Source organism: Lycium ferocissimum, chromosome 4 (genome assembly GCF_029784015.1).
Source record: "Lycium ferocissimum isolate CSIRO_LF1 chromosome 4, AGI_CSIRO_Lferr_CH_V1, whole genome shotgun sequence".
NCBI lineage: Eukaryota > Viridiplantae > Streptophyta > Magnoliopsida > Solanales > Solanaceae > Lycium > Lycium ferocissimum.
In genome coordinates this window covers 37,331,248-37,403,336 of record NC_081345.1, presented here as the reverse complement: position 1 = coordinate 37,403,336, position 72,089 = coordinate 37,331,248, and the positions used below count along the sequence as shown (strand labels likewise).

Genomic DNA, 72,089 nt, shown 5'->3' with positions numbered 1-72,089 from the left:
TCACTGCGGCCTCAGTCACAAAATTATGAGTCACCCCAGTGTCTACCAGTGCACGAGCGGGCTAGTTATTGATGGTGAGATCCACGTACCAATTTTTATTATTGTTGATTTGACTATATTGCTTCGTGACAGCGCCACATAGTCTAATCATCCCTAACTGTGCAATTCTCGTACTCTGTGCTTGCGTCTGCTCGTGACTTTCACGCACCATAGCGGTAAGGCCCTTCAGGTCAGGGCAATTTTTGAAGCTATGCGGCCCTCTGCATAAGTAACATCCCTCCTTCTCATTCTGTGCCTTCTTTTCGGCATAGCCCTGACGACCACTTAACTTCTTGCCGTCAAACTTGTTCGCATTTTGAGTCTTGGAGTATGGTTGTTGCGACTCCTTGCTCTCGCCACGGTCTCCCCCACCTTTGGCATCGCTACCCCTTGACTCATTGCCTTGGACTTTGTCATGCTTGTCATGCCTAAAGTCTATCAAAGACTCGGCCTCCACTATTGCTTGGTCTATGTCTATGACTTGACGGCATTGCAACTCCTGCTTAGCCCAATTTTGCAACCCGTCTATAAAGTGAAACAATAAGTCATCATTGGTGAGGTTGGGAATTTGAAGCGTAAGGGTGGTGAACTCCTTGACATAGTCTCGTATGCTCCCCGTTTGCTTCAACTCCCTAAGTTTGCGCCTTGCCTTGTACAAGAATTACTTGGTAAGAACTGTCGCTTGAAGTCGTTCTTAAACTGATCCCACGTGCTAATTGTGCATAGACCTCTCTCAGCATCGGCGACCTTTCTTCTCCACAATAGCACAACAGTCTCTGTTAGGTACAACACAGCGGTGTTGATCTTGGCCTCATCGTCCCTCACTTTGCCATGCCTAAAATAGTTCTCCAAGTGCCAAAGAAAGTTCTCCACCTCTTGTGCATCACGAACCCCTTTGAACACTGGCGGCTTGGGAGCCTCGATCTTAGCCTCCCTCGTCACGATAACATTGTTGGCTACCTCGATCACACCAACGTTGACATGCTCTTCAAGTGCCACTATCTTTGCCTTCATGGCATCGATAGTACTCAACGCCTCCATGAGTCTGTACTCTAAGGCAGTGATGGTTTGCTTTACCTTAATCTCAGCCTGCATACGCCCCTCCAAGTTATTTCGGATGCTTTCAATTTCTTCAAGAGTATGCCCCTCAAGAACGCTAAGAGTGCTCTTCACCCTGCCCAAACGTTGGCCAAATATGTCGATGGCGTCCATCCCTACATTAACCTTAATAACCCATTCTTTACCGAGCGAGACGTCCTCGGACAGGACCTTCATGTCATCCTCGCTTGCCTCAGTGGTAGATGGTTCTTGGGATGTAAGCCCTTTATTTGGCACAACCTCTGGCGTCACCTCTTCGCTCTAGTTGGCGGCAATCCTCTTTTTGTTATGGCCTTTCTTGCCAGCAGCATCCTGGATGACGTTGGCTTGGGTTTTAGCAGTGTTGATTTCTCCGTCGTTTGTCATTCCCTTAGTCGTAACCTTCGCTCTGATACCACGTTGTCACGTCCTTAGTCTTCAACTAAGCGCACGTGCGGCACTTGACAACTCGCTCACGTTCTTGCACAACTTGCTCACGATCTCGCTATGCCAAGTCAGCCTAGATTACTACACTCAAGATCGCTAAGGGAATAGTAATTGAGAAAGACGAGAGAAATTTGCTAGAAGGAAGCTTTTTATTTTAGAAGACTTGATTGATTTTGCTTGATGGTTTACAAATGAATGACCCTCCTACTTATATTACTCACCTAGGGACTAGTATGTAAATAATTATTATTATATAAGTCCCTACATATTTACAAATAAGCCCCTATTCTAGAAATCTCTACACAACTAGATTATTCTAAGGACTTTCCATGCAATTCCATAAGGTTCTAAGGTCTTCCATGAGAAATCTCCATATTTCTCTAGACCCTTCTCACATAAGCTTTCCTTTTCCATGTAAGAATCCACATAAGCTTCCTACATGGCAAAAATAGTTACACGTGGCGCCTAGGTGGCATGATGACATGGCGGGTCATCACATTATGCAGAATATTATGGAGAATGCTCCAACAACATAGCAGAATCCAAAGCCATCCTTAAAGGGATCCAATGGGGCATCACAAATGGCTATTTCAATGTTGATGTTGAATCTGATTCAATGCTTATCATTAATATGATCAATGATCATGTAAAAGTTAATTGGCAGATCATGCATCTCGTAAAGCAAATTAGTAACTTGAAGACTCGAGGCAACTTCACATTTCAACATTGCTATAGAGAAGTCAACAATTTGGCAGACGACTTGGCAAATCTGGGAGAACACAAAAAACAGTGTATTTTCTTCACACAAAATTTAGCTCTACCTAATGGAGTTAAAAACTGGTTGAAGTATAACATAGATCGAACTCCCACATTCATAATAAGAGCTCAGAGGAATCTTTTTGATAATGGTTAAACTAATTTGGTGCTACTTTTTGTGTTTCTGGCAAATTTATTTTCTTCTTAGTGTCTTGATTCCATTGGGATACCCAACCGTTAGCCTTAATCCTGAGCTTAAAAGCTGTGGAAATTTTTTGTATAAGGATGAGTTGTTCATCCTTCATGTAACTCAAGGTGGGTTAGACAAATATCCAATCCACCAACTATGTATTTTTGTTATAATCAATACATAGATTAGGCACCGCCTAATCCCCACCATTATGGCGGTTTAAAAAAAAAAAAAAAATCGCATCTTACGATATTGTATCACATTAGTTTTGATATATATAATGGCTTTTAGCTATTATAACAATTTCCTTGTTGGTGTCTTTGGAACTTTGACATAAATAAATAGCTCTATCTGTGTTCTGTTATAACAATAATGGAATAAAGTTCACGCTCATCATTTTATTTTATTTATTTTTATTCAAAGATAAATAAAAATTATATCTTCCCAATTAAGAGCCATTAAATAATACTCTTCTTTAAGTTGCCAATTGGGACTCGATCAACTATATAAACGTGGCATCAACTTGACAAAGAAGGAACATTAAGCAATATGCCTAATAAGCGTTGCAATTATATACAAGTCTAATGCAATAGTTTATTCTAGGAAGAGTATTTTATGGCCATTAGCTTTTTTATTTTTATTATTATTACATAGGGCCATAGGGGTAGAGGAAAGGGAAAACGGGGGAGGGGATTACAGTGTAAGGATTCGAACCCTCGCCAACAAGGTGAAAGTTCAAGTAGCCAACCAACTGAGCTACTTAGGCTTGTATATAATTGCAATTAAAAGTTATTAGGTAATTTTATTGCATTAGACTTGTATATAATTTTGCTAGGTAATTATCTTTCGAACAATAAAATAGAGAGATAATTAAAAGTGTATTTTAGGAAGGGTATTTTCAGAGATTACAAAAGATATTAGGAATGAAATCGTAAAATGATCTAGTCAAACTAAAAATCCTTATAAGTTGTAAAAACATAAGTTAGGGGTGGCCAACTTATGCTTTTGACTGAATTGATTTATAAGCACTTTTGATATTTGTAAAACGCATAAATAATCCAAAAATTTCTCTTAAGCTAATTTGATTTGCTTATAAGCTTAGCCAAACGCTCTCTAAGACGCTAAAGGCTTTGAATATATGTATTATGTAAAGGATTACTCTCTCCACTCAATATTGCTCCTCACTTGTTTTGGTGTGTATTCAATTGAAGAAAATCTCTATTTATAAGGCAAAAAATTTGACCTCCAAGTTCATAAAAGAAAAAATTAAACTAAAGCAAAATTTGTTAGCCACAATTTTACTTTTTTGGAGCCAAATAATTTGCATAAGCACATGTCTATATTGTCATGGATCTCACAACGTTGAATTTACAATTGTCCATTGTTATCATACCACTCGACATGAAAAGAAATACGTTTATGGTAACTATACACAACGTCAGAAGCTAAGTATGCTTAGCGACGATCCACAATTTGTACAGGAAAACCATTTTTCATCTTTGATGTCAATGACGAATTAAAAATAGGAGTAAAACCATCAACAGGAACAAGCCTGAACCTCTTGAGAACACAAGCAACCACCAACTTTATCTGCATGAAAGCAATTTCTTTACCAAGACAAGTCCTTGGCCCAGCTTGAAACACTGGATATGTAAACGGATCCTTTGGGACAAATTTCCAGTTTCCCGTACATGCATCTTTTACCAACCAACGCTCTGGGCGAAAATCCTGATAATTGGAACCCCACAATTCAGACCATCTCCCCATTGCGAGAATGTGGAGAATAATGCTTGTTCCCTTCTTCACTTTAGTCCCATCTGGCAAAACATCGTCTTCAGTCGCTTGCTTCACTTCCACATTGACTGGCGGGTACAATCTCATGCTTTCGCAAATTGAAGCATGTGTATACACCATTGCATTTAAATCACCATTTTTTTCTTCGATTTCTTTGACAATCTCCTTTTCTACCTCTCGGTGAGTTGAGATGAACCAAAACAACCATATTAAAGCTGAAAATACAGTATCATCACCAGCCAGGATTAAATTAATACAGCTATCAATAACAAACTTGTCCTCGTCATCGTGTACTAGTCCATTGTTGTAGTATTTGACAAATCTGTCAAGAAAATCGCCTGATGAATGTGAACGCTTGTCCGCAATTCTCTTCTTTACGTATTCACGGAGTACATTGACAGCATACCTGAGATTCTTTTCCGATCCAATGTTGAGAATTTTTTTAATTCTCCACAAGACGGACGGGTAAATAAACCTCGTCATGCTGATCCTGATTGCTGTTTCAAAAGAGTCTATTAACGGGGTCTCAGGGAGAGATGGTAATAAGTACTGGGGATCATGACCGAATCCTACTTGACATAAAATGTCAAAAGTAAGCCGATGAAAAACATCTTGAAGTTCAAGAGTATTTTTATTTATTGATGCACTTTCGAATAGAGGAATAAGACGACGATGGAGCTCGTTCACAGTGGCTGATTTAACTAGATAAAGAAATGTATCCGCGTGGAATATGTTACGCGTGAGGATTTGCCTTTGGGTTTTCCAATTTTCGCCGTCAACAAGTAAAAGGCCATCACCTAATAAATCTGAGAAAACAAATTGCATTGTAGAGTCTTTTCGGTAAATGTTGAAGCGAGTCTTGAGAACATGCTTGATGTTGGAAGGGGAAATTGTTAAGATGCATGTTTTACCAAAAGGTCCATTAAGGGTGATGGTTGATGAAGATGATTTTTGGAAGAGTTGTGAAGTCCATAAGATAGCTTGGTGCCTATTTTTTATTAATGAGAATAAGCAACCAAACAGTGGGTAGGATTTTGGAAGCTGATGCTTCTTGCTCAATTTTGAATAAGTGCAGTGTTTGGAAAAGAACAGAAATACTATTAATGCTGGGAGAGAAAAGAGAAGGCTATACATGAGCAGGATCATATCCATCTGATCATGTTCTACTCGCAAAATTTCAGATGGGAGTGCTCTTTATAGGTAAGTTGGAAAATGCTCTTAACCCTCAAATTCGAGTTATCTAATTGAGACCAGTTCATGATAAATCATTTTTGTTCATTAAGGGGTGTGCCAAGTCAAACATGGACAAGTAAAAATGGATGGAGGGAGTATTAGCTTGACGGAAACTTAGCAAGCATTTCTTCATTTTTAAATTCCAAATCACATGGTCTCTTTGATTATTACGATATACTATATCGTCATCACACCTCTCCAATTCAGTCCCAATTTATTTTTATGCTCAATCTTCATTCCCTCTAGTATTCGTCTCACCCATCCAATCAAAAAAGGGGATGACTAATAAACTTTTATGATCAGGATCAAATTTGAATCATATCCATATAATCCAATGCAAAAAAATGGATACTTGATGGGTAAAAAATGGATAATAACCCACCATAACACTCGAACACCCAAATCCATCTCCCAGAATATCCATTGTCGCCAGACTCCCACATTATCTATTTTGAAGGGAAAGGGAAGATCGTAAAAGTTAAAATTATGTTTTTCATTCTCAAACAAGTTGAATCGTTGACTAGTGATTTTCCCCCCACTTATTATTAATGTTTCCTTCCCGCCCATCTATTGATAATTTTCATTTGACCCAAGCTGTAACTTCATTGCTTCATTGCAACAAAACATTCATTAATTACTACATTTCAGTGAGATTGCTTTCAAGGGTTCATGTATATATTGACTGAACAGCAATTGGTATAATTTAATGTATTTTTCCTCCTTTATAACTGCAATTTAATTTGCAAGTTTACTCTTCCTAGGTGCATACTCATAATTATCCAATTTTTCCACGAAAATTAACAAAAATTACTTACAAGATCGCGTCATGCGGTCATGGGGCGGTGCATTACTTACAGGAAAAAAATTTCACCAAGGAAAATTGTACAAGATCTCTTGAAAGACGATTTAACGAGATGAATAATCATTTTCATTGATTCAACAGTGGAGAATCAATTAATTTATACAACCGAAAGCATATACCTTTTACATTATCAATATCGCTTAACATGTAATTATAGATTTATTATCTTTTTTATTAGATTACGAAGTAATGCCTAAAATGAAAGTTTACTTGTTACTAATTCATTGCTAACTAGTACTATACATTAACTGTTGACAATAAGAAATTATCCAGATCATTAATACATTAACTGTTGACAATAAAAAATGATCTAGGCCATTAAATGCTTATAATAATAGACTATTCCTTGTAATTAATTCATCTAATATAAACTCAATCATTATACTTACATTAACCGTCACGAAGCAATAACAGTACTGTTGATATCATAACACTTGGTGGTTAAAACGAAAAAAAGGTACGTACAATACATATAAAGCATTATTAAGCCGTAAATATTAACCATGCATGCATCCAATAATGTTCAGGCGTTACGATCAACAACCTTTACAAGAAAGCCATTAGTCATTTTTAGAGCGAAATGAGACAAAAAAACAGCTTCCTCCATGGCCGGCACAAAGTGAAAGCGGCGGAATACGGCGGTGGCAACGGTTTCTATCTGCATAAAAGCAATGTCTTTCCCTAAGCAGATTCTAGGACCTCCATGAAATATTGGATAGGTGAATGAGTCCCTAGGCACGAAGGTCCATTCATCATGATTTTCTTGAGTTCTGTTGAGCCACCTTTCAGGTCGGAACTCCGGCCAATCAGAACCCCACAATTCCAGGGACCTCCCCATTGCATAAGTAGGATAGAAAACAGCCATACCCTTTTTCACTTTGGTACCATCAGGCAACACATCGTCTTGTATAGCTTCTCTTCCACCAAAAGGTACTGGAGGGTGAAGTCTCATGCTTTCAAAAATTGAAGCATGGGTATATATCATATCCCTAATATCCTTTTTCTCATCTTTGACTTCTTTGACAATCTTATCTTCCACCTTTGGGTTTCTCGAAACTGACCAGAAATACCATGTTAAAGCTGTAATGACAGTGTCCTGAGCTGCAAGAAGGAAATTTATAGACGAATCAATGAGGAACTCGTCATCATCAAATTTTCCTTCCGGATCATTCATTAATCCTGATAAGAAATCTGCGCCCCCAGTACTACTCCGCCTGCGGTTATTGATTATTATTTCTTTAATAAATTCTCGGATTTCAGAGATGTCACGTTTGAGTCCCCTTTCGGAGCCCATATTGAAAAATCGTTTGGCTTTCCAGAAAAACTGAAGGATCCTCTTCATGCTGATTTCAAATGCAGACTCGAAAGCGTCAGCGAAATTGGTTGGTGGAAAATTAGGGAAATTATATAAGTAGGCTAGGTCATGGCCTAGTCCCATTTGAACTGCAATATCGAATGTGAATCTACGAAGAACGTCTTGAAGGTCGATGACTGCATTATTGGCAGCTGCAACTGAGAGCAGTGGAAGTAGTCGATTGGATACTTCATTCTCAGTGATTAACTCGACAAACTTATGAAATGATCTTGAACTGAATTCGCGGCTTGCAAATTGCCTAAGTTTTCTCCATTCTTGGCCGTCTGCTAGGAAAACATTGTCTCGGCACAAATCATGAAGAACAACTCGGAATTTCCTGTGTTTATGGTAGATATCAAAGCGAGTCTTGAGAATGTGTTGAACGTTGGCAGGATTAGCAGTGACGATATGAGGATGTCGTCGTAGCGGGAGATGGAAGAGGAAAGTGGCGGAAGGTGAATTGTTAACAACCTCAGCAATCCATTCGAAAATCTGATTGCGATTTCTGAAGATTGCTACAAGATGACCCAAAAAAGGATATGCATATGGTCTCGGAAAGGTGCCAGCGTTATGATTGTTTCTCAAGTATGATCCAAGGTACAAGAGAGCTGGTAGAATAAACAAAGCAAAAAGATATTGATCTGCCATAACTCTATTTTGTTAGCTCACACAGTAATACTGAGCATGAAGGTTGAGAAGAGAACAACTTGGTATCGCATTTGCTAGCTTGTTGGAGATTTATTAATTTATGCATGGGCTACCCCTACTTGTTTTGAATTTTTCGGATTTTACCATTTTGTGTTTTATTCTCTCTATTTTTCACTCGAATATATTTGCTTTATTTTATTTTTTTAATGTGTGAACGGTTACTACCTCTCTCTGTCCCAACTTAAGTGTCTTAGTTTGATTTGACACGGAATTTAAAAAACAAAAGGAGACTTTTGAATCTTGTGGCCTTAAATTGAGGCCCTATTTGGACATGATTTGAATTAGTGATTTGAAATCATATTGATCTGAAGTTGAAGTTCTGTTTGGATATGTAATTTGGATTTCTTAAGTTCTATTTTTTTCTCATAATCATGAAAAATTCACAAGTTGTGAAAACTATCAAAACTTCCTCAATTCTTATATAATTTTACCAAATGAGCAAACCATAGTTCGTAACAAAATTAATACGCTACTAGAAGACATTTCTAAAAGATACAACATCTATTGATCGAACTTTTTTAGATCAATAAAAAGGAAAATTGAACATGAGTTGTAGTGTATTACTCTTTAATATAATCCTCCCATGTAGTACGGACAATCTCTTGACGTCGAGCATGCATTTTGCGATCAGATAACCAAGAAGACGAACCAACATTTTTACTTTGAGTCAAGTTTTACATTTTAAAAAATATAAACCAACTTATGAATTTTTTTTTTTACAAAATATAAACTTATGGGTCAAGTTTTACATTTTAAAATTTTTTAATTAGTGATTTGGAATCCCAAATCCTACTTTTTGAAGAATTTGGGATTTGAAATATGAAATTGAAGTTGAAATTTTGTGCAAATTTCATAAACAAATAATGATTTGAAATCAAAATATGAGAAATCATGATTTCAAATCGTATGACCAAACGCCTACTAAAGATGTGTCTAATCCTTTAAATCTTGTGATCTTAAACTTATTGGAAAACTTGAAAATATAGTAAGATGCACTTTTTTTTTTGACAGATGAAAAAGAAAAGTAAGACACTAGACAAGGGAGTATTATATTATATATATCTCCAAGCTGTAATTACAATTAATTACTTAGTACTCATTACTTAATTAATACGGGCATGCAGCTGGCCTGATCAACAATCCAAAAGTAAGCTGGATAATATCCCCAATTATAAAAGAAATGGATTCTGTTATATCTTGTTGAAGTTTGACCAAGTTATCACAAAGACACAAACTACTCGCAAAAAGCACGTTCTAAGACAGAACTCTTCAACAATTATTATTGTATAAAATATGTTATCTATCCACGCTTGAATTGTAAAGCAAGACTAAATTTTAAAGAAATATGTTACTAGAATTTTACATTATTGAACGAGTTATCACAAAGACACGAACTACTCACAAAAAGCACGTCCTAAGCCGGAACTCTTCAAAAAACTAGTAGTATATTATAATTAGTATAATACGTTAAGTCTCCGCACTTGAATTGTAAAGCAAGACTAAATTTTAAAGAAATGTGTAGAATTTTATACTATTGGTGAACAAGCTTATCACAAAGACACGAACTACTCGCAAAAAGCACGTCCTAAGACAGAGCTCTTCAAAAAATTATATTATTATTAGTATAATACGTTAAGTATCCGCACTTGAATTGTAAAGCAGGACTAAATCTTAAAGAAATACGTTTGTAGAATTTTACATTAGAGTTGACAAAGAAAAAATAGGATAATATAAGAGGGAGATGTTGGCCATGATTTTCTTTGCGGGTTTCAATATTATAGAATAAAGAGCGTGCAACCGCATTCTCAATAATAATTAATGAAAAAATAAGCTTTTCATTTATGTTTAAATTGAAGCGACACCATTGAAGCTTTTCATTTATGTTTAAAAATAAGCTTTTCATTTATGAGAGGCAATAAAAGCTAATTTAGCTTATTGTGCTGTGCTTTGATTAATTAAGAAGGGTCAAATGAAAAAAGTTCATTTGGGACTGACAATGATGTATTATCTAAGCAAAGGAAACATGGCAAACATTATCCATGGGTAAAACATGAATCAGGATATATTCATTAAAATTCAAAGTATACATCACTTTGTTTACCTTAAAAAAGAGTACAGTTAAATTTGTTTGTGGTTTAAAGAATACGTGATTTGATTTGTTATAAACAAGTGAATAAAAAGGCTAATAACGACTAGAAAAATGGAATGAGTAAATCAATAAAGAATTATAAAGCAATAATGAAATGTTTAAGAATGAAATGTTTAAGTCTGGGCTTTGTTGATCCTTAGAGAGAATTCTTTGATAGGCGTTCCTCCGGTGGAACAATTCTATGCTTTGGCTTTGCAGATTAAACGCTAGCCCGGTACAAAAGAATCACAAAGTAAGTTAATTGCAAAAGATTGAATAGTATGAATGTGTGTCAATAATTGTTATTCGATGATCCTGATTAGAGGCATTTAGGCTCCTTTTATAGTATAAATACATTAGCACTTGAGCCGTGATTAAGTTCTAATAATGAGTAATAATAAACAATAAATGTTGCTTTAATTCTAAATCGTAACGTTTGCTTCGAATCTGGACCGGTCACACAACGTTAACCTTTCATTAATGACCCGAGGCAATTGCCTTGGTAGGTTTGCTCTAGGTTTATCCGGGGTCTTTCATTTCGACTAAGTGAAACAACTAAGCAGTGTTTCGCCTTCAACTGCCACGTGCTCAATTCCCATTGTGCCATGTGTCGAGCTATATTTTGTCATGTATACACACTTCATCACTCCAAAAGCAGATTATTGGACGATCATGCTCTGCAGTTCCCAGAACTATATATGTAACCAGGGGCAGAGCCAACATGCGTACTTGCGGGGTCGGCAGAACCCAGTAGTTTTAGTTGTATTTGTGTTAAAGAACCTAGTTAATATGCATAAATTTATCCACAAATTCAGTAAGCTACCTTTTTCATAATTCAAGACTCTTAAACTCAAAATTCTAGCTCCGTCTACGTAACTTAGTAACAATACGCAGATTACCTGTCGAAGTCAACTTTTTCATAACTCTGATTAGGGGTGTATATGGATCGGGTTGGTTCGGATTTTTTAAACACCAAACCAAACCAATAAAATTCGGGTTTTTCAACCTCAGGTTTTCTCGGGTTATTTGAGATTTTTTTCGGAATAGTCTTGATACAAAACATATAACTTTTACTTCAAATATTTCTTTAGTCCTAGTAAGATACAACTATGTAATTAAGGTGTTTCATAAGAAAATAACACAAAATGTGAGAAGAGTGATGAGATTGTATTAAAATATTCAACAAAAGATAATAAAATCCGTTAAAATAAATATTGTTAATTAATAAGTCATAAAGAAAATGACCATAATCTAAAAATACTAAGTCATGCTAAAATAAGTACGGCTAATAAGTATTAATTACATGACAAGAAAAAAAAGCCAAGTTATGTATTTTCCTCTCTAAACCAATTATGTAAAACTAAAGAATAGATATCCAACATTATTATCATTCCTAGTGGTAAATTGAATTTCTTTTGTTAGTATTAGTGTTGAGTTGGTTTTGGTTTGGACTTTATATGAGTTACTAACATCTATAGGATATAAAACTTATTCACATTTAAAATTCTAAGTTCAAGCTTAAATAATATCATAATTGAAAAAAAAACTACGAAAAAATTTAACAAAAATTTATAAATTACATTACAAATAAATATTTTTATGTATAAAATATTTTAAAAATTGAATACATTTAATGTCGGGTTGGTTTGGTTCGGTTTGACGTTTTTTAGCTAAGAACAAACCAAACCAAATATGGTCGGATTTTTTTTTTTTTCAACACCAAACCAAGTCAAACCAAAACACTAGTCGGATTTTTTTCTCGATTTATCGGTTTGGTGCGATTTGTTGGTTTACTTTGTACACCCTAACTCTGATTGTCAAAATCAGTTGACCCAATCCAAAACTACAGCTATAGAATCTCCATACTTGAATGTGAAGATAATGATAATTAAGTATCGAATAACTTGTTACACCTCGGTAATTTCGTGACATTGTGTCGCGAATGGACTAACGTCGGTCGAGGCGGACATGAGACCTTCACGACTACAAGAGGGTGATTGGCAACCTTAATGTATATACGGTAAGATTCCTAGGTTATCGGACTTAGCGAAACTAGGCTCGTCGTGAAAGAGAAGTATAAGTTATATTTGGGAAGGATTTCATGGGCGTCGAGCTAAGGAATGTTTAGCAAGGATTTAAGGACGAGTTATAATGTCCATTGGATTGTGAAGGAGGTGTTGTACAAGGACCAAGAAGGTTCCATAAGGATTCGAGATCAAACGAAGCGACGAGAACGAAATCGGAAAAATTGGGGATTATACGGTCCAATGTACGGACCGTATATTTTATACGGCCCGTATGTTTGGCCGTAGAACTCTTCCAGTGAAGGGGGAAATTATGGAGGTTCTGGAAGGAACATACGGTCCAATATACGGACCGTATAAATTATACGGACCGTATATTGTACCGTATATTCGGGTCGGGTCCAAATTCTATTTTTATATAGGCACGGTTTTCCCTTCTTTTTCTCATTTTCCACGATCCAAACACTCTCCAAACCTCTAGAATTCTCTCCATATCACACTAATACACATCCAAGTAGGGGAATTAAAGGATCAAACACCAAAGGTTAGTAGAATCAAGGGTGTAAATGCTTCCGAAAGGTTGATAGAAGTTGAAAATCTTTTTGGTAGTCAAGTGGAACTTTTCTTGGAGTATTTTTGTCCAAAGATCATCCTTACGTAATCAAGGTGAGTATTACAATTATTTTATGATAGTAAGGGTGTTGAGTAGTTGGAGGACTCGAATTATAAACAAGTATGAAGTTGTATTCTAGTAATGGTTGTGGAGGATTCCGGAAATGAGTTTAGAGATGGAATAATGTTTAACTTGAGGGGAAATTGCGTATTATGATATTATAGATGTTGTTGTGTTGTTTAGGAGCTGTTAGGTTATATAAGGAAAAGTTGTCGAAACAAACGAAATGCTGCCCAATTTTCGTTAGCTTTAGTCGCTTTAGTTTAAATGTAAATATGCCCTCAACAATCTAACCTTCGTACGAACCCTCTTATATGTAGAATCGTAAGTCGGAAGGAGAGCTCTTAGTCGACGTCGTTAAGGAGACACCAAGGTATGTGAGGCTATCCCCTCCTTCTTTTAAAGGCATGATCCTTATACGTTGATTCTATGTATGTCATTCCCTATATTTTTACTCCCAGAAATGCCAAAAGCTTATAGTTCCTAAAGAATCTTACAAGGGCTCCAATTTGAAAGACTATCAATATTAGCATTCTAAATGGTTTCCTGACGTGACTGAGCGGGCTATAAAGCATATGGCCACTGTTTGTGTCTAAGTGAGCTATATTACATATGGCCCCAGGCTGTAAAGCATATGGCTTCAGCTTATGTCTGAGCTATATTACATATGGCCGTAGGTTACGTCGTGGATCCCCAGACACGATCTGATGATGATGTCATAAAGCACTCGGAGGTTCACGACCTTATGTCACCCCGAGAGAGCGCACTTTTATTTGGGCTCTCATGCATGCTACGTACATTACATATGCTATAGATGCACCGCCACCTGATCAGCTAGCTTATTATGATATCATCCCGGACGCGGGCTACGTGGATAATGGATCGGGCCGTACGTTCCACGGCAATATATGGATCGGGCTGCACGTTCCGCAGCAATACATGATATGATATGTTCGCGTATGCATGCATGGCTCCGCCTTAAGAGGCAGGCAGTTACCAGCTATCTTTTCATCTTTGATTGTCTTCTTGTGCTTATGTTACTTTATGATATATGCCTTACATACTCAGTACATTGTTCGTACTGACATCCTTTTCTTTGGATGCTGTGCTCATGTCCACAGGTAGACAGGGAGACGACCCCGCTTCCTAGGAGTCAGATCAGCTAGCACCAGAGCACTTCCATAGACCGGAGGTGCCGTCTTGATATAGTCTTTTGTGTACATATTTGGATATGATGGGGTCCTGTCCCATCGTCATGACCTCAGAGTTTCAGTTAGAGGCTCGTAGATACTTGTATGTGGGTAGCAGTTGTCATGTGCCCTCGACGTATATGTTGTACATTATTCTTTTGCCTTAGTGAATGCTTGTATATGTGGATATGTGTGTATGATTATGAAGCTTATATGATTACAGGTTAAGACGATAATGGTATAACGTACGGTGCTCGGTATCTAGCTCCGGGTACCCGTCGCGGCCCCCTAGGCGGGTCGTGAAAAAAGTGGTATCAGAGCTGTTCGTCCTAGGATGTGTCTACGAGCCGTGTCCGGTAGAGTCTTGTTTATGGGTGTGAAGCGCGCCACACTTATAAACAAGAGGCTGCGGGACATTTAGGAACAATGACCGTCTTTCTTTCCCTAGATCGTGCGATAGAGCCATAATGTAAGGTTTTCCTTATTTTAACTGTGCGTTATGATTTCAGTGATGCCGATGAGAAGGAAGAAAATCCGCACCATATTAGATGCCGCCGGGGAAGGCACTAGTCGAGAGCCTCCCGGGCGAGGTCGGGACGGGCGAGCGGAGAGTGCCACTCCCTCGCATGCGCTCACTGCTCCTATTCCACTAGCGGCGGGAGAGGAGCATGAGAGGGGCCCCGACTCCTCCCCCATTGCTCCGGATCGGGGGGAAGGGATCTTTGTTCGATTCTTGACTCAACTAGTTGCCGCGCAGGCTCAGCGGCAGAATGTGGGTTCAAGTGATAGGGCGACCAGTGCCCGTGCCCGTGATTTTATAAGTTTAAACCCTCCAGAATTCTTCGGGTCGAAACCGGATGAAGGCCGCGGAGACTTTATTGATGAGATATTGAGGACGTTGAGGATTATCCATACTTCGATCCGAGTCCGTGGAGTTGGCTTCGTATAGACTCGGGACGTATTGTCTTGTGGTATAATAATTGGATTTCTTCAAGAGGGGAAAATGCACCTCCCCCAAAATGGCAAGAATTTGTGGATGCTTTTATTCGGCATTATTTGCCACCTGAGGTTCGTCGGGCTCGTGCAGATAGGTTCCTGAATCTCAAGCAAGGAAATATGAGCGCCCGAGAATATAGCCTCCGATTCAATTCATTGGCTAGATATGCTCCGGCCATGGTGGCAGACATGGGAGACCGGGTACACCGGTTTGTGAGAGGCTTGGGGCCACATTTATTCAAGGATTGTTTGACAGCCTCGTTATTAAAAGGAATGGATATTTCGCGCATTCAAGCGCATGCTCAGAACTTAGAAGAACAACAGCAGCCGCCGAGGGGAGATCGGGTTATGGACAGGGGACATGGAAAAAGGACTAGATCAGCGGGTACTAGCAGCGAGTACAGAGGAGGCCAGGGGCAGCAGTATTCCAGACATTCTAGCCAGTCTGCATCTAGTGCACCTCCTCGGTTTGCGGGCCGAAGGTTTGATCGTCCTACTTACCGGGTCGAGTCGGGGCTCGGGGGCTTCGGGGGATCCCGGTACCACGGTGATTCCGGTCGGGCGACCGCCGTACCACGGTGCGATCGGTGCGGCAAGTTACATCGGGGACGGTGTCGCGGGGTTCGGATGCTTGCTATGCACGTGGTCGGGTTGGCCACGTTATGCGCGATTGTGGTGGGGAGCGACCGAGATGAGGCCCGGCCTACGGGTTCGGTGGCAGTTCATTGTCGTCGGTCGCCCGTGGGGCCGAGGCTTCCGCGAGGTCCCGGCGGGCCGTGGCGAGGGCGAGAGGAGGGGCCTCGGGTTCGAGCGGTCCCCGAGAATCGTATTTATGCATTGACCGGACGGCAAGATTTGGAGACCTCTCCCGGCGTTGTGACAGGAATATTGACAGTATCTTCTTATGATGTTTATGCATTGATTGATCCGGGTTCTACCTTGTCATATATTACTCCTTATATTGCCGGTCGTATCGGGATAACACCCGAGCCAATTAAACCTTTCGAGGTGTCCACTCCAGTTGGTGACCCCGTACTAGCCAAGCAAATCTATAGGGGCTGTATAGTTGTGGTGTGTGGTCGACATACCGTAGCTGATTTGATTGAATTGGAGATGCTAGATTTTGACGTCATTATGGGCATGGACTGGTTAGCTTCTTGTTATGCAAATGTAGGCATGCGGGGCAAAGTGGTCCGATTCAATTTCCCGGAGAACCGGTTCTAGAGTGGAGGGGTAACACCGCATCCCAAAGGCGGTTATTTCTTATCTCAAGGCACGGAAGATGATTGCCAAGGGTTATATTTATCACCTAGTTCGGGTCCATGATACGGAAGCAAAATCGCCGACTCTTCAATCCGTTCCAGGAGTGAACGAGTTTCCAGACGTATTTCCAGACGAACTCCCAGGCCTTCCACCAGAACGGGAGATTGAATTCACTATCGATGTATTACCGGGCACTGAGCCCATATCTATCCCTCCTTACAGAATGGCTCCTGCAGAACTGAAGGAATTAAAAGCACAGCTGAAAGATTTACTCGAGAAGGGGTTTATTAGGCCCAGTTCATCACCATGGGGAGCACCTGTTTTATTCGTGAGGAAGAAGGATGGATCCTTGCGGATGTGTATCGATTATAGGCAGCTGAACAAAGTAACCATAAAGAATAAATATCCACTTTCGAGAATTGACGATTTATTCGATCAATTGCAAGGGGCTAAATGGTTTTCCAAGATAGATTTGAGGTCAGGATACCATCAAGTGAGAGTCAAAGAAGAAGATATTCCGAAGACGGCTTTTAGGACCAGATATGGTCATCATGAATTTTGGGTGATGTCATTTGGTTTGACTAACGCTCCGGCGGTGTTCATGAATCTGATGAATGAGGTGTTTAGGCCATTCCTGGATTTGTTTATAATTGTGTTCATCGATGATATTCTGGTATACTCCAAATCTGAAGGAGAACATGCAGAACATTTGCGTACTGTTCTTGGAATTCTCCGAGCTCGCCAATTGTATGCTAAATTTTCAAAATGTGAATTCTGATTGAACTCTGTGACTTTTCTGGGCCATATCATCTCAGCCGATGGTATTCGGGTTGATGCCCAAAAGATTGAAGCTGTGAAGACTTGGCCAAGGCCTACAACGCCTACTGAAGTCCGTAGCTTCCTGGGTCTAGCCGGGTATTACAGGAGATTTGTAGAAGGATTTTCCTCTATTTCAGCACCGCTGACGAAGCTAACACAGAAAGCTGCTAAATTTCAGTGGACAGATGCTTGTGAGCGGAGTTTCCATGAGCTGAAAGACAGGTTGACCTCGGCCCGTCCGACACTTCCAGAAGGATCAGAGGGTTATGTGGTGTATTGTGATGCCTCAGGTGTCGGGTTAGGCTGCGTATTGATGCAGCACGGCAAGGTCATTGCCTATGCCTCCAGACAACTGCGAAAGCATGAGAAGAATTACCCGACTCACGACCTTGAATTAGCTGCAGTTATTCACGCTCTGAAAATATGGAGGCATTATTTGTACGGTGTCCATGTGGACATCTATACAGATCACAAGAGCCTCCAATATATTTTCAAGCAAAAGGAATTGAACCTGCGACAAAGGCGATGGTTGGAGTCACATTAAAAAGGATTATGATGTAAATATTCTATACCATCCGAGTAAAGCAAATGTTGTAGCTGATGCTCTTAGCCGTAAGTCGATGGGTAGTCGAAGTGATGTTCCGCCAGAAAGGGAGGAATTAGCTCGTGAACTTCACCAGCTGGCTAGTTTGGGAGTTCGTTTAATGGAATCGGGCGATACCGGGGTTAATGTGCTTAACCCAGTTGTTTCGTCCTTGGACACAGAAATAAAATAGCGTCAATACGAGGATCCCAAATTGGAGTATTATAAGGGTGTGAAATTCCCAAAGGAAGGGTCACCATTTGAAGTATCTGCAGATGGGGTTCTTAGGTATCAGAACAGGTTATGTGTTCCGGATATTGCGGGACTTCGTCGTCGAATTATGGAAGAAGCTCATTATTCTCGCTATTCTATCCATCCGGGAGCGACGAAAATGTACCACGACCTCAAACTGATGTATTGGTGGGAAGGAATGAAGAGAGATATAGCCGAGTTTGTAGCTCAATGCCCGAACTGCCAACAGGTGAAAATTGAGCACCAGAAACCAGCAGGACTCTTGCAAGAAATAGAAATTCCAACCTGGAAATGGGAGGCGATCAACATGGATTTTGTAGTTGGATTACCTCGTTCACGGCGTAAGTACGACTCCATTTGGGTGATTGTTGACAGGCTCACAAAGTCGGCACATTTTCTCCCGGTCAGATCTACATACTCAGCAGAAGATTATGCTAGATTATATCTCAAGGAGATAGTGCGGCTTCATGGCATTCCTATATCTATCATTACTGACAGAGGAGCACAATTTACAGCTAAATTCTGGAGATCCTTTCAAGAAGGGTTAGGCACTCAAGTGAAATTCAGCACGGCGTTTCATCCGCAGACTGACGGGCAAGCTGAACGCACTATTCAGACCTTAGAAGACATGTTACGAGCTTGTGCGATGGACTTTGGCGGAAATTGGGAGGATCAATTGCCACTTATTGAGTTTGCCTACAACAACAGTTATCATGCCAGTATTCAGATGGCTTCTTATGAGGCCTTATATGGGAGGAAGTATAGGTCGCCTATTGGATGGTTCGAAGTGGGAGAGACACAACTAATAGGCCCAGAACTGATCCAACAAGCGGTTGAGAAGATTAAACTCATCCAAGACCGGTTGGCAACAGCTCAAAGCCGCCAAAAGTCCTATGCTGATAATCGCCGTAGAAATTTGGAATTTCAGGTTAATGATTGGGTATTCTTGAAGGTGTCGCCAATGAAGGGAATAATGAGGTTTGGTAAGAAAGGTAAGCTTAGTCCTCGATATATCGGGCCCTACAAGGTTGTACGCAGAGTGGGCCAAGTAGCGTATGAGTTGGGCTTACCCTCGGAGCTGAACTCGGTCCATCCAGTCTTCCATGTATCGATGCTCCGTAAATGCATTGGAGATCCGACCCAGATAGTGCCTGCAAGCGACATTCAAGTCACTGAAAAACTGACCTATGAAGAAGTTCCTATTGCTATACTAGATAGACAAGTGCGGAAGCTTAGAAATAAGGAGGTCACTTCAGTCAAAGTCTTATGGAGGAACGACAACAGAGAGGAGATGACTTGGGAAGCAGAAGAAGCTATGAAGATCAAATATCCGCATCTATTCCACCCCCCAACGGAGACCCAAGGTGAAACATCAATGCCCCCAGGTATGAAATGTTCTACTTTATTGCTTCCGGGTCGTGTGTGGCCGTATTTCTTATTGTTGATGTGGTAGCCCTGTGTGGCGACGTTATTTTTGGTTCTTTGTGACAGGATGGTAGTGCCAAAATACAGGGGAGACTCTGGCGAAATTTTCGTAGGATTCCCGAAAAGTTAACATTCGAGGACGAATGTTCTTAAGGAGGGGAGAATGTTACACCTCGGTAATTTCGTGACATTGTGTCGCGAATGGACTAACGTCGGTCGAGGCGGACATGAGACCTTCAAGACTACAAGAGGGTGATTGGCAACCTTAATGTATATACGGTAAGATTCTTAGGTTATCGGACTTAGCGAAACTAGGCTCGTCGTGAAAGGGAAGTATAAGTTATATTTGGGAAGGATTTCATGGGCGTCGAGCTAAGGAATGTTTAGCAAGGATTTAAGGACGAGTTATAATGTCCATTGGATTGTGAAGGAGGTGTTGCACAAGTACCAAGAAGGTTCCATAAGGATTCGAGATCAAACGAAGCGACGAGAACGAAATCGGAAAAACTGGGGATTATACGGTCCAATGTACGGACCGTATATTTTATACGGCCCGTATGTTTGGCCGTAGAACTCTTCCAGTGAAGGGGGAAATTATGGAGGTTCTGGAAGGAACATACGGTCCAATATACGGACCGTATAAATTATACGGACCGTATATTGTACCGTATATTCCGGGTCGGGTCCAAATTCTATTTTTATATAGGCACGGTTTTCCCTTCTTTTTCTCATTTTCCACGATCCAAACACTCTCCAAACCTCTAGAATTCTCTCCATATCACACTAATACACATCCAAGTAGGGGAATTAAAGGATCAAACACCAAAGGTTAGTAGAATCAAGGGTGTAAATGCTTCCGAAAGGTTGATAGAAGTTGAAAATCTTTTTGGTAGTCAAGTGGAACTTTTCTTAAGTGGAGTATTTTTGTCCAAAGATCATCCTTACGTAATCAAGGTGAGTATTACAATTATTTTATGATAGTAAGGGTGTTGAGTAGTTGGAGGACTCGAATTATAAACAAGTATGAAGTTGTATTCTAGTAATGGTTGTGGAGGATTCGGAAATGAGTTTAGAGATGGAATAATGTTTACCTTGAGGGGAAATTGCGTATTATGATATTATAGATGTTGTTGTGTTGTTTAGGAGCTGTTAGGTTATATAAGGAAAAGTTGTCGAAACAAACGAAATCTTTGCCCAATTTTCGTTAGCTTTAGTCGCTTTAGTTTAAATGTAAATATGCCCTCAACAATCTAACCTTCGTACGAACCCTCTTATATGTAGAATCGTAAGTCGGAAGGAGAGCTCTTAGTCGACGTCGTTAAGGAGACACCAAGGTATGTGAGGCTATCCCCTCCTTCTTTTAAAGGCATGATCCTTATCTGTTGATTCTATGTATGTCATTCCCTATATTTTTACTCCCAGAAATGCCAAAAGCTTATAGTTCCTAAAGAATCTTACAAGGGCTCCAATTTGAAAGACTATCAATATTAGCATTCTAAATGGTTTCCGCGTGTGAGCGGGCTATAAAGCATATGGCCCTTTGTTTGTGTCTAAGTGAGCTATATTACATATGGCCCCAGGCTGTAAAGCATATGGCTTCAGCTTATGTCTGAGCTATATTACATATGGCCGTAGGTTACGTCGTGGATCCCCAGACACGATCTGATGATGATGTCATAAAGCACTCGGAGGTTCACGACCTTATGTCCCATTTTATTTTATTTTAGAGAGAGCGCACTTTTATTTGGGCTCTCGTATTCTTAATGAATTTTAAACATCTTACGTACATTACATATGCTATAGATGCCGCCACGATCGGCTAGCTTATTATGATATCATCCGGACGCGGGCTACGTGGATAATGGATCGGGCCGTACGTTCCACGGCAATATATGGATCGGGCTGCACGTTCCGTGGAAAAATATAAAAATAGATACATGATATGATATGTTCGCGTATGCATGCGTAGCTCCGCCTTAAGAGAGCGAGCGTATATTACAATTAATACAAAAAAAAAAAAAAAAAAAGAGGCAGACTTATCTTTTCATCTTTGATTGTCTTCTTGTGCTTACAATTACTTTATGATATATGCCTTACATACTCGTCAAAAATTTACATTTTTCGTGAACAACAAGTCGACATTCTTTTCTTTGGATCAATATATGTGCTCGTAAACGAGGTAGAGAGAGAGACGACCCCGCTTCTAGGAGTCGGATCGGTAGCACCGAAACACTTCCATGGGCCGGAGTCTGCCGTCTTGATATAGTCTTTTGTGTACATATTTGGATATGATGGGGTCTGTCCGTCGTCATGACCTCAGAGTTTCAGTTAGAGGCTCGTAGATACTTGTATGTGGGTAGCAGTTGTCATGTGCCCTCGACGTATATGTTGTACATTATTCTTTTGCCGCCATGAATGCTTGTATATGTGGATATGTGTGTATGATTATGAAGCTTATATGATTACAGGTTAAGACGATAATGGTATAACGTACGGTGCTCGGTATCTAGCTCCGGGTACCCGTCGCGGCCCCCTAGGCGGGTCGTGACATAACTTAACTAACTTCAACTTACATTTTATTTTATTTTAGTTTTCCACTAGGCGTTGGATATTTGTATTAGGGTCCGACTAAATTCGGAATAACAATTGGGTGAAAATCACCTTCCCCCCTCCAACTTTGAATAATAGACACTCTCTCCTACCATCTTAATTGAATTTTTTAAACACCTATTTAACCCTTTATTTATCAACCTTGGGTTCTTTTAAAAAAAAAAAAAAAACTTTTTATAATCTCATCATATGGTCGGGTTTTTTTTTCAACACCAAACCACTAGTCGGATTTTTTTCTCGCTTTATCGGTTTGGTGCGGTTTGTCGATTTACTTTGTACACCCTAACTCTGATTGTCAAAATCAGTTGACCCAATCCAAAACTACAGTTGTAGAATCTCCGTACTTGAATGTGAAGATAATGATAATTAAGTATCGAATAACTTAACTAACTTCAACTAACATTTTATTTTATTTTAGTTTTCCCTTATTTATGGGCGTTGGATATTCGTATTAGGGTCCGACTAATTTCGGAATAACAATTGGGTGAAAATCATTTTCCCCCCCTCCAACTTTGAATAATAGACATTCTCTCCTTCCATCTTAATTGAATTTTTTGAACACCTATTTAACCCTCTATTTATCGACCTTGGGTTCTTTAAAAAAAAAACAAAAAAAACAAAAAAAAACAAAATCTTTTTATAATCTCATGATATATTTTCTTAATCAATATCACTTATAAAAAGAATCTTATTTCTAAAGTGGAAAAATATAAAAATAGTAATCAAGCATATAAGATAATGATATCGAATAATGAACGAAAGGAGCAAAGTAAAAATAATTTGCTCATATAAGTAATTTTACCAATGGCAATCAAATCAACAAAAACCTATTACACATTTGAGGACAAAAGAGAGCCAGAACTATTTAAGCGTATATTCAGTGCAATTAATACAAAAAAAAAAAAAAAAGAGGGAGAGACAGAGAGAGTTATTAGATTTATTAAGTAGTTGGAGCCTGGAGGGCAAGTTTGATTTTAAAAAAAAATGGAGGAAGAAATTATTTTCACTCATTTAACAACGTATTTTTAGTGACAATTAAGACTTTTTAATGTCAAAAAAAATGGAGGAAGAAATTATTTTCACTCATTTAACAACGTATTTTTAGTGACAATTATGACTTTTTAATGTCAAAAATTTAACTAATTATAATTATTTGTCTCAAATTGTGAACAACATTAGTGACGATACCAATTTGACAAAATATAATTCTAATGTTGTGGTTAATATTACTCAATATATGATGCAAGCCTATGCAAATTTTTTGGTGGAAAATGAGAGTACAAGAAGGGAGAATTTTATTTTTTTTCATTTTTCCAGTCGACTAGTTTGGATAAACAATTGACTTGAGTTAAGAAGTAAGAGGAAAGCAGTAAACAAATGAATGAAAGAGTGCAAGAATTAAAAGTGACACACAATGTTTTTATACTTATTCAAATTCAATGTGAATTCTAATCCAGACTCCTTGGATCGGATCGTAAGAGAGTTATCTATGTTAGCTCCTTGAATTCTTGTTTGGTACAGGTTTCTTGGTGGTATTTGTGACCACCACTTTCTGACAGATCCGTAGCTTCTTTTCTATGAGTTGATGCAGAGCCTCTCCAACTATTTTTATCTCTCTTTTCACCTTTCTTCACAAAGTAAATCTACAAAAATGAAATAAATATTTTTGCTAAGAGTAAAACAAAGATCTTGATTTGCTGGGTAGACTTTTATGTCTTATTCAGTTGATCTTCGTCATGTATAAAAACCCGTGAGCTAGCGTCCTTTGGGCAAATTTTGAAACTTATCTGATTTGAACTGGAATGGTAACCCAAAAGAATTTAATTAATTCTTGTAAGGACTTAATTAGATTGGTTCCTTTCCAAGAATAAGGGCGGAACTAATTTGTGGTTACTTCCCATTACATCGTCAATCTAATCATACTCGCACATTCACTCTTGCATCCATAATTGTTTTCTAAAAGTGTGAATGGATTTCTTTCCTTTATCTGTGTAAGCGTAATCTCAAGCTTCCTTATGCGCAGATTCTTGCTCTCCTTCCTTGATTCCTTGATTCAATAGATTCTCCATAGATTAAAAGTGAGTTCTAAAAACTCTTATTAGTAGAAAAAACTTTTATTACGAAATTTGTGTTTCATCATTGAAAATAAGCAACTCATGTATTTAAATACGAAATGTAATTTAAGTCATAAAAAGTAAAGAATTAGTGATGAGATTTTTAATGTAAAATTCAATGTGGATCCTAATCCAATTAAATATCACATTTATTGCAGTAACAAAGAGCAAAATAATAGAGTATTAATTATAAAAGTCTAGAAACAGAAATGTAAATTAACATAGTGTAAGCTAGCGTCAATTTTTTTTTTTTTTTGACGCAATATATGCCTCTTATTTACGATGTACAACTTTTACAAGAAAGCCATTACTGGACGGAGACGAGTAAAGAAGTTCATAATCTTTTTCCTCCATGGCCGGCACAAAATGAAACCGGCGTAAGACAGCGGCGACGACAGTTTTCATTTGCGCCAACGCAATCTCTTTTCCCAAACAAATTCTTGGACCTCCATGGAACACTGGATATGTGTAAGAGTCTCTAGCCAAGAAAGTCTCATGATTTTCTTCACTTCTCTTGAGCCACCTCTCAGGACGGAAATCCGGCCAATCGGAACCCCACAATTCCGGTGACCTCCCCATTGCGTAAGTATGAAAGATAACAGTAGTCCCCATGTTCACATTTGTACCATCAGGCAATACATCGTCTTGTGTAGCTTCCAGTCCACCTAGAGGGACTGGAGGGTAAAGTCTCATGCTTTCAAAAATTGAAGCATGGGTATAAATCATATCCCTAATATCCTTTTTCTCATCTTTGACTTCTTTAACAATCTTATCTTCCACGTTTGGGTTCTTTGAAACTGACAAGAAAAACCATTTTAAAGCTGCTAGAAGGGTCTCCACGCCTGCCAGAATGAGATTTATGGAGGCACCGATAAGGATCTCCTCCTCATCATCATCATCGTCATCCCGCTGATCGTTATTATTATTACTACTCATTAATAATAATCCAGATATGAAATCATCATTATCATAATTAATGTTTTGATCAAGCAGTACTCGTCGAGCAGCTTCATTCTTCCTGCTTATTATTTGTCTAAGAAATTCTCTCATTTCGGAGATTTCAAGTTGGAGTCTCTTTTCAGAGCCCATATTGAGAAACCGTTTGGCTTTCCATGTTACAGAAAATAACCTCATCCAGCTGAGTTCTTTTGCAGCCTCGAAAGAGTCAGCGAATTTGGTCTGTGGGAACAAATTATTACTGTTACTAGTAGATAAATAGGCCAGGTCGTGGCCAAGTACCATTCGAAATACAACGTCGTATGTGAATCTGCGTAGGATGTCATTAAGATCTACAAGGGCACCCGTATTGGAGATGAGAAAAGGAAGGAGACGATTGGATACTTCATTGTTAGTGACTAGCATGGCAAACTTAAGAAATGATCTTGAATTAACTCGGTGGCCGAACAACTGTCTAAGTTTTTTCCAACGTTGTTGGCCACCCTCTGATAGGAAAAGGTTGTCTTGGAACAAGTCCTGATGAGCGGCACGAAAGTTTTTGGTTTTCTGGTAGATATCAAAGCGAGTCTTGAGAATGTGTTGGACGTTGGCAGGGTTAGCAGTGAGAATGTGAGGGTGGCGCCTTAGAGGGAAATGAAGGAATTTGGTTTTATAATTAGTAGTTGAAACAAGCAATAGCTCAGCTGTCCATTGAATCATGCAATGTCGATTTCTTAGGATTCCCACAACATGACCTAACAATGGATATGGTCTCGGAAGGATATTAGTATTGTAATTATCAGACTTATTACTCGAGTATGAGCCAAGGTTAACCAAAAAATAGAGAAGCAAAGCTGCTGATAACAAAAACACCCAATAGAAATTCAAAAGATATTGATCTGCCATCGTTAATCAAAAGAGATTATGATGAGGATCTTTAGGTTGAGAAAAAGAGGAGCTTGTATTGCATATAGCTTGTTGGAGATATATGGCTTATATATATACTCCTTTAAGGGGGGAGAATATATTTTATATACGCTATCCTTTTTCAAAAGTCAAACTATATAAAGTTTGACCAATATTTTGAGATTTATTTTTTTCACCACCATATTGATAGGAGAAGAATTGAAATATAGCACTCATTATGTAGTTTTTGAATATCTAAATTATAATTTTTAAAATATTGAATTGATTTAATCTAATTTAACTCCGAAGATTGGTCAACTTGACTCCTGAAAAGCCAAAGAGGAAGACTAAGATGGGATAGAGGGAGTAGATACTTAGGTTGAGAAAAAAGAGGTGGTTTGCACAAAATTGGGTATCATATTATAATGTATTCCTTTTATTAATGCGACGCAAACAATTCTATATCGTATCTTCGAGATCTCATTACTTGTTAATTTGAAGTTTGAACGAGTTATCGGGAACTACTTACTAAGGGCACCTACAAGGCTACAACGGAACTAATGATAATATACAAGATCAGATTTTAGTTGCTAGTTTAATATTATAAAATGAAGAGCGTGCGACCAAATTGTGTTAGTAATATTATGTGGCAAAAAAAAAAAAAGGACCAAATGGTACTACTTAATAACGGATAATTTAAGGAAAATGTTTCATTTAGAAGAAAAAAGAAAAAAGTGTATTATCTAAGCAAAGGAAATCTGGCAAACAACATGAGCGATTCGATTGTTCAACTGGAATATTGTGATCGTGTCCCACAAGAGTATGAGGCCCAATTAGGCTGTGTTGGGTAGTTCATGGGCTCTGGCCCAATTCCAAGAAATTGGGTTTTGCTGAAGGGAAAGGCATCAATTGGGTCATTTGCACTTCTTTCCTATTTTGTGTTGGCCTTTATTTTTTGGCCTTGAAATGGGTTGATCTTTAATTTTTTATTTTTCAAAATCGACTTATCTTGTGGGCGTAAGTTAACAGCGTAATAGTCATTTGGCTAGCTATGCTCCTGGCCTACTCTACTCATTTTTGACACAAAAATCGAATCGTGTTTTATCGGGCAATTCGTCTTTGTTTAGCCAGAAGGACATAGAAGTAGCAAAGAATGCAAATAGATTGGATGTTTTTGACCCGGTAAGCTTCATCTTTTACGTACTTAACTAGTAATTTGTTTCCAAAACTTTTCTCTTGACAAATGTTTTAATTAATTTGCAGAAACTTTATCCGAAGGAAAGTGATTTTGAGTCTCTTCTCCAAGATTTTAGTTTGGCTTATGGAAAGTGGGACTTTGATCCACTAGAATTTGGTAATCCATTTACTGAAAATGAAAGGTCAGTTCATATTTGGCAAGGTTGTGAGGACAAGATAGTGCCGTGTCACTTACAAAGATATGTATCCAAAAGGCTACGTTGGGTTCATTATCATGAAGTTGGCGATGGAGGACATGCTTTATGGCATGTTGGTCCGGTTGGTGAAGCTATTTTGAGGTCCCTTCTGCTTGGAGAAGACCCACATCCATCAACAATATAATATAACAAGATCAAGATTACTCTGTTTCTTTGAAATTCATTTGGCAGTCTAATGACATGAATTATGATTATGAAAACATCTGGTCAATGAAAATTCATCTAGTTGACCTAAACTTGTTTATTATTCGGACGTGAGTCTTAGTAATGCTATCATTGTATTTTCTTTGGAGTTTGTTTTTGAATTCCACATTTATAGCATTCAGTTTCAGATGTAATGAAGTACATTTACCACCAAAGCATAGTTTTCAAGGCACAACTAATTAACACCCTCTCGATCGAGCTAGTTGCCTACTACTTTAATGACTTCTACAATCCTTAATTTCCAACCTAAGCCAGGGGCTATGACCGGCAATTGTCCCACTAAGCGGGCCTATTCAATTTTAACCTGCTTGTATGTCTCAATTTAATGAAATTTACAATCACTCATTCGTAATTAAAAGCCTGTCTTACTTGTAATCATATTAAGCAATCAGCGACGCTATTAAAGCATGAAATAGATTAAGTGTATGCCTAATAGGAAATATCTTTCAATTGAGGTGTCTAAATGAAAAGTGATGACAACTTAAGGGGCCATCTATGCATTGGTATTTGGCCTCTAAATACTATCCTTCAAATGCAATGATTCATACAGCAAAAAAAAATTGAGGTGGTCTGATTTTTTATGTCCTCTTATGTGTGAATCTTTTCCTTACATTCAGGGAGAAAAATTCAACTAGCTGATATCATGGCCAATAGAAACTTATAAGCTGTTTGGAACTTTAGTGATCCCTCAATTAGTATGTAGTGTGTAGTCTTCATGCTAAGTAGTATATACTAATATACAGGGAAAACAACACAAAATGTTCACTATAGGCAAATTATTTCACGAAAATGCCCCCTCCATAAACTAATTTCACAAATATTCCCTCGGCTGAATTTTTTTACCGGAAAATGTCTAGCTTCTCTTGTCATTAGAAAACACCAAGCAATTTAATGCAATTTAATGTTGTGTCTTAATTTTCTTTTCTTTTTTTTTTGTTTATTAGTTTCTCTTTCTTCTCTTTTTCCTTTTTATTTGTACGTTCCCACGTGGGTTATGTGTTGTGTTCTTTTCATTTTGTTTTTTTTTTCTTTCTATTTTGTCCTTTTCCTTTTTATTTTGTTTTTCTTTTGAAGGATAAAAATAAAACATAAGGAAAATATTAACTAATTATTTTTATATTAATAAACATATAGAAAAAAATAAATAATCAGACTACAACAACAAATAATTAAGAAAAATACTAGAGTCACAAGCTTATTTAATAAAACCTAAATTAATAATAAATAAAAAAAATCTCTTTTGAAAAGAAAACAAAACTTATATCTAAAATAAGACTCTATTTTTTATAACCCTTTTAACAAAAATTAACTTGCTAAACTTGATAGAAAAAATTAAAATATAAAAATGTAAGCTTAAACACTATTTGTTGTATTTTATTATAATTTTTTTTTCTTTTAAAGGAATGAACTTGTCATTTATGATACCATGTCAGTATGTGATATATTCTATGTCGATATCATAAAAGACTAAAGAGATTTCTTTGGAAGGAATGCATCAGTCCTTTATGATACCCTGTCAGTAAATGATATAATATAGGACTGAGTGTTTTTCTTGAATTAATGAACTGTTAGTCCTCTATGATACCTTTTCAGTATATGGTATATCAGGTAGGTGCCATAGAGGATTGAGTGTTTTCTTGAAGGAATGAATCAAACTTTTATGATACCCTATCAGTATATGATATACACCATGTGGGTAGCATAGAGGATTTAGCTGTGTTTTTCTTGAAGAAATGAAGTAGTCATCTATGATACCCTGTCAGTATATGATAAATATCATATGGGTATCCTAGAGGACTGAGGAGTGTTTTCTTTTGAAGGAATGAACCAGTCCTTTATGATACCCTATTAGTATGTGATATATATCATGTGAGCTTCATAGAGGACTGAGTAATGTTTGTTAAAAATTGAATCTACCATCTACGACACCCTGCCAATGTATGATCTGTACAGTTTTGGTATCATAGAGGACTGGGGTTTTTTCTTGAAGGAATGAACGGTCATCCTCTATGATACCCTGTTAGTATATGATATATACTGTGTGGGTATCATAGAGGATTGAGGAGTGCTTTTTGAAGGAATGAACTAGTCTTCTATAATACTCTGTTAGTATATAATATATATCATGTGTGTATCATAATATATTGCAACAATATACTTCAACTGCTACTGATTTGGTATTCTTTATGCTAGAATAAGTTTGTTTTTTGATAATTGATATAGAAAAAAATAAATTAAAAATTAAAAATACACTATATCAGTTATCTTTTTTTGTTGATATAGGAAAAAATAAAGGAGCCAAAAGGTGTATACAATCACCAGAAATTAAAAAAGAAGAATAAAGAAAAAGAGCAACAAAAGTGAACGAAATTAGATTATAGAGAAAAAATAAAAGAAAAGGAGCAAAAAAAAAAATGAATGAAATTAGATTATGAGAAAAAAAAAAAGAAAAAAAATTTAAAAAGGAACAAGAAATAAAGAAGAAAAAAAAGAAAAAAAATGGAGCTGGAATTAAAATAGAATCAGATTATGATGAAAAAAGAAAATAAAGAATAACAATATTTGGGAAAAAAATAAATGAACAAAAAGGAGAAAAAAGAAAAAATAAATAAAGAAAAAACAAGAATATATTTAAAAGGAGAACACAATGAAAAGAAGAAAAGAAGTAGAGAAATAAAAAAATTAAAAGAGACAATTACCTACAAAAGTTACAATGGGTAGAAGGGGTGTTTAGTTTTAGGAGTACGAATGTAAAGGGATAGAGCTGCGTAATTAATTTGTCAATTGGTATTTGTGTTCTTTTCCCATTACTACTTAAATATAAAAAATGACATTCTTTATAGATATACTAAAAATGAAAACAAGGCACACAAATTGAAATAGAGAAATGGGTACAACTTTATTTAGTCATACTACATTTTTTTATTTTTGAGTCAACTAGCATATTGATATTTAAAGGGGTGACAGCTGTTTTGTGGCAATTTCAATTGGTTTTTATTATCTTGAAATCCAAGTATGGAGATACTTGGCTTGCTCCTCAAAACAATTGTGGAGCGATTTATCTACAGCTGTGCGACAGCTCTAGTCTTTGGTCCGTATGTTACACATGCATGCCTGATGCCACCATGATATTGACTTCAACAGGTGACTTTGAACTGTTAGTTTTTTCATAGGCAAACTGCAAGCACGATCATTATCCAGGTGACTTTAAAGATTGAGTGATGTGCAATTATTCACTCTATTTGATATTATCTTGACTTATGTTTCGCCCACATGGATGTTAATATATTACTCCTTCCGTTGAAGAATCAGTTCAATTAATATATACTCTCTCTCCCAATTATGTGATATTTTTCACTTTTCGATAGTCAATTAGACTAAATTTTTAAGCTAAATTGGATCAAAAGTTTAAGATTAAAATTTGTATATTTGAATACTACATGAAAAGTATTATAAGTTGCAACTTTTCTCATATCAATTAAGTGAAATTTTTTTTTTTTAAATATTGGTCAAAGTTCTTGCCTTTTGAATCTCAAAAAGCAAAAAATATCACATAAATTGGGACAGAGGGAGTATAACACATTAGTGATGTAAGTATAGACAAATATATCAAGGGTAAAAACTTACTCGTGTTTACATCAATTATGACGTCTAATTAACTAAGACAAACTAGTTGTCTTAGTATAGTTTAGTGTCAGTTCTATTGCGAAAAAATAGAACATGTTTAGCTAGTCATACCTATCTTTATTAATCAAGAATATCCGGCTATTTCTTAATAGTAAAAGTAATTAACATGTTTAATTAGTCATACCTATCTTTTTCAAATTCAGGTCATCAATATATTCTTGCAGACTACTCCCTCCATTTCATAATAAGTGATGTTTTAGGCTTTTCATTTTATTTTAAAATAAGTGGTATTTTAAGATTTCAAGAAGAAATTGATCTTATTCTTCCACAATTATCCTTATTTACATAAACAAGAATAATTAAGTAGCTTTTCTAGGAAAGAAGTGAAATTTGATTAGGGATAAGTTAGTAAAACACTGGTAAAATTTGATTACGGATAAGTTAGTAAAACACTCCTTATGTTTTATGAGTTAGCAATCTCTAAAGGATTGTGCATAAGCTAAAAACATCACTTATTATGAAACGAATGGAGTATATTTAATAATGGGGGTGACAACTGTTTGTGCAAATTTCAATTGGATTTCGCCGTCTTCATATCCAAGTATGGAGATCATATTCTTGCCATTTAATACAGTTGTGGAGCCATTTAATTTCCACAGCTAGCTGTGCGACAGCTCTAATCATTGGATTGGATATTTGGATGTCATGTTACACTGACACGTGGCCACCAACTCGTTTACTTCAATAGGGTATATTTACATCGCCCAGCTTGGAGTGCAAATATATATAATCCTTTTTTTTTGTCATGAAATCTATATATATAATCCTCGTTCTTCGGCAGCTGCACAGCACGATCACTATCCAACTGTTTTGGGAGTTTACTTTTTTTTTTTCTTTTTTTTTTTTTTTTTTTCATTTTTCGGTTTGATCGAAGAGACTAGTTTAACTTGAAGATAAGGGTCAAAAATACACTCTAATTATCACTTTTTTTTTTTTAGTTTCATACCTAAATTATAAGAAGGTTGAGAAAACTACCTAAACTAATTTGTCCCCTTTTGCAAAACACACATGAACTAAATGTGTGTGGCTCTCTCTCCAAAATGCAATGAAGTTCGAAATTTTCTCAAAAAAATTGTCCACATGGCATAAGTAATGCTATGGTGGCACCTAAATTGAAATTAAAAAATAATATTTTTTTATACAAAAAAATTATATTTTAAAAAAAAACTGCATTATTTTTTTTAAAAAAATCAGCATTTAAAAAAAATGGATTTTTAAAAAAAATTATGAAAAAAAAATTGTAAAACAATATACAAAAATTTAGAAAATAAAAAAAAAATGATTTAAAAATTGGAAAAGTTGATTTTTTTAAAAAAAATGTGAAAACTAAATAATCAGTTTTCTTAGTTTATTATTTTTAAAAAAATGTTTCCATTTTTTAAACTATTTTTTTTATTTTCTATAATTTTTTATTTTTTTACAAAAATTATTATTTTTCAGTTTGTTTTTTAAAACAAATAGTTTTTTTTTTTTTTTAATTTCCATGTAGGTGCCATTGTGACATTATTTATCCACGTGGACAACACTTGGCAACATTTTTATATAAAATGGAGAGTGTAGATCACATGCCATTCAAGAATAATTTGAGTTGTGTTTTGCAAACTAGATAGTGATAGTTTAAGTAGTTTTCTCAACCTTTTGATAGTTTAGGTATGAAACTAAAAAAAAGTGATAGTTGGGATGTGTTTTTGACCCTTATTTCTTTAACTTATCTATATTCGTGTTAGGCAGGTTAACCAAGGAAACAAAGCACTCCCTATTAAAAGATTCACAATAAATTTCGAGAGTTGAAAATAAAACACCTCTACAGTTAAAACGGAAAAGGGCCAAATATACCCCTATACTATTGGAAAAGGGCTAAATATACCCTTCGTTATACTTTGGGTCTAAATATTGCCCTACCGTTATACTATTGGTTCAAATATACCTTTTCACCGTTAAAGTTGTCCAAAGTGGATATCCAATCCTACATGACACTAACAATAGATGAGGTGGATGCCACGTGGTATGCCACCTCACCACCCCTAACCCATTTTACCCCTCCCTTCTATTTGTTCTTTACCATTAAATTTCCCTTCCCCTCCACCACTATTGCCATCATTGCCGCCACATGGCAAAAATTACATATTTTTTAACTTTTACTGTGTTTTATAGTGCAACAAATGTATGAGAAAGGATAAAGATATGTAATTTTTTGTGTGAGCTGATTGAAGAATTTTGTTTAGTTTTGTTTTTCAATGAATGATTTTATGTGCTTTATCTTGTGAAGTAACGTTTTATGATCTAACTTGCATTATTTCTCTACCATTTTGTTGCATAAATTACTTTCATGTTCTTAACTTTTCATCAATATCTTCTTTGTTAATCTTTTATGTCAATGCATGTCATATTGCTTAATTACTGCTCCTATCATATTAGCCAAAAAGAAAAAGAAGCTTTATTATAAGCATTTAGTTTTCTTAGTTGCTTTTCAGATCTTAGAACATCTCATAATATTAAGGATTATAGAAGACATTAATCTTTTTTGTAGTGTTTGAAACTTGGGTGGAAAACTAGGAATTAGCGATAGCAATGAAGAAATATGAGATCGTAGTTTCACCTTCAAAGAAACATAATATAGATTTCTTCTGTTGCTTTTAATGGTTAACATTTTATATTTCCTCTTATATGCAGTCACGCATAAATGGTAAATTTGTTATCTCTCCCTCTCTTTGCAAATAAATGTCCTCTGTCAATATTAAAAATTATTTATTTATAAACATATCAATGATATATGATAAGATGTTAGTTTTATTATATTAAAATGTCTAAAGTAATTGCAATCGTGATATTGGGGAAAAGCGGTATACCAAACGTGTATTTATCACAAATGATAATATACTACTTTAAAAAGTTAAATCTGACAATATTTTCAAAAAATATTTGTTTGTACGAAGTCTTCCTCTTTAAAAGATCGAGCTTCAAGTCTGAATAATAATCATCATCTCATTGATTTGCCCGTATGATGATATATATAGCGAGTATTTTCCATTTTATTAGAAAAACATATAGAGATGTTGGAGACTGAAATAACTTGCCCATTGTGCCGGAGACTGAAATAACTTGCCAATTGTGAGCAATAAATATTGCAATTTTAAGCTTTGTCATCAGTTAATGGTGACATGGAAGGTTTTAATTTTTTTATTTTATTTAATATTTAAATAAGTGGTATAGTCACAATTATTATATGAATGTAATTTATTTCATGTTACATGTATTTTATAGCTATCGATCATGTTTAGTTCTTTAGCAGTACTTAATTTTCATCGTAATTTCAAGCTATTGTGTGATATTTTGGTTGATTGTATGCGTTTTATTGTTGTTTAGAGATGGTGATAATTTGTTTGTTAATCTAATTTTGAGAGAAATATGGATAGATTTCCCCTAGAAAAGAAGATTGAGGACTTGCTAATTTAGCCTCATATATAAGCAAATCTTATGAGAAATCAAAATTGCTTATTTTTTTAAAGAAAGTGTTTACTTTTAGAAAAAGAGGTGTTTGGCTAGATTTTAGGATTTTTTTTATTTATATATAATGAAAATATATTTCAGAAGCTAAATAACTGTGAACAAATATATAGCATCTTAGAACTTATGAACTACAGTGCAATTTTCATCCTTAGCTCACTATTTTAGCCTATCATTTGTTTCAAGTATATTTTGAATTAACTTAGATAATATAATTAATAAATTTAAAGAATATTATTATAAAATTAATGCAAAATTTTAAATAATTTTTTTTTTGAGTAATATAATAAAAGGTTAAAAATATTAAAAACTATTTCAAGAGTAAGAAAATCTATGTTAATACATTATATTAAAATGAGAAGGGAATAAAAGACAATTTAATACGAAGTCACATGTCAGTGAAATGATGTTAAGTAATTGATAACAATGACAAAAGGCAAAAATCGAGAAAGGAGAAATTTTCTAATATTAATTTTTATAATGTCGATATTTTTGGATAAGATTATTTGAATATGAGATGAAAAAACTATTTGAAAAATTATATTATGGATAAAATCACGTAACTGAAACCGTAACAGATAAAGTTGAAGATAACAAAAAATATTGAACAACAAAAGAATTTCAAGCCTTGCAATTTAATGATACCAAGTAATAAGTATAATACCTATAACAATAAACAAGGAATACAAATGTCAAAAACTTTAATGTGGAAATATAGAGAAATAAGACTTAAGTATATATAAAAAATTGAGTATAAACTTAAATAACTAATATTCGCACAGCATTCTGTGCAGATGTACGTATCTTTTAGTTTAGAAGAAAAAAGAAAAAAGTATATTATCTAAGCAAAGGAAATCTGGCAAACAGCATGAGCGATTCGATTGTTCAACTGGAATATTGTGATCGTGTCCCACAAGAGTATGAGGCCCAATTAGGCTGTGTTGGGTAGTTCATGGGCTCTGGCCCAGTTCCAAGAAATTGGGTTTTGCTGAAGGGAAAGGCATCAATTGGGGGGAAAAGGACACAAATGGCCGGTGGGTGAAACTAATCCCACCCTCTAACCCAGTTTTTCTCAAACCCAAATTATACCTACTAAATTAATTCCATCCATTAGCCAAAAATTAAATAAGACAATTTTCAAATAAAAACCCAAACACAAAAATGTTTGAGGTGATTTTTATATATAATATGTGTCATTTGTGTATAAAATATGTATCAGTACCTATCTGTAATGTATAGAAACTGTATAAAATATGAATCACTAAGTTATGTATCATTTTTGTATATAATATGTATCATTTGTGTATATAATGTGTATCAGCATAGTGCAACTGCCCTGTATAGAATAGAAAATTGTATCATTTTTGTATATAATATGTATCATTTTTTGTATATAAAGTGTATATATAATTCCAGCATGTGTATATAAACTGTATCAGTCTTGTATAGAAAGTGTACCATATGTATAAAAAATGTATAACAGAAACCGTATCATTGTGGTATATAATATGTATCACTATTGTATATGTAAAAAAATATATCATATCATTATTGTATAATATGTGTGTAATAAATGTATAATTAACGTATAATTTATGCAAAATAAATGTATGATTAATTCCAGCATATGTATATAAACTGTATAATTCTTGTATATAAAGTGTATATATAATTCCAACATATGTATATATATCTTTATGCTTGACCCTTTAGTGGCGACTTAGTCGCTACAAAAAGTCTTTTTTTTTTTTTTTTTTTAAGCGCACAAGGGTGTGGGGTAGGTCGGCCTTGACATTATTTTGGGCCGAACCGTACCATTTTTTGGCATTATTTTGGGCCGAATGGACACCTAGTGAAATTAAGCCCAAACAGTGATTAAATGTGGGATTAGTTTGGTTGAGTGGACACGATGTCCTTTTCCCTCAATTGGGTCATTTGCACTTCTTTCCTATTTTGTGTTGGCCTTTAATTTTTGGCCTTCAAATGGGTTGATCTTTAATTTTTGACGTTCAAAATCGAACTTATGCTTAGCGGGGCATAAGTTCTTTAAAGGCGCGGACTTAACTTGTGAATATTATGATTAAAGACCAGTCCATTTAATGGACAAACCGTGCAATTACTTCGTCAAAATTCAGGTCCAATAATTCATATGAAAGGGAAATTGGAGAACTTGGTTAAGTTACTATTTCCTCTGTCCCAATTGACGTGGCAATTTAATCTTTATTTAATTTAGAATTTTTATTTTATGTTCAAGTTTACAGCGATATGTGTGATTAATTATTTAGCTGCTGATGAAAATGTCGGTGATAGATTCTGCGGGTTTTGGATTTGATTGAAATGAAGAAACATACCGAAAATGGTCTCCTTGCTCCCGAATAAAGTTAGTGTAAATATGCGGAAATGCACACACCAGAAGAATGGGAAAGAGTTTAATGTACATTATCTGTATATATAAATTTTACGAGTTATTTTCACCTGTTATGACAGGTAATAATATTTTATTTTTAAAAAAATTAAGTCTCATATTTTAAGAAGGCTTATTATAAATTTTTATTTGAATGACAATATAATTTACATACACTAATATAAAATATAAAACTTAAACTCAAACATGAAGGATAACATGTTCACATGGAAATACCTGATTAATTCCTGTCAGAAACATGCGGTGGCAGTGAGAAAATGATTTACTTTATTAGAGCCAAGAGAATATTGTCCCCAAAATCCGTAACTTTTCAAAAAAAATGAATTGCAACGTGTCGGATTGTTTATCGTCTTACACTCCTTTATTTATTAAGTATGACTTAAATAATAATAATAATGGTTAAAATACATAGATTAATATAAATTAATTATGATTAAATTGATATATTTAATTATTTATGTAGAAGACATGTCATGCAGATGCAGTCATTATTCTTGAATTAATAGTTAGTCTACGAGGACCATCCTTAATTTTCAAAGTTAGTGGGACAAATCACTTAAGGAAGATACATTGATAACTTATTCAAATACTCCTTATGTTAATGCTTTTAAATGATTTTCCTAGAGATGCTAAAATCTTAAACGACATATAATTAGAATCGGAGAGAGTACATCCCAAAAATATAATGAAATTTCAATATTAGAGTTACCATATTTGATACAACTTCCGACTGCTAAGTAAATAAGTTAAACCATGTTGTAATTGGAGTCGAATATAATCTCACAAGTATTACTGTCTTTTTCACAAAAAGAATGAGTTTCAAGTAGAAGGGTTAAAATATATACTCCCTGTGTCCCAACTTATGTGGCATTAATTTCCTTTTTAGTCTGTTTAAAAAAGAATGTCATATTCCTATAGAAACAATTAACCGTATGAGATGATTTATAATCACATAAATATTTAAGTCTTATTTTGAACTATAAATTTTAAGAGTCTTCCTTTTTTTCTTAAAATCTGTACTCAGTCAAATGGTGTTATGGTGCCACATAAATTTAGATGAAGGGAGTAATTAATTTTAGGTCTACCTCGAAAATTTTGTTTAAGAAACTAAAATTCTGAAGAAAAAAAAAAAAAGTAAGACAACTTATAACTTTTATAGTTAAAAATATTGTTAAGAATTGTAACAAAATAAAAATGTATTTGATGCCTCATATAATAATAGTATCGCGTAAAATCAAACAAATAAGTGATTGAGAATGTCCATGTGTCTCTAACTTGTTATTTCAACGACCATATTTGTGAGAACGTAAAAATTACTTACTTTATCTGTTTCGGACCTGAGACCAGCATTTGTTTGAGGAGAACAAATTTTAACTAACTCCCACACCTAATTTGGTTTAAATTTATTTATTTTTAAAATAAAAACTTAAATATTAAGTAATTACACATAAAATATAGTAATAATACTTGATAATATTTTCTCATATCAAAATGATAGAATAATATATTTCCAATGTCAGTCATGGCCAACCAAAATTGTGAAAACATATCAGGACAGAGAGACTGCTTCATAAAAAACGCGAAATAGATCCCATAAAAATGTGACCAGCAACCTTAAAATCTAAAGTAGAGCTTGACCTCAATGTTCAAACCTGCAAAAAATAATGCACAAAAATTCTTTTAAGACATGGATTGCTTGTACCCAACCCCCATTTGCTCATTTGACAAGCTGCCATTTTAAATTAGTCAAAAGAAAGTAAAGGGTAAAGCAGGAAAAAGGTACAAATATCTATGCCCCTCATCTACCAATCATGTAAGGCTAGAACTAATTCTTGATTTTTCTATTATTCTTTTTATTTTTTGCAGAGAAATTGTGTATATCTGGTAAGCTTATATCAAACCCATAAACTCAAATTTTCAATTTTCTCACCGTTTTTTATTTTTTTATTTTTTATGATTAATTTATCTCTTTTTCAGAAAATTAATGGGTTTCAAGAAACTTGTAGTGATGATGATGGGTTGTCTGGGATGTGATGGTCAGCCCACAGAGCCTTCTACTGAGAAAACTGAATCCAAGTCACTTATAGATGATGAATCTGTTGTTGTTGTCACGTCACCTAGAGTTAAACTTGGTGATGGTAGATACCTTGCTTACAGAGAAAGAGGAGTACCCAAGAACATTTCCAAATACAGAATTATTATTGTTCATGGCTTTGGCAGCAACAAAGAAATGAGCTTTATGGCTTCTGATGTATGTAGATTCTCTCCCTCTTTCATTTTTTTTAATCTGTAGATCATAGTTTCTTGATTTTGAGACTGATACTTAAGCATCAATCTGCTTGAGAATTGTGAATTTGATATCTATATCATAGATTTGAAGAGAAAGGGTTGAAATAAATAGATCAAGAAATGATTTTTCTTTAGTTTTCAAGAACAATTAAACTTGACATTATCAGGTTAGAACTACTGTTTACAGTGATAATTGAATTGACTTCAGGGCAGAATAAGTTATTGAAATCTCTTACTTTTTGTGCTATGTTGCTTGCGTTCTCCAACAATGCACTACTTTTTGAGGATCCAACATGTACCTGGCGATATTTTTGGAGAGTCCGGGCAACTAGGTTTTGCGGTTAGCATATTTAGATTCTTTTCTTTAAGTTAAAGTTTATAGGAGGGAGCTGGAAAATGTGTTTCTATTTTTGTGATGAAGAGATGTTATTCTTGAATTAGCTTTGCCTAAATGTGTAGTTTAGATTTGATCTAATAGTGCTCTAGTTCCCAGGAACTCCTGGATGAATTGGAGATATACCTTTTGATCTATGATAGATCTGGATATGGAGAGAGCGATATAAATCCAAAAAGATCGCTTAAAAGTGAAGCGTCTGATATCGAAGAGCTAGCTGATCTGTTGGAATTAGGATCCAGATTCTATATAATAGGTGTGTCGTTGGGATGTTACCCTGCTTGGAGTTGCATCAAGCACATCCCCGGAAGGTAACAGTAGTAAAGACTTAATTGAGAGTGTTTAGCTTGTTGGCTTTACTGGTTAAGTTTTAGGCCTATTAGATTTTACTTTTGAAATATAATGCATTGCAGGCTTGCAGGTGTGGCTCTAGTCGTTCCCTTTGTCAATTATAAATGGCGTACACTACCTAAGGATCTAGTGAAGGATGATTACAGGAAACAACTCTGCCGGTGGGTGATTTGGATCACACGTTATGCTCGGGGGCTATTACATTGGTGGTTGACTCAGAAAGTTTTCCCATCAGCCTCAGTTCTTGATGGAAACCCTCAATTTTTCTGTGACAGAGACTTGGAAGTCTTGAAGAATACACCAGGATATCAATTGTTCACTCAGGTAACATTCTGCCATTCAGACAAAAAAAGAATTCTTTTTGTTTGATCTGTGGTATCAGTCACTACAAAAAGAACTGGAATTAGCTATGAACTTCGTCGTTAATCAGTCGCTATATAGCTCGTGGCTAATAGAATTTTTTTTAATCCGTCGCTAAATAGGATTACTAACAGATTTTGCTATTTAGTTACAGAATTGTCCGTCTCTAATTTGTATTTTTCAGTAGTGAGTATCTTTGGTGTCAGGATCAATATTTTGGTTGTGGGAAGTAAAAATCACTACACGTTTAGGTTCTGTAAATATGGTAAATTTAATCAGATGCTGTACTTTCATTTACAGGATGGCCTAAAGGACCGAAATGTATTTGACTCCCTTTGTACTGACTGTATTGTGGCTTTTGGGAGATGGGATTTTAATCCGTTGGAGCTAACTAACCCGTACCCACAAAACGAAAGTTCAGTTCACATCTGGCAAGGTTTCAAAGACAAAGTTGTGCCTGTTCAATTACAAAGACACGTCTCGCAAAGGCTGCCTTGGATTCGATATCATGAAGTTCCTGATGGTGGTCACTTGCTTGTTTATGACAATGCAGTGTGTGAAGCTGTCTTGACATCACTTTTGCTTGGGGAAGATCCTCCATTATACAGGCCAAAGTTAGAAGATCACTAAGTATTTATTCCCTGTAAGTAGATTGATTTCTTGAAATTAATTAATAAAAGTGTGCTTGATTCGCATTGTCTCCATAAACTTTCCCAGAGAAGAAAAGAGTGTGAGGCATTTCAACTGTAGTAGACAGATATTAAAATATAAAAAGGGAGTAAGGAGGAGGAGGGGAGGATATCTTCAAGGCGACGAGACTTGCCATTCGAGGTATGTTTAGGCCATTCTGATCAGCTTTCATTCAAAATCTCGTCCAAGAAATGATCAAAACCCTGTTTGAAGCTCCCTTTTCACGCCTATTTTTAAACTGAAAACGAAGCTACAGGGATCGGGTCTTGTGGATCTGCTGTTACAGATTCATCAAGTTGGGTGCTCACTGCTTACTGATTGTTTAAAAAATTGTGTTTTTACTTATTTTCATCTGACGCACAAGGATCTCAACACGAGAAAAATCAACTCCACATGAAGATTGCTAGAATACTATGTTTTGACAATTTTTAATCGTTTTGTATCTTTTCTTCATCATCATCAACAACAACATATCCAGTGTGATCCTATAAATGGGTTCTAGGGGGGACGGGGTATCCGCAGACCTTACTCCTACGTTGGGTAAGGCAGAGAGAATCTTTTTGTATCTATTAGCATTAAGACAGATAAAGGGACTTAGGTTGAGCTTTCTGCAAATAGGAAACTTCATTCTTTATTTTGTTTTTTCCTTTCTATTAATCAAGTAGGAAGTTTCCATTGTTTGGTAAACAGGCATGTCGCTATAAGGATTTCCATTTGTGACAAAACAGATTCCATACGGAAAGTGCCTGCCTTAAAACACGTTATGTGCATCAACTATCAAGACACGCAAACTATATAAGCCACTTTACTCACTTTCACGTTCCAAAAGCAAAAAGTTTTAGATTTTATGCATTGATTAGTGTAGAAAGAGATTCACACTATCATTCACTTGATATTCACACTATCATTCACTTGAAAAATAATCTTTAACTCTTTTATGATAGATATGGATTGATAATTCTACAAAAGATGGTATTTGATTACACCTTCCAACTTTGTTTTAATAATCAAAGTCCTCTTGTAACTTTGATCGATAAAATATCTTCCTCCTCATGTCCCACTTGATCTTTTAAAAATGCTTATTTTACACATTAGATTATCAATTCTCTTTCGTTTTACTACTTACTTAATATCATGGTATTTTTAAATTTTCTTTTTAATTCTATGTTAGGGATATGTATAAAACAAAAAAGGTGTATTATTTTCAAATTAAAAAGAGTGTAAAATAGTAATAAGCACAATAAGTCTATGGCCTTTAATAATGAATAAATGTAATGAATAAAAAGTAATTTATTAACAGCCGTCAAAATGAGCTTCGCACGGGCCGACTCAAACCAACCGGCCGACCTGTTAGTTGGATACGGTTAGGCTATGTTCTCTTAGCCCAATCCAAACTTGAAGCTACTAAACCCAACCCAGTCATTTTTTTTTTTCACGGACTGCCCTTCAAAGGCGCTGGTCTTTAACTTTTATCCCTCAAATTGCAATAAAAAAGTGGCTGAAAATACTCCGAGGTTTTGGGTTCGAATCTCCGCTCAGTAAAAAAAAAAAAAATTCTCAAGGCAGAGTTTTATAGCAAAGCAGGCCTATCGGGCAAAAGTCTACCTTAAGGTAGAGGTTTGCCTTAATGCAGAATTTGCCTTAAGGCAGATTTTTTTTTTTTTTAGGCCAAAATTAGGCCTCGAATAAGCCTACTTTGCTACCAAATTCTGCCTTGCAATTTTTTTTTTTTTCACTGAGTCGGGGTTCGAACCCAGAATCTCGGAGTATTTTAGGCGAAGAATAAAATTAAAGATCGGCAATTTGAAGGACAAAATTTAGAGACCACCCCCGAATAAGCGCAATCAAGCAAATTTCCCACTCCCAGTTAGCCCACAACCTCAAGATGTTGGGTTGGACTGACCCGTGAGATCAAACATAAAAATAAATATTAATTACTAATTTATTACGGATCATTCACACAAATACCCTTATTCAAGGGTGGTCTTTTGGTCGTTAATTTTTTCCCTTCACCAAATACCTTGAGGTTTAGGGTTCGAATCTTGGCTCAGTAAAAAAAAAAAGAAAAATTTCGCAAGGCCGAGTTTCGTAGCAAAAGTTAGACCTTAAGGCAGAGTTTTGCAAAATTCCAGCTGAGTAAAAACAATAAAAAAAATTGTCTTAATGCAAACCTCTACCATAAGGTAAAGTTTTGCCTTATGCTTGAAGGCAAAACTCTACCTGATAAGGTAGAGTTTGCAGTCAAACTCTGCCTTGCCATTTTTTTTAAATTTTTGAATGGGCGGGGTTCGAACCCGGAACCCAGGAGTTTTATGCAAAGGGAGAAATGAAAGACCACCACTGAATAAGGGCAATTTACACCCTAGTGCGGTGACCCGCTTAGAGTTGGGATGGACTAGCATTTAATTTTTTGTGCGGATTTCCCTTCAACGGCATTGGTCTTTAGTTTTTTCCCCTCAAATTGGTGGTCTTTAATTTTTGTCCTTCGCTTAATACCCCGAGGTTCTGGGTTCGAACCCCAGCTCAGTAAAAAAAAAAAAAAAAAAAAGAAATTTCGCAAGGCAGAGGTTTGTAGCAAACTTAGGCCTATTCGGCAAAAGTTAGGCCTTAAGGCAGAGGTTTGAAACTCTGCCTTGCGAATCCAAACTTTGCCTTGCGATTTTTTTTTTTTTTAATTTTTGACTAAGCGGGGGTTCAAACTCGAAACCAAGAATTTTTTAGTGAAGGACAAAAATTAATGACCACCAATCTGAGGGCCAATTATTAAAGACCAGTGCCTTTGAAGAACAATCGTCAAATGACCTCTAGCATTTTGAAGGCCTTCCGAATTAAGAGTTGGACTGGACTAAGTTGTTACATCATCCAACTCACTAGGGCTGGATGGGCCAGCCTTTTTGACGGCCCAATAGATAATTGTGCCCCAATAAGTTTGCTCAAATAGTTTGCAGTTAGATTGCTGTATACTTTGCAGAGGCTTTGTTGGCATGTCACGGTTCGACCGTGCCATGAATTATGTCGCGGCCGATTTCTCCTCCTGGCGGCACGCACACGAGATGGCCGGTGTGCCTATAGTCCCACCTGACTATAAGCCTTGACCTTTCTTTATCCCAGGTTTTCTTGGCACGACCACGTGCCTCACTGTGATGAAAGCTTGCGCCCGTGAGGCTTTGCGCGGCCTGGTTCGATGTCAAAGGTCTATCATGCTGTGGCGCATTTCTTGTATGTCAGTCTCATCTACGCGCACACTGGGTTGGCTACGATACGCATGTCCTTCGCCGATCGATAACAGCGTCGCCTTCCCGCGTGCACAGTCCAATCCTCAAGCTTGACAATTGCCTTATGTCGTGCCCGAGTAGGGGAACTTCCAATCTTTAGCCTTTGTCATGTGCAGTCCTCTTTTATGTGTCCATGATTGTCTCATGGCATTGGCAAACATAGCCCTCGCAACATACTTCCATCTCTTGTAGTGCGGCGTTACCCCACGACTGCACGTCTAGGCCAACGGACCCTTGCTTGCAAGGCTGAAACCAAGTCAAGCTCACAAGTCAATACACGAGGCTCTTAAGAGTGGTGCCTCGAGTACTCAATCAGCATGGAGGTCTTTAACATCTATAAGGATAGCCTGCGGGGCATAATCAGTTCATACGTCAAGCCTTCGGCACTCGTTGTGTGCCCAACGCTGGCCCGCAGGCGTGGCGCTGTCCATAGAGTTGCCTAACTCGTATGGATACCAGTGGGACCCCTCTGAAATGCCTAGGCAAGCCCTTGAGGTCCTCCCTCAAGGTTGCTCACTTGGTGCGACTGGCCGACAGCATACACGAAGGAGGCTGGCTGAGCTTTAGACACCTCTGCCCCCTTTATATATGCTTTAAAGCAATAAACCCAAGTTTCTCCACTGGACATCCTTTTGCCAGAGAATCATGATTCATGATGGGCCTTTCTCACTCTTCCGAACTCCAAATGAGGCGCCGTCTGTTCCTAATTCTTTCTCTTGACTTCCTTCAATCCTCCATGAATTTTCATCCCATCCCCATACTCGTGGAACGAGATATAGCCTTCGAAAGCTTCAACACTGACACTGCTTCTTGGCTAAGTCAAGCTCATGGGTAAACGATCATCAAATGACGCCAAACTTGGTAAGCACATTCCTGAACATCCTAGGATGGGTCCTCTCACCCTAAATACCAAGATTCCATCCATAGCTCGGAAATGCACGGGACAGAAACTCAGGCTCGCACGTGGCCGGTCGTCTGCCGACAAGGCCCTTGGGCTCATCCCAGATCCTTGCTAAACTTCCTTGGCACTCTTAGGATATGCAATACAACATATCTAGATGCTTGTTGGCTCTCGCATTTCGGAGCCCATCGTCAGCGCACGTCACATGCGTGGCTGAGACTGCCTGCACAGTTGACACTCGTCTGCGCACGTCACCTGTGCGACTAACACTCGCTTGGCCCGCTTGGCACGCGCAAGGGTTATGGGCGCCAAGGCACAACGAAGGCAGCCCGTAACAATTATTATGTCAAAATTATTATTATCAGCAATGGAAAAATGAAATATAGAGTCGCTACCCTTTTTTTTCCCCTTTCTTTAGCTATTTTATTTTATTTTTGACTTTTGTAAGTAATGGGTTGTTGGTGATAAAGTAGGATTTGTTCGCTACCCTCTTTTTGTCCTTATGTATTTGTTTGATTTTGGAAAGTCTGGTGAGCTGCTGCAATCATATTTGCTCCAAATTCCAAATAACAAAAAAAAGGGGAAAAAAATTGCACTAGATCATTCTACTATTAGGTGTATAAGAACCTGTAGATTTCCTCTACAGAATCAATTAGTTGACACTTGACAATAATAAAGATCTTAACATTATTAATTTATATATCAAAATCGTTGAAATGCTTACAACTGTTCAATCATTAGCCTCGGACAAAATATAATAAGAAAATTAATTAATCATCACATTTCTAGCTTAGTTAATTAGTTGTCTTTTCTGCCCCCCTAGAATTAAAAAATGAATGAAGGCTACAGAAAATTATGATGCCAAAATTTGAGAGCATACGTAACAAACATTAATATGCAGTACTCGTAGTTGATTTGAACTCAAGATGTCAAAACCTGTTGCACAACAGCCCAATTAAGAGATGCACAATATTGTTCGTTTTGGCTCAATTATTTTCGCGGACTTGTTTCCAAACTCAATGGGGTCATTTGCACTTCTGTCCATATTTTGTACTAGTCTTTGATTTTATCCTTCAAATTGGCTGGTCTTTAAATTTTGCGCTTCAAAATAGAAATTATGCCTAAAAGGCATAAGTTACGCATAATAATATTCACAAGTTATGCCTGTGCCCTTAAAGAACTTATGCCCCTCTTGGAGTAAGTCCGATTTTAAAGGACAAAAATTAAAGACCAACTCATTCGAAGGGAAAACCCTGCAATTACACGAGTCCAAAAGAGCACTGCACATGTTGGTTTGAGTTATTGTCTTTGTGTGGGCCTTAATAGTAGAATCAGTCGGGAGACCAGATAGCCAATAATTTATCATATAACAAATATTACTTAGCGATTTGAGTACGTGCTCTGAAGTAGTAAGGCAATGGATTTTCAGGATTGAATCCTTCCGTCTAAGAACATATACATGTTTTTGCAAGTAGTTAGGTTAAAGAGAGAAATACCGTAGAAACATCAACATTGGCGCTGTTTTTACTTTTGGACCTCCAAATAAATCAGTACCAATGGAAGCATCATTAGCATATCATTAAGGCAAAACTTTAATTACTAGAACGACATGAGATTTTAATAGGACAAGACAGGTCATAATCATTTGGTGGTACAAATAAAAATTTAACTCAGTAAGCGAAAGCACGCGGATAATGACAGGTAATGCCATCTTTCCCCTTTAATTAATTATATTTTCATAGTTTAGTCTAAAAATTTCTCATAATGGCAATCAAAAGTAGTGGAGTAGTTAATTATAAAATGATTTAATAGAACAACTTAAAATATCTATCAACTTTGAGAAAAATGTTTGATAAAAATCCATCAGAAATGAAGGCGACCTTTTTAAATTCATGATTGAATCACTTTTTTTGTTGTTGAATTTAAGATCAAAGGGATGAAAAAAAATTACTATCAATCGGGTTTACTGTTTTATTCAAAAGGTGAATTGAGTATTGTTTCCTACCCCTATAAGATTAAGGATTAAATCTAATTTTCCCCCCAAAAATGATAATAGGTTCCTGCACCTAAGACTTAAAGGCGGTTAAAGTGAAATTTACTCTCATTTTACACATATAGATTGTCTATCGGAAACAACATCTCTACCATTACAATGTAAGGGTAAGGCTGCATACACGCTACCTTTTCAGACCCTACTTATGAGATTACACTGATTATGTTGTTGTTGTCGTCGTTAACTTTTCCTTAAAAGGTTCCTTTTATTTTCCAACCCTCTTTTATTCTAAAATGTATTCTACAATTTTTCTTCCATTTCACTCGTAAATTCTATTTAAGTTTTTACAATTTTTATTGTTGTCAAATTGGTTACGTTGTTGGTACAATTGGGTACTATAATTTTCTCGAAATATGAGTTTAGTGCGAGTCTAACCTAAACAAAAAAATTGACAATTTCTTGACCCTTGAAGCGTCACAGCAAGTTGAAAATCTATTTTGATAGCCACCTATCTTCCTTGTCACCAACCTAAGAGTTGATGAATTTATATTGAAACGAAAAAGAAAAGGTCAAAAATAGCAAGTATGCAACCAACTTCCTCATATTCATGGGAGTGGATGAATTAGGTATTCATAGCAACTAATATTTGTTTCTTTCCCAATGGAGAATCCACAAGTGTTGCTACGTCTGTGCCATACTTGTATATGCAATCTCCCCTACTCCACCCCTCACCATAAGTATTAGATAACTTTAATCACTAAATCTTGGACAAATGAAAAAATAAAAAGAAGCAAGTTCACTCTCCATCCATCTGTTAAAATATACAATATTGATAGTCTCTTCATGCACACAAAGAGCAAGTCACCCTCAGCTCCTACATATTAGTATCATATATCTCCAATTTGCAAGAGACAATTTTACTCAACTAATAATTTTGCTTCTTTCCTTTTTGTCCCTTCCATTTTAAAATAATCTTCTCAACCACTTTACAGAAATTAAGAGCAACCAACCATCTTTCTAAATCCTCATTAGAATACTTCGAAAAAAGACAATTGAGTCAGCTTCCTCCTCTCGTCCTTTTCCACAAAACAATAAAGGTGCTAATAAAAATTTCATATGATCTCACAGCTATTGCTCGACATTTTCCACGTGGAATAGATAATTCTGGTTATAATCTCAAAATTATAATTCTGATAATCATCCTAGAATAACTTGATTTTCAACCAAATGACCCTCAAAGGTAACTTCCTCACGCACATAACCTTAATTCCTTACATTTACAAGATAATAATAACATGGAGATACCAGGAACCTAACAGCATAAAAGAATAAAGGTAAAAAAGAAAAAAGGAAAATTCTACTCGTCTAAGTTGGTAGTTCTCAGAAATACAATTTGATCATCATCAACTAGACATTTATCTGGCTAAGAATGATATGATCAAAAATTTGAGAAGTGGTTCTGAGAGGATTGTACCATTTGTAACCCCGTTGTTGTTTGACAAGAACTATCATCCGCGATCAGTGTCCTAAACCATATATAATTAAAACAAGATCATAATACTAACTTGAAAGACATTATTTTTCCTTGTCCAATTTTTGTAATGACAAAATTTTCATCACAAGATTAATTATAGAATCTTACTCTCGTGGACGAGATACCCATAGAGAACTTAGAGCACGAAGTCGACCATAATATTCTCCAATCACCAAGAAACATCTGGCTGCTTGCCTAACCGTCAATATTCTGTGTAATTGATGCAACGTTTGTTGTCTCAAATTATCGGCCTGGAATTATGAACAAAAAAGAAGTCAAACACTACACCAAAAGAGGCTTTTAGTGGCAATATATTTTTCTTTTAGCGGCAATAATTATGGTCATAAAAACAATTACCAGTAATTAGTTAATGCCATTAGATCCAAGGTCGCTAAAGCCTTTAGCAACATTTATTATTAGGGCTAAAGTTTGGTATTGCCGGTAATAATTGATTCTAGAATATAATTAGCGACAATTAAGTTATTGCCGCAAATTAATTACCGCTAAAAGCATATTTTGTTGTAGTGCAATAGCCCAACATTATGAATTAAATGATACCAACAATATAACAACGATAACTATATATGCCTCACTATCAAGTAAATTGGAGTCGGCTATATGAATCGTCACTGCTTAATTTAATCTCAACTTATGACATCATCATATATACCAAATAATGCATACAATGGAGACAAAAATTTGATAAATAAAATATCTAAATCAAACCCAAGACAATCAACTAGAATTTTGAAATGGACCCATAGGTCGGGCAGCCAGGGCATAATCTTTAAATTGTTTAAAATGGTTGAAAGTTTGAAACACTTCAAGTTGTCTTGTATAGTTGTATGAGATAGCCTTGGAATATTCCAATCATTAAATAAGTTGTATTTTGTCCATTATTTGAACTAAAATAACAATATGTTGACATAATTTTTGTAATTTGTTTAATTTCCTGATAGCTCTACTATGGCTACACCTATCACTTTCGGATACGTATACAGTTAAATAAATGTTACAATATAGAATATGATAATATTAAGGACTATATATGACATATCAAGCATGCGTGCAGTCTTAATCTTCAAATGGTATAATCTTGATAATCAGTTAGCATGGAACTAGTCAAATAGCATGTAACTATTCGCAGTATGAAGTATTGTTTTAACTAAGTTCCTGTCTGAAGTATACAAGTCACACATACATTTATATGTAGAGTAGTATTACTGGACTAGTACTGTTTCGTGACAATAGGTGCAAACTTAATATAAATATCGACTTTGAACATTTTAAGCTTAATGTAGTCCGAAATAACAATAGAAAATTGGCCTTGTGACACATATATATGCACTTCAAATCCACGTAGAGAATCATATCAGACAAAAATGAATATGCTAATTGAACAAATTCAGGATCAAATGTTACCTGACGAACAAATCCTTCAAGATTGGAAAGTTTGCCCAATGCAAGAGCCATATGATGCATGCCATCATTGAGAGAAGCAGTGGCAACAGTATCAATTAAAGATTGTTGGAGTTGTTCCAGTCCCTGTGAAAGGGCTTCCTCTGCCTGTTGAGAAGATTGTTGGAGGCTATAAATTCCAACTACTTGTTGCTCTGTTAAAGGGTCCAATTGTCCAATCAACACCTGCTCAATTTCACAAAAAAAATTATATCATTATAAACAACAAAAGTATATTGATTTTTATCCACACACGAGAAAAAAAGAAGAAAAAAAAATCAGTCCAACTTGTTGGAAATATAAGGCGGACCCTTGATAATATCATAGGGCACAAAGATGGAAGAGGGAGGGAGAGAGACAAGCTCAGACATAAAAACTACTAAATAGTTTCACACACGTAATATGAACTTCCACATTGAAATCATCAAATTCATGCACCTAGATTTCCTAATAGTCATATGGATAACACCAAATATATAAACCTAGACATCTAAACATTTAAGTTACTATTTTCAACACAACTAACATTTACAAGACACTTACCTTGATAAGTTCAGAGGGCCTAAAGCCACCCATCCAAAGGAAGCAGCGTTCAGCTGGAGTTTTCCACATTCCAGTGATTAGGTGAAACACATCAGTTTTTGCTGCGACTCCCTTCAGGCTGAAAATTTCATCGTAATGAGCTACGTAACCATCAACTATTAATCTAAGATCACCATCTGATAAATGTGCTTGCAATGCAGTTCGAAGCTCGGACATGTGCCTCTGATCATCCTCCAACCACCTCGAATATTCCATGTCAAATATTGCAGCACCTGCAGCATAAAATGAACATCTTTGTCACAATGTTTTTACTAAAGGTTCTAATTTTAAGCAATTGTATGGCGTTGGCATGTAAACAGTAGTCCCTTTATCCCAATTTATGTGGCACCTTTCAGATTTAGAGAGTCAAAGTTTTAAATTTTGAAAGTAAATATTTAAGTTTTTTTAGCTAAAATTTACATATTTGAAACCTACGAAAGAAATATTATAAGTCACAATAATTGATCGTTTAAAATACTTCACAGGCCATATGAAAAGATGGTCAAAAGAGAAACTGGTTTGACTTTCGAAATCCTAAAGACGCCACATAAATTGGAGCTGAGGAAGTAAATTTATATTTTTCATAGCAAAAGATCGTAAAAAGGAAACGTTACTGATATAATACAGGTGGAGTATTCTGATATTTACATACTATATAATGTCCTTAGAGCATGCAGAAAGGAGGACAAAAAAGAAAAAGACAAACTTTCTGTAGTCAAACTCAAGTTGTTTTGTCTGCTACTAGCCAAGATTTATAAAGACTCAGACATGCAACAAATTCTGGATGCTGCTTATAGTCAAAATTCTGAACCATAATGAATTAAAACTGTGCTGATAGGCAAAAAATTAATTACATTCTTAATGTATATAGTATAAGTTAAATTTTTATTTCTTGGTTGCCCATAAGCAATGGGTTGGTTGAGAAAATGAATACGATAATAGTCCAATACTTACCAGAGCTGATATTGGAACCAGCAGCAGTACCACCTCCCAAGAAAATCCCCTGTTTGCCACAACAATCAGCAGAAAAATCTTTAACACCCACTTGCATTAATTATTCTAACATAATAAAAAGTCATTTTTAAAATATTGTCAACCTGAGAGCTAGCCCTTTGAAGTTCTTGTTCTAGCTGAGAAAGTCTTATCCTACTTGTTTCTAGTTGTTGTACATAAGCCTGCACAAATGCAAATAGTAACAATAATAATGTTAATGTGAAAGAGACTTCATAATGGGAAGCAAGAGAATAGTCATACCTTTTTTCTTATCCTGCTTTTCTTTGCTGCTTCTCTATTTTGAGCTAAACGTCTCAATGTCTGCAGTAAACAAGAAATTAAAAAAAAATGTCTGTTTAATAACTTTACAAGGTCCAATTAGGAAACAAGATAAATTAATTGTATGTTCTTGGCAAATGCAGATAAAATAGTGGCACCACCTTAGCATCAAGTATCCTCTCTGAGGTTGAAGCAGCACCCTTTTTCTACAAATATAAAAGAAACTACTTTAAGTATAATATTAATGTTGTTGATTATCTTGTAGAGTAGACATACTTATAAAATACTCCATACTTCAATAGCGTGAAGCTAGATATATTCCCCTTATTTTTCAATCTAAGTCCTTTTTGTTAAGCAATTAAAAAGTATAGCGTGTCAAAAAAGGCATATTCATTTTTTCAGACGTAGGGATTTTGGACAGAATCAAAGTTGTAATTTTCAAACATGTCCACTGACGAGGCATTTACTATTGCTGATGTTATGGTGTTAAGAATAACATTTGATGATGTTTACATGAACTAATCACCTGGCATTCTTGTAAATTTGGTTTTTCCAATTCCAAGAAAGATTAAAAGCCTGAAGGACAAGGAGTTAACTACAGTTCTGGGGAAAATAGAGCTTAAACTACAGTTATGAATAGTACATAAGGGAAAAAAAGTTAAGAAGTACTGTAAAGATTCTCTCTTTTTTTCCTCGTAACAGAGAATCCTTCAGAAAATCAGAAAACTGTGTCTTTGATGTATTCTTTTGCAGTTGTGTTGGGATTTGTGATTGTGTCTATACAAACAGTGAAAGGAGTAAGAGTTAATTATGAGCCACAATAAAGATTCCACCTTCTTTCCTGAGATCTTGGGATGTGACAATAATAGAAGAGAAGATAAAGAACTATGAGAAAAACCTTTTCACTGTTGGACTTGGAAACTAGTTCAGTTGTTGGATTATGACTTGCCATATCTTGAAGTGGTTGCTGTTGCTGTTGTTGTTCTTGCTGTTCAAGGGCCTTTCTACTGATGGGAGATTCTGGCTCAAAATGGGGTTGAGCTCTACTTGAAAGTGAACCTGAATCAGTACTCTCTTCTCTTGATTTTGAGTTTTCCTGTATGTAAAAAGGTAAAGCAAGAAAGAGATATAAATGTTGTGCAAAATCATCTACATATCACCTTCATTATAAAGCCTTCCAAAGAGAGTTGTCTATTTTGAGTAAAAGTCCAAGCTTGTATTGCACAAAGGACAATTTTAAAACAATATGGTCAAAGAAGGATAAGCTTAAAAAGGAAAGAAAATAAGTACTCTTGGGGTCTGTTGGAATCTCATAGGCCAAGACGGGAACATCTCCAGTGTTGCAGCAGGCTTCCCTGTGGCTGCTGCATATAAAGCTGTACAGAATCACAAAAGCAAAATCTTCAAGGATCAGCGTAAAAAAGGGAACAAAGGAAAAAAACTTTCAAAAAATCATATAAGGGAGGAACCTAATCTCCCCCGCTCCACCCCCCCCCTTTTTTTTTTTTTTCCTTTTTAGCTGCAGTTATGGAGTCAGTAAATCATGCAAGGAGTTGATGTTTCCTTGTTTGAAACCCCACGCCACTCAACTCTTTTGCAAAAGAATGATTACTATATTGGAAATGGTAAGCCCCTTAATGAGGCTTGCTTCTATGGACTTATTCAAAGGGTTGGTTATACAATGCAAACGTCAGAAAAAGGAGAGAAAAATCATACATGCTTTAGCTTCATCATTACTGATCTTAAATCCTTGCAGTACAAAAGCTTCTTCTAGCTCTCCAAAATCAAAACCGGGTCCTTCTTGATTACTATAACACAAAAAATAAACAACCCCAGTTAGAAGTATGAAATGCTAAATTTAAGGGGAAAATAGGAGCAAAAAAAAAAAAAAAGGATATACTTGGGAGTAGAATGGTACATGAAGCTTGAGCTAGCAGGATTTAGCCCTCTAAAAACTGCATATGGCATATTGTGGTGGTGTGATGGCCCTGAATCTGTTAAACCAGTCTCTCCAATTCCTTGACTCGCCATGCAAACAACTTTCAGACCATTCTTGATGAAACTAAAAGTTTCAAGAGAAAGATGTTAGCTTTTAATTTGAAGTACTAACAGAAAACCAAAGAAAGATGCTTAAAACTTTTGTACCTTTTCACCTCAAGAAACCAAAGTCTTCTTCTGGAGCAAAAACCAAATGAGAACTAGACGCTAATGACTAAAAAGCAAGTAAGAAGCAGTAAAGATCAAAGCTTTATTGTGAAAGCATAATATATGTAGACAGAGGGTCCAGTTTATTGATCTTTTATTGGTCTTTATTTTAAGCTGCTGCTTTCTTTCTCTCCTTCTCTATAACTAGTTAATCTAATATAGTTCTGTTTTTTTTTTTTTTGGGGGTGGTTTATATCTCCCTCATCCTGTTGTAATCAATTGTAATGATTATCAAATTTGAAACTAATCTTATGGTACAGAAAATCTTGTCCTTCGCAGACCTGTTCTCTCAGGGCTATTTGTGGGGTTTGATAACAAAAAAATATTTTTTTAATGTGTAGTGAAAACGCACAAGACAAAATTTTACACATGAAGGGAAAAGGACATTATGGGGGTGGGGTTACTAGATCAGACTCCTACTCCATTTTCTCTCTCTCCCTAACCGCCTGTTGTTTCTCATTGGCCCTTTTCTACCATTTCAGAGTTGCAAGTACTACTAACACAGACCACCAAACTTGTGATGAGATAAAAGGTAGGAGTACTTATGATGGTTTGATTTGTAATATTTGCATTCGTCCGTTCCATAATAAGTGTTATTTTAGCTAAAAATATGCATATTAAAAAATTAATAATAGAATGTGAAGTTTATCAAATTATCTCTATATAATAAAAATAATTTACTTTTATCTTTTAATTAGAGCATGCACTAAAAGTAAATCTTTTGACATTGAGAATTTAACGATACCAAGTTATTATGTAGCTTTTTCAATCATCATTTAAATGTTAAATTATTATCTAAGGGTAGAATTGAAAAAAATTAGTCAATTTATGTCTTGATTTCTTAAGGTGACACTTATTATGAAATAAATTTTTTGGCTAAGATGACACTTATTATGGGACGGAAGAGTATGCATAAGGGTAGTGTTCGAGTAAACTTGTGTATATTTGATTATTTCATTAAATACTTGTCACATTTCAGCACTGAATCGGATAGCTTTGCTAATCAAAGTTTAAATAAATTAGAAGAAATTTTTTATTTCTACTGGAATTTATAATCTAGTCTCCAAAAATTGATTGTAAGTACTGACACAAAAGCCACCAAACAATAATTTTACCAATATAGGAATAAGATGGATTTGAGGATAATAAAATTTATAGAAGAATCATGATAAAATGTTTGAAATTAAGATGTAGTTGCTTGATTGAATAAGGATTAGTTTTATTTCACGAAAAAAGAAACGAGCAAATAAATAACTTAAAGTTACGGGATTATTTTTTGGCAAAATATAGTTATACTGTCAAAACTCTCTATAACAGCATCGTTGTGTTCGAATGTTCGAATTTTTTTTTACTGTTATAGAGAATGGTTGTATACATCTATAACAACATTTGACACTTAAATAATAGTTGATTGTTATAGGCAAAAAAAATACATAAAATCTGATTTCTTATTTTTTAATATTATAAAAGTACTAACAAAATTATTTAAATTTTAAATCTCAAAGATATGCATACTTCACTAACTAAACATTAAAGAAAGTTAATATAATTTCAACAAGTTCATAACTGAGTGTATAATGTTTGAAGCTCTAAGGCGGACATTTTAAATCAACTTAAAAATTAATTAAATTCTTTCAAGATTGATGAAAGATATTTATAATTGTAGCTTGTTTCGTAGATTCTAATATCTTAGTGGTGATATAACGCTTGTTTTCCTTTTTGAAAAATATTTATAAATAAAATTAGAAAACAATGATATTTTTAGATTAGGAATATGTATTCATATGTATTATTCTTTCATAAATATAGTATATTAAAGTATCAAATTAAATAATTGATCAAAATCTCTACACTTATTACTGGTAATCATAGATATTAAATTTTTCTAAAGATGACTAATTATTATATTACAAAAAAAAAAAAAAGATAATTGTTATACAGGAGTAATTTTACAAAGAGCGTATTGTTATAAAATTAATTGTTATTGTTATAAGTAAAATGTTGTTGCAGAGAAGTAAAATATAACATAAAAAGCCTGTTTCGAAAAAATTAGTTGTTATAAAGAGGTGTTATTATGTGCGGATGCAGTTATAGAAAGATATGACTGTATTCATTTATGATGTTTGCACCAATTTAAGTAATTTAACTTTTAGAATTACAAATTTAAAATTAAAAGTACACGTAACTTAATAATGGTTAAGCGATGAATAGTTTATCTGCAACAGATACGAATTGCATTCATTGATTCGATGCAGACACGGTGCATAAATAAATAATTTCTTTTGCTTTTTATTTTGGCAGTTACTCCCTTACAAACCTAAGAGAAATATGTAAAATGAATTTAAAACTTTTTGGTAGTATCAACCAAAACTTTTTAAATAAAGCCCACTACCACCTGTGTTCATAATTAACTAATCAAGGTTTTGAAATGGCTTTGTTTGGTATTATCCTCCTCATTGATAGGTCAACATCCAATCCTTCTCATCACCTAAAGTCAGGCCACACACCAAAATTCTTTTTTTTTTCTTTAATAAGAAAATATTGTTTGTCTTGCTCACAATTAAGTCCAAGGGAAATTGAAGTGGATTTTATAATATATAGGGTCCCTTGTTTGCAATTGCATTAGGTATACCTTTGCCTTCAATTATCATGCCAAAAACCAAAAAAATAATGTTCTTAAACCTTCTTGCTTTATTTAAGTTTAAAATTCTCAAGAAACGCCCATTGTGCCTGGAATAATTCTTGAGTACAAACAAGAACAACATACCCAGTATATTCTCACATGGTGGGGTGCAGGGAGAGGGTAGAGTGTCGCTAGAACCTTACCCCTACCTAAGAGGTTGAAGAAATTTCCGATAGACTCTTGGCTCAAGAAGGAATAATTCTTGAGTAGAAATTATTAAAGCCCGTTGATTATTGGCCATGCAAATTTTCATACCAAAGGCTAAATCCAACCAAAAAAAAACCCCCAAAAAACTGTCCAAACACCACCTATGGCTATTAAGATTAAATGATAAACATGGAGAAATACAAAAAAGAGCGAAAATTGAGAGAATATCTCTAAATAGATGGGGCCATTTCAGTCATTAACTATTTGTGAAATTTAGACGATGGCTCTGGAGTCTGGACACCATTAATGTTATGAATTAATTAATATAAGAGGCGGCGAATAAACAAATTATTTGGAGCCATTAGGGTCGACCTTTAATTATACAATTTCAGTGATATCTGTTGCCACCTAGAGTAGTTTGAACCTTCAATAATGTAGACTTTGAGAACTTTTCTTGGTATAATATTTATTTAAGCAATATTATGCTAGTCTAACAAGGAAATGCTCTCTTGTTGTCGCTTTCTATCAACCTAACAGATACATATATCTAGACATAGGCCTCATTTGTTTTCATTAAAATGAAGACGTCTGAGTCTGAATCTGAATGCGCATCTGAATCATTAAGATGTTGTCTCTAGATTTGAATATTGAATGATTAAGACTGTTTGTTTTTCAAGATCTGAATGTGCAAAACATAATTTTTTAAACATAATAAATATACAATTTGAATAAAAGAGTAAGAAAATATTAGAAAATAAAAATATTATTTGACAAAAATTGAAACATTTATGTTCTCTAGTAATAGTGGAGATGCTTTATAGTAGTGGTGGGTGGGGTGCGATGGGGTGGTAGGTAGGGTTGGGATGGTGTTGGTGGTGAGTGGTGAGTGGGAGGTATGGTTGGGGTGTGGTTGGTGGGTGGTAGAGTAGTGGAGGGTTGGGTGGCTGGTGGGTGGTTGGAGTGGCGTGGGTTGGAGCCTGTAGTAAAAATTATCCATACAAAATACCTCTTAATGATATTCAGACATTATTCAAGATCTTAATGATTAAGACATATTCAGATCAAATAAGTGGTTAGATCTTAATGTAAATAAATGCGCTTAATGGCTTGAAGTATTAGCCATTAAAATTCAGACCTCCATTAAGTGCAAATAAATGAGGCCATAATATGCTCTATAACCTTGTGATAAATCCATCCAACTGCTTGAAAATATTAACTAATGTAATATCCTTTTCACAGAGTCATACTCTCGCACAGAGTGAAGCTAGAGTTCTAATTATGGATTCGATAAAATTTAGTACATTTTGCCAAAATCTTATATTTATGTTAACAAATCTTATGAACATGTATAAATGATTTATCAAAACCTAGTGAGTTGTTTTTTCATAAAAATTGATATTCATAAATTTGAAATTTTAAAAGTACGCACACGTTTATATATAGGGTGCTGCTATTTGGCACAACCCAAAATGGCACAACTTGGCACAACCCTACTAAAAAGTCTTAATTACCCTTAATGAAGATTTTGGCTCCAATAAGTGGTATTTCCCTCCAAATTTCTTTCCTTCAAGGCAAAGCAATTATTACACATAACATGCTTAAGCTTTTCATTCTTTCAATACCTAGAACCTGTCACGCCCCGAACCATGGCCTGGGCGAAACACGGCACTCGGTGCCTTACTGCATGTGACCGAGCGAACCACATGGCTTCTTTGAATCATCATGAGGCATAACATGAGCGGAATATAACGTGAATGCATGATGAGCCTTTATAAAACGTAGTAAGTCATAATACTTAATAAAAATACTTGTTTAAACATGAGTGCGAAAATAACATGAATGAACCAAAATAGCTATACGACTCCGAACGTCTGACATAACATAACTGACTTGTCTAATCCATGAAACCTCTATCATGAGTCGCGGAAAACATACTTGCGGGACAAGGCCCCCGGTATACCTTAGATGCATAACTAATCATAAAATAAAGAGTTGACTAAACCCGAATGAGATGGGGCTCGCGATAGCCGATACGAATCGTCCTGCGAGCGGATGTGTCGTCTGTATATCAATACGCATCGTGAAATGCGAGCCCCCGGCAATAAAGGGGACGTCGGCACATTGAATCTTGGTATGTAAAGCAACCGAATGAAATAACATGGGACATAAAGTAACAACGATAAAGAATCGAACGTGAAATCGAAAAGCGGTTATGAGCATGAACATGAATACATATATAATATAAAGCATGAGTAAAACATGGTAGGTAGGGAGAGCATTTCATAACCGACAATATAATATCACCACGTGGGTACGTAGGTACGGTACCTCGTGGGACCGAGAGCCCACACCTTGCACTTGCCGGGGTATAAGGTGGTAACGTGCCGATGGATCCATTCGGTGTAAAATTAAGGTATCGTCCTATCCGGGCGGAGCGAACCTTGTCCTACGGTGGCTACGTAGTTTCGGGGCTATCTGAGCCTTCTCGGTAATTTGTGCAACTCCCAAAAACATGAACATAATATAGTTGGCTAAGAAGCCCATGATTTTCGTGAAATAACTTGTAAACATGGTTTCACGAAGTAACTTGTAACATAGCTTGTACCATGGTTTTATGAAATAACTTGTATTTAGCATGTATATTTCTTGTATCATGGCATGAAAATAATTATATGATTTAATTGCATGAAAACTTGTAGACATATAGGATATTCATGAAATAATCATTCTTAGTCAAAAACATGCGTGCAAGAACCCATGGAATACAAAATATGGGTTTTCATGGATTACGGACAGATTCTCAATAATCATAATGAGTATCAAGAACACAATGATAGAATACTAACAATTCAAACATAATATAATCATAGACATGGACCTAGGGTTATCATGAGCATAGTATAGACTAGAAACCCTAGTTTTGTAAAGTTTCATACTTTATGGATTAGGAGGCGTGGGGAAGAACAATGATATTCCCACACGTAGATAGTAACTCTACATACCTTAGTCGCTCCAAAACTTGAATTAAAGACTTAAGCTTTGAAGGAGATTTCCAAAATCTTGAATTCTTGAACCTTGAGATGGTTTTCTTGGAAACCCTAGTTTTAGGAATGATGATTTCTTGTTTAGATTACAAGGATATGTATTAGAATTGACTTGGAATAATTAGAGTAGGCTTACCTTGGTGTTCTTGAGGTTTGGGACTTGTTCTCTATGGATTTAGGGTGATTTTTCGTGAATGGGGTGTTAGGGAAATAAACCCCAAGCTTAAATATAACTCAAAACACGAAATCCCGAATTTTGACCCGAAACCCGACCTTTTGTGCGATGGGTCCGCGATGCACGGGCATCGCGCGACATTCTGCAGGTAAATACTCATATTGCGCGATCGGCCCGCGATGCGGAGCCATTGCACGCGCCCGCACGCGCCCCCACGAGCGACGCGTATCGGTTCTGCACAGTGTTCGGTAAAATAGGCATAACTTCTTGTACATAGCTCTGTTCAAGGCCCATAATATACCGTTGGAAAACTATTTCAAAGGGCTACAACTTTCATGTTTTAAGTTTCCTCAAATTCCCAACGGATTTTCACGAAACTCGAAGGACGTACGTATCAAAAACTTAGCCGATTCTATAGACTTTTAAACGCCTTACTATTAGCCATATTGAGATGATCATATCTCCTTGCTCCGATCTCTGATTGGCCTGGTCCTTATATCGTTAGAAAGATATTTTTATGTACTACAACTTTCATCGAGGGTACTTTCCCAAATTCCCAACTAACCAAAGAGTTATCACTGCTCGAAGTAGGCCTATCAACCATTTTCGCAAAACGTTCAAACCTTCAATTTTTCCGCTAAAACTCTAATGGTATGAGTCTGACCTTAGTTCTAAGATACGGGGTGTTACAGAACCCATAAATTTATCTCCCTCTAATATTTTTATATAATTTATACATACATAGCATGGACCTAGAAAGCTTTTTTGGTAGGCTTCTTAGCTGACATTTGTTTTTGTTTGTTATTTTAAGACTCTTTTATTTTACGTTTCTCTTTGTTTGGTTTCTAATAAAATATCCACTAAGTCTACTTAGTGGTTTGTTTAAAAAAAATTTAAAAAAAAATTATACGTACACCTAATTTAGTTATTTGGTCAACCTATATATACGGTCTATCAATACAAACTACAAATTAATGTACCCTATAAATACAATATTTAAAAAGTCCTAAATTACATACAAAAATTGTCTAATTTTTTGACGAAATTGCATTTATTTTATATAAAAAATGATTGAAGTGAATCAAAATTTAGTAAAAATATTTACTCAATCCTATATAATATTTAGATAAATTGAAGTAATTCAACATTTTAATTACAGTCAATCATAGTGTTGATTGCTTGTTTCATCCAGTTTTTGTCATTTTTTTTAAAAAATGATTGAATTAAATTAAAACTTGCTAATTGTTCCTCAATTATATCTAATACTTATCTAAATTCTTGCTAGAATAAATCTTTAATTCAAAGTCAACAATAGTGTGACTACTTGTTAAACCCGCTATTTAAAAAAAAAAATGATTGAAGTAAATCAAAATTTGTTAATTGTTATTCAATTCTATCTAATACTTAGCTAAATTGAGATAATTCAATGTTTCCATTAAAGTCAACTCGGTGTTGACTAATTGTTACATTCACTATTTTTTTATTTTCTTAAATTAATTTAATTAAATCAACACTTACAAAATATTTATTCGATCCAATCCTATCTAATGCTCAACAAATTGAGATAATTCAATGTTTTAATTAAAGCCAATCACAATGTCAACTACTTGTTACATTCATTATTTTTTTAAAAAAAGTTGATTGAATTAAATTAAAAGCCGATAACGATTACTCAATCATATCTAATACTTAGCAAATTTGAGATAATTTAATATTTCAATTGGAGTCAACCATAGTGTTGACTGCTTGTTACATCCTTTTAAAAAAATAATGATGGAATTAAATCAAAACTTGCTAATTGGTACTCAAATTTATCTAACTCTCAGAAAAACTAAGATAATTCAACATTTCAATTAAAGTCAATCATAGTGTTTGACTACTTGTTATATCCACTTATTTTATATATAAAAAAAAATGATTGAATTGAATCAACACTTGGGAAAGCTTTACTTAATAATGGTTGATGCTTAGCTAAATTGAGAAAATTCAACTTCAATCAAAGTCAACCATAGTGTTGACTACTTATTACGTCTCTTTGTATTGTTTCAGTTTTATTGAATGTCTACGAAGAGACACCACTTGTTACATCGTCTATTTTAAAAAAAAATGAATTAAATCAAAACTTGTTAATTGTTATTCAATCATATCTAGTGCTTAACTAAACTGAGGTAATTTAATATTGCAATTAAAGTCAACCATAGTGTTGACTACTTGTTAAATCCATATTTTAAAAAAATAATTGACTTAAATCAAAACTTATTAATTGTTACTCAATCATATCTAATACTTTCCTAAATTGAGATAATTAAATATTCCAATCAAAGTCAACCATTATCATAGTGTTAACTTTCGTAACATCCACTATTTTTGTTTAAATTGAATGAATTGGATATGAACTTGATAATTGTCACTCAATTCTATTTAATAATTAACTAATTGAGATAATTCATATTTCAATTAAAGTCAACGATAGTATTTACTACTTGTTACATCTATTTTTTTTTAATTGATTGAATTAAATTAAAAGTTGCTAATTGTTACTCAATCCTATACTTAGCTAAATTGAAGCAATTCAATGTTTCAATTAAAGTCAACCATAGTGTTGACTACTTGTTACATCCACTATTTTATTGATTGAATTAGATCTAAACTTACTAATTGCAACTCAATTCTATCGAACTTAGTTAAATTGAGATAATTTTTATGTTTTAATTAAAGTTAATCATAGTGTTGACGACTTGTTACATTCATTATTTTTTTTAGAGTGATTAAATTAGATCAAAACTTGTCAATTGTGACTCAATTTTATTTAATACTTGACTAATTGAGATAATTCAATTTTTCAATTAAAGTCAACCATATATTGACTACTTGTTGCGTCTACTTTTTTATTAAAAAAAAATGATTGAATTAAACCAAGAGTTGCTAATTGTTACTCAATCCTATATAATGCTTCGCTAAATTGAAGCAATTCAATATTTCAATTAAAATCAACCATAGTGTTGACTACTTGCTACATCTACATTTTTTGTTTAAATTGATTGAATTAGATCTAAACTTGGTCATTGTTACTCAATTCTATTTTATACTTATCTAATTGAGATAATTCAATGTTCCAATTAAAGTCAACTATAGTATTGACTATTTGTTATATCTACTTTTTAAAAAAAAAATTGATTGAATTAAATTAGAAGTTGCAAATTGTTATTCAATCCTATATAATACTTAGCTAAATTGAAGGAATTCAATGTTTCAATGAAAGTGGACCATAGTGTTGACTACTTGTTACATCTTTTATTTTTGTTTAAATTGATTGATTTAGATCTAAACTTGCTAATTGCTACTCAGTTCTATTTAATACTTAACTAATTGAGATAATTTTATGTTTCAATTAAAGTGAGCCATAGTATTGACTACTTGCTACATCTACTTTTAAAAAAACGATTGAATTAAATCAAAAGTTGCTAATTGTTATTCAATCTTATATAATAATTAGCTAAATTGAAGCAATTCAATATTTCAATTAAAGTTAATCATAATATTGACTACTTGTTACATCCACTATTTTATTGATTGAATTAGATATAAACTTACTAATTGCTACTCAATTCTATCTAATACTCAGCTAAATTAAGATAATTCATTGTTACAATTAAAGTCAACCGTAGTGTTGACTACTTTTTACATCCACTCTTTTAAAAAAAAAAAATTGATTGAATTAGATCTAAAGTTGCTCATTGTTACTTTTTTCCATTTAATACATAACTAATCGAGATAATTCAATGTTTCAGTTAAAGTCAACTATAGTACTGACTACTAATTACATTTTCTTTTTTCTTTTAAAATTGATAGAATTAAATCAAAAGCTGCTAATTGTTACTAAATCTTATATAATACTTAGGTGAATTGAAGCAATTCAATGTTCCAATCAAAGTCAATCATAGTGTTGAGTACTTGTTGTATCCACTATTTTATTGATTAAATTAGATCTAAATTTACTAATTGCTACTTAATTATATCTAATACTTAGCTAAGTTGAGATAATTTAATGTTTCAATTAAAGTCAACCATAATTTTGACAAACTCTTACATCCACTTTTTTTTAAATTTTTTTTTGATGAAATTGAATCAATAGTTATCAACTTGTTTTACGTAGTCTTATTTAATACTTAGCTAAATTGAATCAATCCTATATTTCAATTAAAGTCAACCATAGTGTTGAACACTTGTTACGTCCATTTTTTTTTTAAAAGTTATTGAATTAAATCAAAACTTGCTAATTATTACTCAATTATAGCTAATCTTAGCTAAATTGCGATAATTTATTGTTTCAGTTAAAGTCAACTAGCTGTGGCAGCAATGGCTACGCCCCCAGGCCTCCGTGTAGAGAGAGAAGAGAACGTTAGTTTTTAGATTAGATTATGTTCTAGTTGATTCATTTTTTCGTCCCAACCATAGTGTTGACTACTTGTTACATACATTTTTTTTTAAATAGACGAAATTAAATCAACTCTTAGCAATTTTTTTTTACTCAATCCTAATCTAATCTTAGTTAATTTGCACTAATTCAATTTTGAATCGACCCATAAAACAAAACAGGCAAAAACATCAATTTCCAAAAAAAAAAAAAAAAAAAAAAAATAACAAAGAATTTTAATTAGAATAAGAAAAAAACGAAATCTATACCCTTCTATTATGTTGAAAACCATCAGTCTTATTAGCCGGTACAAAGTTAGTGAGAAGCATCTGATCACCGCCACGATTATTATAAGAAGGAAGAAAAAATTCCTAAGCCATTGGATTGAGCTTGAATTTTTTCAACATGTCAACAATATGTTGCATATGATAATTATCGATTTATCCAATGAAGATATTTTTTGAGTCGTATTTAAAAAAAAATAGGCATGTAAATATGTACTTTTTTTTTTTTTTTTGATTCCTCTTACTTTTTATTACTATAATTATACCATCCATAAGAAGTATGGAAAATAAAAAACTACTCCACTGTTGCGGGCTTCAACAGTTTATTGTTTTAATTTGCTTCACAATGAACCAATACGATAGGTAAATGGATGTACTTGGAATACGTGTATTGCATGTTTTTTTCTTGTTGAATGTTATTGGGAAGAAAAAGTAATTATGGTCTTGAAGAAAGAGAGAGTAAAATTTGAATTATTTTGACTTTTCCCTCTAACTTTTCAGAAAGGATATCAATGGAATAAAAAAAGAGAAATTTACCGGTACACCCTCAAATGCCATGTGAAATTACATTAATACCCCTAAAATGGTGAAATTGTGCCATTTGTGGTTGTGCCAAATATATTTACCCTTATATATATGTGTAATGTTTTACTCATCAACCACTTTTGGAGGTAGGGTGCCCCCACCAATAATTGCTTCCAAATTAACCAATGATTGTCCTTGGAAAAAGTTTGAGAGTTACAAGTAGGGGAGACAGATTCCATTATAGTATTTGGTATGCATGCATTTGAGTGCTTAAACTTTTTATTCTTCATGAAACTTAATTAAATGCAATGTTCTTCATGTGGAAAATTGTGAAAACACTCGAAAGAAATGACTTCCTTTTGGATCTAACTAACATTCCCTCTTCTTTTTTCCTGGAATATTGATTGGTTCGAATCATATCTAAGGGTATTATTCTATGTCTTTAATTAATAATCTTTTCAGATTAGACATAAATTATAATCAAGTCATTGCTTGTCACTTAAGCATGGAACTAAATTTGCTATATATTTATATTATATTAGTTGCGTGACATGTTACGTATCATCAAAACTAAACTCCGTGCTTTATCGTCTAGGTTTATTAATTTCAATCTTGTCCCAGTTCTTTTCAGCAACCCCACTCCCCACACCCCCACAGAAAGAAAAAGAATATTCCCGTCTAGAAAGAAAATGTACTTTTGAATAACAAAAAATAAAGAGTGGGACAAAAGAAGGAACAATTCTGCAAAATCAACTCCACAGAATCCCCTAAAAGTACTGCTTCTTGTGATTCGTTTAGATTTTTGGTGCGTTTAAATTCAGTCTCTTGTTGGCTCTTTCACTGTAAAATTAACTCCAGTAAATACCCTAAAGTATTGTTTCAAGACTTAATTAACATAATACTCGCTTTTAATATAATTTTTACAATATAATGAGAACTCTGTATGAATCATATCATATTATATTAAAAACGGAAAGCTTCTAAAGCTAAAGTTGGATTATGAAATGCCCTCAAAAGTTGATTGATGCTTTACTCATTGGCTGTTACTATGCCAAAGCTTGAAATTAATTATTGTAATGTTAATCCTCCCTATCTCAGCTTTTATGCGTTTGGTCTTTTGAATTTCCATGACCATCGGTATAATTAGGATAGCCTTTTCATATTCTTTGATACTTTATAAAAGTGCACAACACATTGACAAAATGCTTTTTCTTTTTTTCTCATTCTTTTCTGTCAGAATTCTCTTGTCTTCTTGCTTGGTGTTTTTTTTTTTTTTTTTTTTTGTGGTAAATCTGTTCTTTTTCATGTTAGGCAAACTTTAATTTCTGCTAACTGCTTGCTGTTTAGGGAATTGTATATCTTATGGTGTAAATATAGGAATCGATTGATTCAAGATTTCTATAAATTTTAATCTGACTTTAGTTAATATCTACAGTCAAATATTGAATAAATTTAATCCCAAAATTTATACGGGGATATTTCCATTTTCAATATTATTTTGATCTGTTTACATGCCATTATTTTATGCCTCTTTAGTACCTTTTTTTCGTTCATTTGCAGTGATAGTAGACGCAAGTGTTTGGAGAATGCCAGATACAATTTGCAACGACGATGTTTCAATAGCAGCAACATTAAAATTTGGTCGTATCTCATTTTTAAAAAATCGTTACAACTGTATTGTATTTGGATCTACTTAATTCCTAATTAGATTTAGTTGTTCCATTTTGCAGATTCAGATGGTATCTAATAATTTGCATTCAAGGATCAAGTCATTCAGACAGACTGATTGTTCATTAATATGTATTTTTCCTTTCAGATTTTCAATTGCTCATTTATACACATGTTTTAATATTATACCCATATTATTTAAAATAGTTTTGACTAATTGACATGGGACACACGTGTAACATACGTGTCCAAAAACTAGTAGAAGAAAGTAAGCCAAGCTGCCGTAATTCTTGTTCTTACTGGTGTTGGAAAAATAATTTCACTTTAAAAGTAAGAAATAATAACGCGTACTATGTAAAATGGTCATAAAGTTGTTGAATGTTCAGACTTTTGGATCACACACTTCTCCTGGAGTAATTCTTTCCTTTTCACATTGTTTGATGACTGCAATTTCTCGACTCTCAAACTAGTTCAATCTTCAAATATTCGTTCCAATTAGTACAAGTGACACTGCAAGAATATGCCAAAACGAATTATATATAGTATACTAAATGATGTAGTGGGAAAGTGTTTTTTTCCTTTTATTGAGTGGTTCTTCTTTACCCTTTGAACAAGTCTTCTAAGCAACAGAACGAGACAATGCTGAAACTTGAAACCTTCGTACAAATTGATAATTCATTTACAGAGTAGCAGGGCCATGGTTCATGCATACAGAGTCATATTAAGTAGCAAGATTTTCACAGCACATGATATGCTGCAAGTACAATGACTTTTCAACTACAAGAGATAAACATAGTATATCATATGTAATTGCTTGAAACTCTTATCAGTGCTGCCAGATTACTGCCTTATCCTTAACTGGAAAATATTTATACAACGCATTGACAGATCGTATAATTTACGATCGAATACATACTTATAACTTCCAAATCCTACAATCTAACAACGAAATTTGCAATGTGTCTCGTTGAACACTATATATTTAACACAAGAAGCACTACCAAAATCTGCTCACAGCCTTCTTCCAAATCCTCTTCAGTTCCTTAAGGAACTTGCACCCCCCTAGCAAGCCAGGTCTTTGGAGAGCTAGGCATCACCCGACTCGATGCAAATTATCTGCTTAATAGCTACCACAACTGATGTGCAACTGTACAATGGGGAAGAAAGGTATCATTCCCCTCCATGCCTATCCCGCACATGTAAGACTTGATGCAACTCAGCCCCCTTTTATGAAGATCCTTGTAAGCTAAACAGACATCATAAGACAGCTATGAAGCATAGATCCTTGTAAGCTAAACAGACATCATAAGACAGCTATGAAGCATGATCCTTGTAAGCTAAACAGACATCATAAGACAGCTATGAAGCATACTCCACATGGGTAGCATTCCTCATAGACGCTGGCGTCGCATGAGCCCGACTGGCCCCGAAGGGCGCCGACGGTTCCAAGGCGAGCACAACTGTCGTTTGCAAGGAGCATCGTTTGGGCAGATAGGAGGCAATGAAAACCCCATGCCCACTGCATCTACCGAATCCGAGAGCCCGAACTACTTGCAATGGATCTAGGTATAAGACCTAAAGGTCCTATTAATGAGCTCAAATTCATCCCTGAAAGTAGAGAAGCATAATGTAAGAGGGATATAGCTATAGTTATCAGTGTCGGAGCCATGATTGTCAGTAAGGGGATTCAAAGTATATATAAATAAACACAAGAAGAAGTCAAGGGGATTCAACATCTTCTATATATACACAAAAAGTTATTCTGATCTTGCATATACATAGTGTAATTTTCCAGCGAAGGGGGTTCGGATGAACCTCCCCCCCTCCCCCAGCTCTGCCCGTGATAGTTATCATCTCTTGTAGAAATAGAGATCTTAAAAGTACGTGAACTAGGATCTGTTTGGTATTGTAGATGAAAAGAGAAGAAAAGAATTCAAGATATCAATTTAAAAGCCATGCAGGTAATGAGTACTAGTCATAATTACAGGAAACAAGAAAAATATTTATGTCGCTTCCTGGTTTTGCTTTAACGGCAAGAATTGTTAGAACATGCAATATAAGGAGACAACTGTTGAACTGCTGGCACAGGATTTGCACTATATGGTACACTAGCCCATCTATTCAAATCTTGTTAACTCCTCCTTCTCAACTCATATCTTTTTCGTCCTGCAAACAAGTCTTCCTATACCATAAGGGCTCCAAAAAATTGAAACAATTATCACATTAACAAGTCAAGTTGAGCACACATCATTACATCACTAAAAGTGTCTTAGTAATGTATAGTACAAAGTCAAGCCCACAAAATTAGAAGATAAACTCAAAAATATAACAAGCTGTTTGTAAGCTGCTTTGGGAAGACTTTATACTTATGATCGACTGGTAAGCTGGGGTATGGATATTAATGATCAATGTCAGCTTTGCAGATGTGAACCAGAGACACTCACCATTTATTCTTTGTATGTCCCTATTCAGGTAGCACCTGGCTTAGACTATTGCAGTGGCTTCATATCAACAGATGCAATATAGTGTGGGATGATGAACTAAAGTGGGCTGAAACATGGTGCAAAGGGAGAAGTTGCAGGGCTGAGGTGTATAAAGTAGTTCTGGCTGCAGCTGTCTATTATGTGTGGCAGCTGTCTATTATGTGTGGAAGGAAAGAAATAACAGATTCTTTCAATAGAAGAGCAGAAGCATTGATGAAGTCTTAAAGCAAATTGCACAAGAGGTGTACTACAGAGCAAAGATGAAGCCAAGGAACAGACCACTGCTACCAATGTTAAATTGCTATTCTTAGTCTGGTTATGTCAGGAGCAATGAAGTAGCTGGAGCACATCAGGACTTGGGCGTGTCCAGTCCTGTTTTTCCTTTTATTTGAGCTCTAACCGATTCACTTTGGTGATAAAATTAACTTTAAGTACCCAAAAAAAAAAAAAAAAAATCCTGTTTGAAACCATTTATGAGAAATATCTCCGGCCTCAGAGGTGGATTCAGAATTTAAACTTGATGGTCCGAGCTTTAAGATTCTTAGTGCTGAACGCATTGTAAATTATGGGTTGATATCTAGCATTTGTTGAAACCATTATGAGAAATAAGTATCTCCGGCCTCAGAGGCCGACTCAGAATTCAAACTTGATGGGTCCAAGCTTTAAGATTCTTGTCGACTCAGAATTCAAACTTGATGGGTCCAAGCTTTAAGATTCTTGCCGACTCAGAATTCAAACTTGATGGGTCCAAGCTTTAAGATTCTTAGTACTAAACACATTGTAAATTATGGGTTGATTTTTTATTTTATATTTTGATCAGGAAAGAAAAAATTCCAACCTGCCGGATTCGAACCAACGACCGAAAGGTAAATTATGGGTTGATATCTAGCAATTGTTGAAATTTTAGTGATTTTTCACATATATATCTATACTTCGCGTTGAAAATCCCAGTAACTAAGGGCTGCATCACCCCTGTCCAACCTACTAGTAGCTGAATTTCAATAAGTAGGCCACTCATGAGAATAGAAAAAAAGTACTGAGGTGTTTCAGACAAAAACTAGCATCTTGGTAATGAAAACAATAGGGGGCTGTATTAGATGAAGGTTGTCACCACTTCCTACACAGTGCAGAGGCTAGAATCGCGTGGCTCGCTGAGACAAGTGGAAGAGGCATTTCCAGTTACCTCAACAGGAAGGTGATATAACACTGAAATAAGTAAATAAATTTAGAACTCCTCCACAAGATGGATTTCCCAAAGCTTAGCAGCCAAGCAAAAATTACAATCCTAAGAATTTATAAACATATCAAGTCAGTAGTATCATCCTTGTGATTCAAAAATCATCATTTCGCACATTAAACCATTATTGTGAAAGCTCAGCAAGCGAATATGAAAGTACACAGCCTGCATTCACAAATGGAGAAACAAAACCAAACAATGTTGCATCAAATGGGGACTCCTACAACACCATAACTTACAACTTTTGAAAACAAATGCAATTAGCAAAAAAAGAAAATAATAAGAAACCAATCCACCCAGTACCAAGGGGATGGACAAGTAGTGTGAGATTAGAAGTAACAACCTAGATATCCCAGATACCAATAGCAGGTAGAACTTTCATGTGAGCCCATCGCTCCAGCTTTCATCAGCAGGTTTTTCTAACATTGTACTGTAATAAGCTGTCCCTCGATTAGTTACTGTATAC

The 72,089-nt window shown here is 35.1% G+C and overlaps 6 protein-coding genes across 9 annotated transcripts; 2 read left to right on the top strand and 4 right to left on the bottom strand.

Moving 5' to 3' along the window:
• Window positions 1-3,964: 3,964 nt before the first annotated feature.
• Window positions 3,965-5,128, bottom strand: LOC132054011 (cytochrome P450 94A2-like). The gene has a single exon (XM_059446095.1). The coding sequence runs from the start codon at window positions 5,126-5,128 to the stop codon at window positions 3,965-3,967; it is 1,164 nt and encodes a 387-aa protein (XP_059302078.1).
• Window positions 5,129-6,921: 1,793 nt separating this feature from the next.
• On the bottom strand, window positions 6,922-8,400 carry LOC132054009 (cytochrome P450 94A1-like). The gene has a single exon (XM_059446094.1). It carries the CDS (start codon window positions 8,398-8,400, stop codon window positions 6,922-6,924), a length of 1,479 nt encoding a protein of 492 aa, XP_059302077.1.
• Window positions 8,401-24,810: 16,410 nt separating this feature from the next.
• LOC132054008 (cytochrome P450 94A1-like) lies at window positions 24,811-26,379 on the bottom strand. Its single transcript, XM_059446093.1, has one exon. The coding sequence runs from the start codon at window positions 26,377-26,379 to the stop codon at window positions 24,811-24,813; it is 1,569 nt and encodes a 522-aa protein (XP_059302076.1).
• A 770-nt stretch (window positions 26,380-27,149) lies between these two features.
• On the top strand, window positions 27,150-27,957 carry LOC132054007 (uncharacterized). The gene is made up of 3 exons (XM_059446092.1): window positions 27,150-27,226; window positions 27,429-27,561; window positions 27,643-27,957. Exons 1-3 carry the CDS (start codon window positions 27,150-27,152, stop codon window positions 27,955-27,957), a joined length of 525 nt encoding a protein of 174 aa, XP_059302075.1.
• Window positions 27,958-39,239: 11,282 nt separating this feature from the next.
• LOC132052714 (uncharacterized) lies at window positions 39,240-41,743 on the top strand. Of its 3 annotated transcripts, XM_059444367.1 has the most exons (6): window positions 39,240-39,435; window positions 39,523-39,540; window positions 39,634-39,907; window positions 40,439-40,650; window positions 40,753-41,014; window positions 41,351-41,743. In XM_059444367.1, the coding sequence occupies exons 3-6, from the start codon at window positions 39,641-39,643 to the stop codon at window positions 41,678-41,680; spliced, it is 1,071 nt and encodes a 356-aa protein (XP_059300350.1). In that variant the 5' UTR covers window positions 39,240-39,435; window positions 39,523-39,540; window positions 39,634-39,640; the 3' UTR covers window positions 41,681-41,743. The 3 variants fall into 3 exon arrangements, with proteins under 3 accessions (XP_059300350.1, XP_059300351.1, XP_059300352.1); XM_059444368.1 differs by lacking the exon at window positions 39,523-39,540; XM_059444369.1 differs by lacking the exon at window positions 39,523-39,540 and having other exon boundaries at window positions 39,240-39,469.
• A 7,307-nt stretch (window positions 41,744-49,050) lies between these two features.
• Window positions 49,051-55,131, bottom strand: LOC132052713 (transcription factor TGA9). Of its 2 annotated transcripts, none has more exons than XM_059444365.1 (13): window positions 54,901-55,131; window positions 54,656-54,817; window positions 54,472-54,563; window positions 54,046-54,131; window positions 53,654-53,851; window positions 52,917-52,961; window positions 52,738-52,797; window positions 52,581-52,658; window positions 52,438-52,486; window positions 51,445-51,716; window positions 50,866-51,087; window positions 49,552-49,694; window positions 49,051-49,435 (listed from the first exon to the last, which is right to left on the bottom strand). In XM_059444365.1, the coding sequence occupies exons 2-13, from the start codon at window positions 54,784-54,786 to the stop codon at window positions 49,348-49,350; spliced, it is 1,464 nt and encodes a 487-aa protein (XP_059300348.1). In that variant the 5' UTR covers window positions 54,787-54,817; window positions 54,901-55,131; the 3' UTR covers window positions 49,051-49,347. The 2 variants fall into 2 exon arrangements, with proteins under 2 accessions (XP_059300348.1, XP_059300349.1); XM_059444366.1 differs by having other exon boundaries at window positions 54,674-54,817; window positions 54,901-55,129.
• Between the last annotated feature and the right edge of the window lie 16,958 nt (window positions 55,132-72,089).

Bases quoted from the DNA above. Each gene is read 5' to 3' on its own strand.
- LOC132054011 (XM_059446095.1), bottom strand. From the start codon at position 5,128: ATGCAATTTGTTTTCTCAGATTTATTAGGTGATGGCCTTTTACTTGTT.
- LOC132054009 (XM_059446094.1), bottom strand. From the start codon at position 8,400: ATGGCAGATCAATATCTTTTTGCTTTGTTTATTCTACCAGCTCTCTTG.
- LOC132052714 (XM_059444368.1), top strand. From the start codon at position 39,641: ATGGGTTTCAAGAAACTTGTAGTGATGATGATGGGTTGTCTGGGATGT. The intron at 39,908-40,438 runs GTATGTAGATTC...TCTAGTTCCCAG, and splicing joins TGAGCTTTATGGCTTCTGAT to GAACTCCTGGATGAATTGGA. The intron at 40,651-40,752 runs GTAACAGTAGTA...AATGCATTGCAG, and splicing joins ATCAAGCACATCCCCGGAAG to GCTTGCAGGTGTGGCTCTAG.
- LOC132052713 (XM_059444365.1), bottom strand. From the start codon at position 54,786: ATGGCGAGTCAAGGAATTGGAGAGACTGGTTTAACAGATTCAGGGCCA. The intron at 54,132-54,471 runs GTATGATTTTTC...GATTCTGTACAG, and splicing joins TAATGATGAAGCTAAAGCAT to CTTTATATGCAGCAGCCACA. The intron at 52,962-53,653 runs GTTTTTCTCATA...TTATATTTGTAG, and splicing joins CCAAGTCCAACAGTGAAAAG to AAAAAGGGTGCTGCTTCAAC.
- LOC132054008 (XM_059446093.1), bottom strand. From the start codon at position 26,379: ATGGCAGATCAATATCTTTTGAATTTCTATTGGGTGTTTTTGTTATCA.
- LOC132054007 (XM_059446092.1), top strand. From the start codon at position 27,150: ATGAGCGATTCGATTGTTCAACTGGAATATTGTGATCGTGTCCCACAA. The intron at 27,227-27,428 runs GTAGTTCATGGG...TCATTTGGCTAG, and splicing joins GCCCAATTAGGCTGTGTTGG to CTATGCTCCTGGCCTACTCT. The intron at 27,562-27,642 runs GTAAGCTTCATC...ATTAATTTGCAG, and splicing joins GATTGGATGTTTTTGACCCG to AAACTTTATCCGAAGGAAAG.